Genomic DNA, 71,514 nt, shown 5'->3' on the forward strand with positions numbered 1-71,514 from the left:
GTTTGGAAATTCGAGGAATCGTGTCCTACCATGCTGGGTTTCGACTTTTCGTTGGACTAAATAATTGGGCATCCTTTTGTAATTTACAACATATGAACTTTTGGAAGTCGAAATTTATCGTGTTTTCGAGGGTATAAAGGATCGTGTCCTATCATGCTGGATGTGATGCTATATTCCTTTGAAACAAGAGAATTTTGACGACCAACTTGAACCATTCAAATGTTTTCAAAGGAATCACATTTTAAAAACATTTTTAAATCTTAGACATAAGGACAGTATTTAATCAATTTGGTACCAATTTTGGGCGTAGTGAGGGTGCTAATCCTTCCTCATGCGTAACCAACTCCCGAACCCGTTTTCTCAAATTTACGTAGGCCAAAATTGGTTTAAATGGAGTAAAATATTTTGTTAAGGTGATCCAATCACACCGAAACAAAAAGATTGGTGGCGACTCCACATTTTCGTTTTCAAAGTCGATCGTCCGTTTTTAAAATTAAAAATGGTTTCGACAAGTATTATATATTATTACAAATTTAATTTTTAAGTGATATAAATTAGATAAAAAATATATAATATAATTTAGGGGTAAATCTCAAAACTATACATGAACTATGGTTTAATGTGCACGATTTGATCCGATTCTTGTAAATTATTAACACAATTATTGATATAACATCATTTTATGTTTATATTTTGTATACATAAAGAATTATATTTATCTAATATGAAAATAAACTGATGCATTTATTTCTTTAAATGTGTATGATTAAATCAAAATTAAAGTTTTAAGTATACATTTGAACCACAATTAGTGTTTCATGTGTACAATTACACCAAATTAAAGTTCATGTATACAATTGCACATTAAATCAAAATTCATGTATAATTTTGAGATTTATCCTATAATTTATTCCAAACTCGAATATGTAAAAAAAATATGTTAACAAAAATCTATTTTACATTAATAACTTTTCATTTTTATTTTATCTATTTTAAAATATGTTGAGTATCTTGTACTCTCTCTCTTCTTTTTGAGTCCATTCATATTTATAAGGTGTGGTTCCTTGATATGACGTATTACCCATACATGAGGACACGTTATCCCCTTAGGGGTGACATGTGTCCTGAGTGATTCTCCCTGGGAAACTAAGTTGATGAGTTGAATGTAGGCAAGCAGAGAGTTGGCGAGCTGGACGATGGCGAGCTGGAAGGGCACAACGAATTGAACAGGGTAGTGAGCTAAGAAGGGTGTGGTGAGTTAGACGACCCTAGAAGAGGAGAGGCGTAAAGTGAAGAGGGTTTGGTCGGACACGGATCTCTAGTCGGATAGCGGCGTGCCTTATAACAATTTATTCCTTGCCTTGCTGAAGACGAGTTATAAAGTAACTCTTTTGAGAGAAGGTTGCACGAGTGAAGCATGTGATTGAGGCTTATTACTTACGTTTTGGTGTAAAACTTACTGCTTATGTTTTGTCGTATGATTGCAGCTCTTTTTCTTAAGGAAAAAAACCGTTCTGAAAAAATTTTCTTCCTTAAAACAACTTATACTTAGCCATAACTTACACATATCTTGCGTTTTTTCAAAAGGGGCTACAAGTGAGAAGAGATTTGTCGTTTATAGGTAAAAACCCTCGAATTTTTTACCGTCGTTTCAGTTGTTTTAAGCGTGATTGTTTATCATGGTTAGAGTTAGAATCGGGTTGGGTGGAAGGGACGGTGGCTGTACTGGCTGTGGTAACCAGGCTTGTAGGTCTAGATTTGTGGATGAGGGTGGTAACCGTCAAGAGCGTCATGAGGCCTATGTACCTGTCGAAGCAAATACCTATTTGTGCTCGACAAAGCAAGAGGAGATGGTTCGTCATCTAGTCGTCCGGTGTATTCAGTTGCTAAATTTTGCCTTTGATTTTTCGATTGTTGAAGGCGCAAGGAGATTGAGTGACATGGAGGGAGGTTTCCTATTGCCCTGTGCTGCCTGCAGGGTTCCCATGGCCTCATGACGCCATTGACGATCTGGGTTTAATTTTGTTAGGAAAAAAGGAGGAACTTGTAAATTTTTTGTATTCTTACTGTAAGTTGCATACACACTATTGGTCTTCCATATCTGCAAATGGCCAAGAAGGTTATGTGAGAACACTTACGATAACTACTGGTGTTGATGATAATGTTATTGGTGATGCAGGCACTGCTGGTGTTCGCACGAAGGGTTCGCATTTGGAGGGATCTGCAAATTCATCAGAAGAACTTAGATGCATAATGGATGTCAGGTCTCTTATGCAGAATTTGCAAGGTAGAAATGCTAGTACCGCATGTCCGCAACAGGTGAAGGTAGTGGTAGCTCTCGCAAGAAGCAGAGGGTGCTAGCGAGCTTTGCAAGTACCGAGGTTGATAGTGATGATGAAGTAACGAATGAACTGAAGGAAGCTTGCCATAAGAGGAGGAGGGATCATGCGACAACTTCAGGAGGTGTGGTGGTAACAGTTGCCCTTCCTGCATCACCAATTGATCCCATTCTAGAAAAATTGCCTCCTGGTGCTGCTCTAGGGGGTTCACTGAAATTAACATCTCCGAATGGTGAAGGAAATACCCTTTTTCCCTGGCGCGAGCAGCTTGATGGAAGGATGTATCCCTATTATCTTGATGATGTGATGAAGAAATGAGAGGAACATACGCCGAGAGAGGTCAGGGAGTGTGTGTTCCCCTCTGGATCTTCATCTTGTGCCAAGAGGCCCTCGATAAGGGAATTGTTATGGTCGCTTCAAGTATCTGTTGCTGAAAGCAAGGTTATTAGTTGGGGTCTACGACAAGTTATCGATGAAGAAGAAACTAAGAGAAAGGAGTTCGCGGGTGCGCTTGAAGCTAGCGAGTGAGCACTAGGTAGGGTCCATGAGCTTTATAATGAGATGGAATGGTGATAAAATTTCACTTTGTTTCAGGAATATTTGTACGGGAAAGTGTAACCCACCACATTTGACCCGATCATCATATTCGAATATGTGATATTACATTTGTCTTCTTTTATTATTATTTATAAATATAAATTATTAATTAAATTCACTCGTAGAGTGATTGTGTAAAAGATTAAATTTAGTGTTATTTGTAACATAAATTCAATTAAAATTTATAAATGATTAAAATAGAATTAGATCTTAAATTAAATAAAATCCTTTAAATATATTGAGTTATTGACATCAAATTCCATTACTCAGATAATGTTAATAATACATTTAAAAAAAGAAGAAGATAACATTGCAATTTAGAAACAAATTTACATTAGAAATCATCACACCAAGGCGTGCAGTTGCATAACAAAATCATCCATGTAAGAGTTTTCAAGTCCTGGTTTTAAAAGGAACTCCTTCCATTTAGCATGGTTGGTCCTTACCTCGTCCCCCAACTCATTATCACGATCCATTAATATTCTTACTGCTTTACAAACATCATATTTTGTAAATACTCCATCTTCATCACCTTTCTCAACCTCTACTCCGATTTTTAGGTCTCCAGCCATCAATCTTGCATTAATTATTTGATCTCCGACATGGGGTAGCAGCACCAATTGGCAATCACTCACCATGGCCTCTGCTAAAGAGCCCGAGCCGCAATGAGTGACGAAATAGCCTACAGAGCGATGCCTTAAGATTAGTTGTTGTGGTACCCAACCTCCATGAAGTATCCCTCTTCCTTTTAATCTTTCTTGGAATCCTTCTGGCAAGGCTGACTCGATTGTTTCAGCTCCCATCGGTGGTTTTAGGGCAACTAGAAATGGCAAGCCTGTTAACTCAAGGCCTAAAACCAATTCTTGAAATCGATCCTTTTTCAAAACACACTCACTTCCGAATGCACAAAAAATCAGAGTCTTAGGCTGAAACTTGCTTAATAACTTTTCCCATGGTTTTTCTAGTGCTATTTTAGGTGGATTTGGCACTACTGAACCTGCGAAAATGACTGGCTTTCCAAATTGGCTCCCAATATATTCACCATAAGGCCCTTCGATTTCCCTGCATGTCTTGAAACCAATAATATCGCAATCACTTAAAGACATCAATTGGCGTTCTACAAATGAAAGGCCGCTTCCATAATCCATAGTTGTTACAACGGCTAATGCTTGGGCTTCATGTGCGCGTAACTTAATACTTGAAGAAGGGAAACCTTCTGGAGGCTCTAAAAGATCGAACCCTATCATACCTTTCTCAAGAGTCTTTCTTGCTGGACTAAGAAGATAGCCAATGGTGGCAGAGCTAATGATACAATAAACAACGGACTTGATACCTAGCCTACGAGTCAAGGCCGGCAACCAGCAAGTGAAATCATAGAAAGCAAAATGGGGTTTGAGTTCACGAAGGTAAGCTTCAATATCAGGTTCTGTGAGGTCCATAGCGGTCATAATGAGAGGATGCAAAGGGAAAGGGACATCATTTGTTGTTTCGGCGCCGAGAGGTAAACCTTCAACATGCGGAACAATGATTGGAATAAAGGTTATGAGATGTGGATGGAGATTGAAAGCCTCAACCTTATGTTGTGTTTTTGCCGGTAAAAAGAAGGAAATTTTATGGCCTCTCTCTGCTAGTTTGTTGGCCATATGAACATATGGAGTGATATGACCAAGGGCAAACCATGGGTACATTGCAATGTGGAAGCTTCTATCTGCCATGATTGGTAAGTGTCGCAAATAAAACTATCACAAACTTAAATTTTAACCTAACAAATTCGCTTTAGGTGAAGCAAAATGACTAAAATCTCTTTGAAATTATCGACGCTGCTAATTCGAAAGCAAAGTAAGCTCGAATGCCTTAATGCAATCCATGAAATTGCTTATATAATATCATGGCTGGAAACCATAACTGATTGGGTTTCTTACTAAAACCACTACTTGATTTTGTTTGAAGAGAAAACTAAAAACCAAATAATACCCCGATCTTTAAAGTAAGTGTACCAAAATATTTGTTAAAGAAAACAATTTTGTTTAAAATGCTGAAAATATTATCTTTTTATCTTGTAGTATTTATATCTCTAAAATAATAACCAATCATAACAAGTAAGAGAAGATTATGGTAGAAAATTTTGATATAAAAAGATGCATTTATTTATTTTATATATGCAACATGAAGGGACATTTGGATAATTATTTCCTTAGTCCCAACGAAAATATAACCTAATTATTACATCCGAAAAAAAAAAAAAGTTAATAACTTAATTTTCTTGTTAAACAAGGAACATTTGGATAAACATTTCCTTCATCCCAACTTTGAACAACACTCAAACAATGAGATTTGGGGTGCCCATCATATATTTTTCCATTTATTCCGTAATCCAAGTGTATGTCTTTCATGCGGATATTTTTGCATGGAGCTGAGTCACTGCATGAAAGTTCCACCGCAATTTCACCATTTGTTGTCCCTCTTAAATCATTATACACGATATTGTTAATCTCCACAGCTGTACTCTGTGGAATTAAAAAACAAAATACAAAAATATCATTACAATATATATGTTAAATTGATTAGATTGAATTCGTGAAGAAATTCAAATGAAACTTACATAATTCTTGCAATGTTGATGAGGAGGACAACTATATTGATCAATAATAATAGGCCTAATTACATTACTAAACGATATACGTTCAAATCTTATATGTCTTACATATCCATGTCCTCCCTGTACACATAACACGATAATTAGTTAAATATAACGTAAAAGAATTAATCATGCAATACATTTAATGGAAATTTTAATTACCTGCCATGTCTTTATTCTAACTCCATTCTCTGTAGTATAAAAGTGAGCTCTCCTTACAGTAACATATTCAACTGTCTCCCTTCTTCCATTTTCACCAAGACTTCCAATACTTCATATAAAAGTGTAGAGAAGTAAAAATTAAATTTTTTTAAATCAAAATATCTAATTCTATAAGAGTGAAAAACAAAATCAAACAAATAAGTGAATTTTTTTATAAAAATAATTAAAAATACCTAATTCCATAACCTGGACCACAAAAAATCCGATTAATGTTAATATATTTTGACCCATCTCCAATTCCTATACAATCATCACCTTAAAAAGAAAAGAAAAAGAAAAACGTCAAACCCAATACTTGTCTACAGATATTATGTTATGAAAATAAATCTTATTTTTTATATACCAGTCTTAATGGTTGAGGAGGCTATGGTAACATTGGTGGAATGTTGGATACGAATGCCATCAGTGTTGGGGCTATCCTTTGGAGCTTTGATATTGAGTTTAGAGGCATGAACAAATGAAGATCTTTCAATTGAAATATGCCATTTTCGACTGTCCACAGAAGTTAAGCCACTAATATGCACATTCTTAGAGTCTAAAATGGCAAAACCCTAAACAAAATAAACAATAAAAAGATAAATAAAATTGGAGACTAAATGAAAAAATCTCCTATTTTTTAATAAGTCAAGGCATACCGCCGCTTTTTGAGATGAACAAAGCTGTGAACATAGAAAATTTGAGAAATATAATCAGAAAATATATAAAATCGTGTTGAAGCAAGCATTAAGAAGCTGCAAAAAATCCAAAATAATAGTGTACCACTTTATTTTGCATGCAACCCATTTGCCACCATTTTTGTCCTTGGCCATGGAGGCTTCCAGTTCCTCGAATGATGAGGCCATCAAAATGTTGAAAGGTTATCCAATTGTTACAGTTTGCATCATTGCATTTCCATGAAGATGGATCACTTGGGGCAATGAGTATTCCATCAATCTGAACAACCCAACCCAAAACTTTTGTAAATAATATCATTAATAGAATTAAAGAAAAGATAAAAATAATAATTATTATTACCTGAATAGTAATATTTTTTGGTCGACATTCACCATTAAAAGTCAAGGGTTGCACCAAAAACTTTTGTCCATAAGGAACACGAAATATCCCTAAAGGGACATGCGAACTACAGACAACATTCCATGCATTCTTGAAGACCTAAAATAGTTATATAAATAAACAATCAGAATATGATAAACTTCCCAACTATAGCATTTAAGAAGAAAATAAACCTCGGTATCATCACTCTCTCCATCTCCAACGGCTCCAGCAAAGTTGACGTCATAAACAAATGGTTCCACGGATTGAACCGATAAAACCCATTGAAAGAAAGAAATAGAAAACAACAATTTTAAACCCATATTAATCATTCTGAATATTTAATTATGAATAATAAAACAGTACATAGCAGTATATATAGGAGAAAAACATAGGCTTCCTTACTATAAGAAAGATAAGTTTTCAAATTTAAACATTAATTTTTTAAATCTATTTTTAGAAGTATATGTTGAAATCCAAATCCAAATCCAAATCAAATCTAGTTTTAAACTAATCTAATTAATTTGATTTTCAATTTTAAAATTATTGATTTTGAAAATTAGTTTAGATTTGATTACCACCATTTTATTTTTAAAATATAGTTTATTTAATTGATATTTGTTACCATTAATTTTTAATTTTATTCAATGTTCCTTTAAAATGATTTAGATTTTTTCAGGGATAAAATTAATAAAACCTATTTATCTCAAAACACTAAATCTCAATTCCGTACTTCAATTGTTTTTAACAATTTTGTGGTTGAACAAGGTTTTCAAAGTTGGAATGGTGGTTGAATTGGTTGACCACCCGTTACAATCTAACCCGTCCAATAGATTTATCCACTTTAATTGAATAAATCATTAAAAAACTATAAATAAATCAAATTAGTTCAACTTGTACGACTGGCCAATTCAACTGGTTCGCGGGTCAGTCGGTCTAACCACATATTTCTAGTGGCTATAGCGATATTGGAAACAAAGGGATTGAGTCAAATTATTATAAGTTTTTATATTCTATAGTTAGTTTGGCAAATTTTTTTTGAGTGAAGTGATATTTGGCTAAACTACAAAGTTTTGTCACTTATGTATGGCTTAACTTACTTTTTTTGGTCACTATACTTCAACAAAATTATAATGTAATTATTAATGCTTTCGATTTTATTGTTGTTAATAATGTAATAAGTAGACGTGACACATTATATCATCATTTTATATGAAAACTTCAGATCAAATTGCATAACTAATCCTTATATTTTTATTTTCGAATAATTTAATTCTTTTTGTCTTTTTAAGTTTAATTTAATTCTTTTTGTCTTTTTAAGTTTCTTTCTTTTTCTTTTTTATTTTAACTTGATATTTGGTTATCTAATGATGACCAACTTGTGATATGTACGTATGTTTGCTATGTTTGAACCAAAGTAAGTAGGATCTATTAGAACGTAATGTGCTATTGTCTAATGTGTGTGAATTATCCTGGTACGATCTGCATTTTGTTAAGTTTGTTGGTACGTCTTTACGTGACTCTGTTACTTAAGAACATCTGATATCCGAATATGTTGAATTGATTGGTTCTAATTCTGATTTATAACCATGCATGTGACTTTACGGAAAATCTGATATTATTTTTTAAGGTTTGATAAATCTACTTTATAACGCGTGGACTCCCATGCCTACTGACTTTTTTACTGTATGGTTGCATTACTTACATGCTTAGCATTCTTCTTCTGTATATGCATGCCATGACACATTGCATGGGACTGGGGATGATGTGAAAAGAGGAAGTTTCTGCCAGTTTGATTATTTACATTATCTGGTGGTTTATCCACTTTTCTATTCTGGCAGCTTAGCTACAATATAGTTGCTTAACCATATGTATCCGATCTGGCAATTTTAATTGCAAAATTGAGTGATTCAAAGTGCATTGCGAAGCTAAGAGACAAATCTTCAATCAATATAAAGACATATTGACCCATAAAAATGTGGATCCCTTCCAAAAATGCATCGCAAGTCAACTGATTATAACATAGCTAGGCGTGTGGGCTTGATTGATGTCCTTGTAAATGTAACGCCTAAGCTTGTTAACTGATAAGTTGTAATTTATACATATTTTTATCTCATGCTTAGCACATTTTTGGATGAATTATCATTAGATTTGTGGAATTTGATGCTCCCAATCCTTTAATTTCATGTTTTATACTTAGGTGAGCATAGGAGAGTAAAATGAGCAAGAAATGGGCCAAAAACGTAGAAAATAGGTCAACATGAAAAATCAACACGGCCTGGACTTCCTTACGCGGGTAGACCACTCGCCCGTGTCTATTTAGCAGACTCTAACACGGCCTAAGCCACCCCACACGGGCGTGTCCCTATCGAGCCCAAGTCTAGTTCTATTCAGAAAAGGCCACTCTTGAGGGTTTTGAAGCCGATTGATCCATCTCAAAAGCCGGATTCTCCTTCAAGACTGAAGATCTCCCTTCAATTTCTTTCGAGGATTTTTAGGTTTCTTTATGTTTTGTTATTATTATTCTTCTGAGATGTTTTCTTTTACACATATGAACTAAATCCCCTAAATACCTAAGAAGAATGAAATCTAAGACGGATCTTGTTATTATTTTCTGAATTATATGATAAATACTTGATTTGTTCTTAATTATGTGTTCTTGATTCTTGCTTTAATATTCCAGGATATTGATTCAAGTATTGATGTACTTATTCAGAGGAGCAAAAGTCTCTGTCTAAGAGTAGATCTAGCATAATTAAGCGGAGTTGATTGCACCCCTAGACATAGGGCAAAATAAATCTGCCAGATTAGGGTCAAACCTAATAAGGGAATCCATAGATCGAGTTAATGCAACATTAGGGGTTTTAATTAGAAAGAGATTTCAATTAATCAACCTAGGATTAGACGTTGTTAGTCTCGAGAGAGATAATAATATAAATTAGGGATTTCTACGGATCGAGTCAAGTGAATAAATCGTCTAATTCAGAGTCAAATAACAAGTGAAGTCTAGGTGGATTTTTCCTTGGCTATTGTCTAAATCAATCAGTTTTCCCAAAAGTATTTCCCCAATTTACTTCCTGTGCATTCTTAGTTTAGTTAATTAGTTTAGATAAAACAAATCCCCTTGTTTTTAGGCTAGATAATAAAAAGAACGTCAATACTAGCACTTTTAGTTCCTGTGGGTTCGACATTCCGGTCTTGCTATAAGCTATACTGCTGTTCGATAGGTGCGCTTGTTTTTTTCGTGATAATAGCTAGTTTTCAAGTACAATCAATCATAAATATAAAACTTATCAAGCACATCATTAACATATTCCACATAGGTGTCATTATGGATTGAGATTTTAAGTCCTAAAACAAAATTGGTTCCTTCTAATTCATCCTCACTCCATATTGAACACCAAAGTCCTTCTTGAAGCTTAAACTATTTTTCTCGAAATTTCTTCATGATAAAGTTTTGAACGAATAAGTTAAACTTTGACTTCAAACAGCTTGGATTTAAATCTTGTGATTGGGAATTGAGGGAAACTAAGCCCGTCAAGTCCATGGGCCTAAATTTAGGCCTTGAAACTCGCATCATGTCACATCAACAAATTTAATAAAAAAATAATTTAATTAGTGTTACCAATTGAACCAGAATTTTAAAATCTAGAAAGTAAAAGGACTAAATTACTAGAAATAAAAGTACAGAGACTAAATTCTAAATTTGTGATGAGTGCAAAAACTTGTGACATATTTTAATGAAATTACAATTATCATACTAATTAGAAACATGGTATTAAAGTAAATTTAAAAATTAAGAACATAAAATTATAAAGCAAAGCTTTCAAATTGGGTAATGATAGGAAAAGTAAATAACAGTGAGTTTAAAACTAAATAAATGTGTGATGATGGATTAATGCCTATTATAATTTTATCTCGTCTTTAATTAAAATGATTCTTTTATCTTTTTCGGGTGTCATTCTCATTTGACTATAACTTGAAAGTTTCTCTTTGAAAAACATTAATTCAATACTCTATTAATTTTAGAGACTTCAAACTTACCAATACTGATTTTCTTAATTGAATAGTTCAGATGGAGAAAAATATTATTTAAAAAAACTTATTTGTTTAATTTCAGTTTAATAGTTAAATGAGCATTAAAAGGTATTGTCGCTCTGTTCAAAAGTTTCTTGAACTCTTATTTTTATATATATTATAGATAAATAAGTAAAACTTTACGATTGATGAGATTTAAACCAATAATATTATTATTTTAATGTCAATTAAGTACTTTTACTTTTTTATTTAAAATCTCAGTCCAATTATTAATAATGTTAATATTTTCTGTCAAAATTTATTAACTTAGCATTTTTCTTAGGCTATCTTCACATTATATAATATATGATTGACAATAACTAAACATGTTAAGTTAACAAATTTTGCCAGAAACTACCAATGATGATAATGATTAGACTAGTATTTTAAAATTGAAAAGGTAGGAGGATTGAATTTTTTTAACTTTTGAAGTACAAGGACTAAATATCAAATTTTATAAAAGTACAAGGACTAATAACAGATTTTAACCTATTCTTTTAGAAATAATAGTTATTAAGACTTAAAAAGCCAGCTGTGATCCGATTAATAAAAGTTAAGCCACAGTTACAACAATCATAGAGAGAAAAGATAGTAGCAGAGGAAGAAGCAAAGCTAGAGAGAATCACAGCATACCTAAGCTATAGTAGAGCTGAAGCAAATAACAAAAATTTCCTGATTTCCAAGAACAAGACTTAGATAATCACAGTAAGCCTGATCCACTCAAATTCCAACTATTTTTCACCAGGAAACTACCAGAATTCTGCTACTGTATCTGCTACAAGCCAACAACTAAACAAAAGAGTCGAGACCAGTACCTGTCTTCTTCGTATCTTGCTCCATCTTTGGCTAAAAAAGTTAGCTACTTGGATTTCCTTCTCTGGGTATACACTCTGTGAATCTCCTTGCTTTATCTATACTATCCATAATGAAAGCTCTAATGGTTGAAACCCCATCTTCTTTAACTTTATTTGATGAGCATCCTCTTCATAACTGTGACACAATCGCCTTCCACCTCAATCTGTTCAAACCCCATATTCTTTAACTTTATTTTTCTTCCACTTTTCCACATTACGTAACTTTATTTTTAAATCATTCACAAACAATTCACTTTGCATCCACATCTCATTTGTTTCCTTTATTTTATCTTTCATTTACCAGAATCATGGGCAATTGCTGCTCCGTACAATGTAGTTTCGAGAATTTCCTTCTTCGTGGCTGGGATTTCATTGTTGGCCATGCTAATTATGTCTGCAAGCTTCAACAAACCCTTCCAACTTTATCTGCTGCTCTTCAAGAACTGAGGGCACAAAGGAACGACCTGCTAAGGCAGGTTGATCTTGCAGAACAACGACTATTGAAGCCATTTGAGCAAGTTCAGTTATGGCTTTCAAAAGCAGAAACTATGATAACAGAGGCGGAAAAGTTGATTGCAGATGGCCCTCAACAAATGAATAACTTGTGTCTCGGAGGCTGTGCTTCCAAGAGTTGCCTGTCTAGCTACAAGTTTGGTAAAAAAGTGGCCAAAATGCTTCAAGAAATAAGTGATCATAAGAGTAAAGGAGCTTTTGGGAAAGTAGCGGAGAATCAGCCCGCAGCTCCAGTGGTAGTAATGCCTGTAGAGCAGCCGTTTGCTCTAGAATCCACAATCCAAAAGGTATGGAGTTGCATCGAGGACGAAGATGTGGGGATCATTGGCCTCTATGGCTTAGGGGGTGTTGGCAAGACAACACTCTTGATCGAACTCAACAACAAGTTCAGCACCACACCGAATGATTTTAAAGTTATCTGGGCGTTGGTGTCTAAAGATTACGATGTTGGAAAGATCCAAGATAGGATTGGTGGAAATCTTGGGTTTTCAGATGACTCATGGAAGAATAAAAGTGTTGAAGAGAAAGCTGTAGATATCTATGGGGTGTTGCTGAACAAGAAATTTGTTGTATTACTGGACGATTTGTGGAAGAGGGTAGATTTGAAACAAGTTGGGATACCGCAACCAAGCCAAACAAAGGGTTCCAAACTTATTTTCACAACTCGATCTTTGGGGGTATGTGGCGAAATGGAAGCTCAGAAAAAAATCAAAGTGGAGTGCCTGGAACCGGAGAAGGCTTGGGAATTGTTCCAAGACAAGGTTGGAGATGACGCTCTCAATAGCCATCCAGATATTCCAAACCTAGCTAAACAAGTAGCTGAAAGGTGCGGTGGGCTGCCTCTTGCACTAATTACAATCGGTCGTGCCATGGCTTGCAAGAAAACACTTGAGGATTGGAAATATGCAATTGAGATGTTGAAGAGATTTGCATTGCCAAAAATGGAAAATGAGGTATTTCCGCTTTTAAAATTCAGTTATGATAATTTGCCTGATGCCACAATGAAATGTTGTCTCTTATATTGTTGTCTATATCCTGAAGATTATTGTATTCCCAAAAAGAGATTAGTGGAGCATTGGTTTTGTGAAGGGCTATTGAATAAATTTGACAGAATTAGTGAAGCTCAAATGCAAGGTGGCGACATTATCAGCTCTTTTCTGAATGCTTGTTTATTGGAAAGGGATGGAGAAGATTGTGTGAAGATGCATGATGTGATTCGTGACATGGGTTTATGGATTACACGAGAGTTCGAAGCAACAGAAAATAATTTTTTTGTAAAAGCAGGGGCTCAATTATTTGAAGAACCAGATGCTAAAGAATGGGAAAGTGCAAAACGAATGTCAGTGATGAAAAATAAGATTAAAGTTCTCAAAGAAACACCCAAATGCCCTAACCTTCGAACCTTGTTTCTTAGCGAAAATGAGTTGCAAGTGATCAGCCATGGTTTCTTCCAATTTATACCTCATCTAACTGTTTTGGATTTGTCAAGAAATGAAGAATTACGAGCATTGCCCGAGGGAATTTCACAATTGGTTTCTCTAGAATGTTTTGATATATCATTTACTGGTATAGAAGAGTTGCCAATAGAATTGAAATCCTGGACAAAACTAAAAATGTTGGACTTGAGTTGTATGGATAATCTCAGAAAAATCCCACAACATTTGATATGTAGTTTTTCCAAGTTGCAAATATTCAGAATGTGGTTCAGAATGTATCTGATAGATTATCCTAATGAAGACAATGTTTTGAAAGGGGGTAATGAAAAGCTTATAGAGGAATTGAAAGGTTTGCAACATTTGAATATATTAAGGATACAGATAAAAGCCATGTTTTGTTTAGAAAGATTCCTAAGCTTTAACTTGTTTCGATGTTGCACCGAAGCACTAGAACTTAGTGATTTTAGAGAATCAAAAGAGTTCAATGTTTTATGCTTAGAAAATTTGGAGCGTCTAAAGAAACTACAATTCTGCGATTGTGAAAGCATGAATGAGATAAAAATGGAAAAGCTGCATACGTGGGTTTCTTCTAAAGAAACTTCATGCTTTCACACGTTGAGCGAAGTTATAATTATGGGATGTAAGAAATTGAAAGACGTGACTTGGCTGATGCTTGCTCCAAATCTAAGGACTCTTTGGATAGCTGGGTGTGCAAAAATGGAAGAAATATTGAGTGAGGGAAAACTTAGTGAAGTTGCTGGTGTGATTGGAATTCCATGCCCTAAACCATTTCTGAAGCTTGAAACACTTCACTTATTTGCTCTAGCGAAATTGAAGAGCATATACTGGGATGCGCTACCCTTCCCATGTCTGAAACATCTTCATCTACATGGCTGTCGAGAATTGAAGAAGCTTCCTCTCAACTCAGACAGTGCAAAAGGGAACCGGCTCAGCATTGAGGGAAGCAAAGATTGGTGGGCAGCGATAGAATGGGAAAATGAAGCCATTCGAAATGCTTTTCTCCCTTCTTTCAAATCTGTTTATGCATGAAATGTAGAAAATAGTAAAAATTGTAAAATGGTTCATTGTGTATTAAAGAAAAAGAAAAAGAAACTCTTTTACTTTATACGTTGCTAATTATGGTTAAATTCCAAGAAAATCAAATTATTGGTAACACCCAAAACATCATTTTCTCTCTGTAATTTCATCGACTATCATATTTTGCTGCCATTTTTTGTTGGTGGTGGGCAGTTTCATGGTTTGCATTTTGGCTACATATCAAGGTTGGTGGTACGTTTACAACAAGGTTATTGGAACTGGATTACATTGGACCGATCGTTACATCGGTTCAGAAAAAGAGTTTAAATCGATTGATCCATAAATCAGTATAGATCGAATGAATCGAGCTAAAAATCAATTGAATCGAGTTTTTTATTTTTAATAATTTTTTAATAATATATTTAATATATCAAACTGAATCAATCAGTCAAACTTGTAAATGGTGGTCTAATTGATCTGACCATCTATCCGATTACAAAAATATTGGTTTACTAACATAAAAGTGAAGAGAGACTTGATACCAAGCTTTCTAACAGCCTCACTGATGTAGGGAATAAAAGTAGAGGATCAAAAAGCAAAAATAAAACTAGTAAGTGTTGAAGTGGCAAGGCACAGCCTAATATTAAGGAGACTTAAGTTTTAATCTTGGGTATCTCGTTATAGAGAGAGACAATTTATAAGCTCCAAAAAGTTTACCCTTATAAACCATAAATTATATTAGAGGGTTTCTTGATTCACTACAAGCAAATTAATTATTAAAAATTATAAAGTGAACATAACTTATATAATAATAGGTGACCCAATTTTCATAAATTTTCATTTTGAGCATTAAAATAAAAATTACAATATAAATATACTTTTAAAATTTTTGTTACTATTGTTATATATTTTTATCATTTTGGTCACTAGTCGTTAATTTGTCATTACAAATACTCATTTTAGTCACCCAACTTTAGTAAGTTTTCATTTTGGTCTCTCATTTTCTTTTTTAAAATTAATTTTATTTTTATTAAGAAAAACATGAATTTTACAAAAAATTGAGTTATTTAGTTGCTAAGATAAAACCTATGTTTTCATATATAACTCAATTCCATGTAAAACTTAAATTTTTCCTATAAAAACCTAGGTAATTCCTCTAAAACCCGAATTTTTCTCTTATACTAAAAAGCAAATACTAATTCTAAAATATAAATGAAATTAAAAAGATTAAATAGTTTTTCCTATAAAAATCCAATTTCTTTTTTTTTGTATAAAACCCAAGGAACTTCTTATAAAATCCAAGTTTTCTCTCTAATAAGAAAACTAAAATTAATTCTAAAATGGAAAATAAAAAATATAAATTGGTGTATATTGCATACATTTGAATCACAATATAAAAATAAATTGGTGTATTTATTTCTTTAATGTGTATGATTAAATTAAAATTAAAGTTTTAAGTATACATTTGAACCACAATTAAAGTTTCACGTGTATAATTGCACTAAACTGAAGTTCATGTATACAATTCCACATTCAAATAAAGGTCATATATAATTTTGAGATTTATCTCTTATGTTTATTTGTAATTTTATAAATTCAATTTAGACCAATCACATTGCTCACAATTTTATCGAAAATAGATCTAAAATCGATAATTTACTACAAGAATTTTTTATTTGAATTTTAAATCACATAGTTCGCGTTTCAAATGAATCAACTACTTCATAATTCCATAATTAAACAAGGGCTTACTTGGTATGCAATTTATCTATAATTTTATGGGAGCTAAGCATATGATTGAAGCGAAGAACTGAGCCAGAATCAAGAGCTTATTGTAGTGCTTGTTAGTTTGTTTAAGATTGAAAAATGATATAAACCACCCCATTCAAAACAAAAAATAGAACAAATAATGTATTGAGTCTTTGAGTATTTAGGTTGGAATTTTATTATGCGCAACTATAATGAGTGGATTTTAATTCTATTATATGCGTATACCATATGTAACTTTTGTTTAAATCTTTTCTATTTAGCCTATTTTTCATCCGTCATTATTTATAATGATTTAATTTTATATTGTAATTAATTAAATATACTAAACCAGTAATAGTGAAAGTAAAAAAATGGAAGGTAGGAAAATGGGAAAAGTAAAAGGGGGTATAAAGTATAAACCCAATAATTTAGTTAATCTCCAAAAGAATAGAGAGGCCCCATCACCCACACAGCATCAATCAAGACAAATTGGTGTGATCTTTAATATATAAAACTTCAATTATAGATGTTTTGTTTTGCTTTTGCCTGTCTCAATAAGGAAATTGGAAAAAGTTAAAGGTACAAATCAAACCCCCTAAATTCAATTATGTCCCTTCTTTCACGTCTCTTCTCCCTTCTTTCACGTCTATTCTCCCTTCTATGAAGCCTCCTTATTTTGAATGGAATGCAAAAAATTCTAAAAATTGCAAAGTGTTTTGTTGTTGTGTGATATTTAAATTTTAATTAGTGGTATTTTTCTTATATTTGATTAAAGCTTAGTAATCTCTTTATAATTATTTTAATTATTTTTTTCAATTAAACTAGCAACATTCATTCAAAACAAAAAATACATACTTTTACTTTCATATGAAATTAAAGTAATGCTAATTTAGTTAATTGTTGAAACTAAACCAACCAAACTAATTAAATTTCAGTTTTGATATAACCGGAATGGTTTAAACCAAACATTAATTATACTTGAAATATATATTAAATATGAAAAATACATTCAGAACTATTAAGTGATCCTATTTTACACTAACAAAGATACAAAAAAAAAAGGGGGAAGAGAAAAATTCTAAAAGTTGAGCTAGAAATAACAAATACGAATATGAATCTTAATTATTAAATTAAAAAACAATTAAATACAAAACTCATCTTAGTTGATTCATGTAACCATGGTGAAAAAATGGTATTCAGCAAGTTTAGAATTCGAATCTCAGCATCTTCTATCTTTACACCATCCCTAAAAGGCCTCATTTATTTAAACATTTTTTTCATTTTACTCTTTTTTTTGTTTGGAACAATTAACTGCACAAAGATTTTTCCAATTTTCTTTCATCTCGAGTACAAAGCCTAAAAGATTCATAGCCTATACATTTTAATTATAAGGATGTTACCCCCCCCCCCCAAACTACATGCAAAGCAATGGTCAACGATGCATGTAATGTCAAAGCTTCATTGTTCCCAAAGAACAGTACTATTAATTTAAGGGTCGTAATATTCTATAAGACGGTATGTAGGGTGCAAGCACAAACCTTACACCGTCCTTTTTGGATCACGAGCTGCCGCAAGATGGTCCTGCGAAACAGAAACCAGATACAAGATAAGAGAAAACAAAGAAAGCGAAGCAGAGGCATGTTGCCAAGCTAGTTTTGGTGTGTATAACCAGCATATGAGATGCAAATAGATAACTTAAATTATGGCACCATGGAGAAAATGATTTGCCTGACAAAGGAACTTCGCAAACAGAAAACTGCTGCAATAAGAGACTCGTGTTGTATGACCTATTTGCACAAGGTTATATGCACAGTCATGAAGTGAATTATGGCATGATTTGGCATATAGCATAAAGAAAAGGAAAGCATCCCCAGGTTCAAACTGGTTTGACCCATGAAACTGGACGAGTTAATCAACCGGGTGGTGTTAGAACCTTTTAACGTATGTACAAGTAACTGAGCTCCAGAGAAAACACAACAGAGAACCATAATATATATATATATATATATATATAAGCTGCATTTTTTCCAGGTTAGATTGCACAAGTTTAATAGCAAGTTATTACTACGAATCACTAGACAAACAGCAGAAGTCATTCAAAACAAAGATAGGATTGATAGGAAGCTAAAGGTTTTAAAATTTTGCTTCTTCAATTTTCCAGCTGCCGATAAGGCAAATTCCTACAGAGCAAGCATATCCAATACAAGACAGTCTGGGGTGGGATCTCATAAAATTTCGACTCATCATGGAACAATTACTTCGAACGTATAACTTATTACGAGAGGAGGAAATTCATGAAAGACTATCTTAAATAGCATATGCTAGAACTTAAACTTACCGAAATGAAATCAAATGCTCTTGTGTCCTCGTTCTTTGAACTATTTATCATTGAACTAGGCATTTGAGTTGTAAAATTTGACTGGAATATGTCAGGCAGAGGTGCTCCTCCATTAGATCCACTGGAAACATTATTGATGCCAGCGTTTTTTGCATTACAATTGCCAAAGTGTTGTAAGTTAGACATTGTTGCAAGTAATTGCTGCTGAGCAATGAAACTACCCATAGCACCGTAATTCATAGGTTGAGAAGAAAAGGCTGGGTTCACCATTATTCCAGGAGGAACGGCATATGGCATGGTCCCTAAAGGAAGCATCATATTTGCATTCATCCCAGCGGCTTGGGAACCATGGAAACCACTCAAAACATCACTAGAAGCTTGATTGCTGAAATTGGAAAATATTTTTTCAGCGCGTGTCTCAGAAGAGATTCCTTTCTGTTTCAAATTAGATGAATTCTCATTCATTGACAAGCCAGTCATTATACCACTAACAGAATTTTTTTTGATTCTCTGGCAGAGCTTCAGAATTGGTTCCAAAGATATCAATTACTTCAGATTTTCTATTTGCAGCCATAGAATAACCATCGACAACTGACTTGTCATTTATAGTTATCCCAGAGAAGAGATCACCCAAATTTTCTCTACCCTCACCAGTGTGAAATGAGACATCTGCAAAGGGATCATCATCATTTTTCTGTTCCCTGGTGCTGAGACCAGCACCCAGGTCATCTACTAATAACTCATCCATAAGTGGGTTTACAGTCAGATTCGGAGTCTTTTGATCATGTTGGTTTTTGTGGAATTATCTAGTTCATTACAATCATCCTGGTCACCAGTGTCTAACAGGTCAGGCATTTGAACAGGTGTCGTCTCCGCGTTCAAGACTTTTTGAATGACTTGCCAAACCTCCTATCTGTTCCCCATTCAAAAGGATCAACACCTGTTTACCAATACCATATATATGTCAAACTCAACCACTCGACTGTAGCATGTACTTCCTTAACTCAGAAAACAAGTATCCCTACCAGCTCTAAATTAGCATTTAGTGTACATAATAAAAGTCGTCTAACATTAAGAACCAAAGCATTAAAGATAAAACACAATGATCGTACAAAGATCATGAATTTTTCATTTATGCAGAAGAGTAACCAAAAGAAAGGAACTGAAACGTAATGTGACAACTGTCAAGAATCAACCGTTAGAATGTCTGAATTTGTAAGTTAGAACAAAAAGTAACGAGAAAGTTTTCCACAATAATAAAAAAAAACAAAACCACAAACAAATCAACCTGAAGGGTCTATTTCCATTTCTGGACGATAACAAAAATTTTCTAGATAAATATATATTATTTTAGAAGAAGAAACTAGTACACTAATCAACTTGGATATGCATAGATATGCCACCAATTCAATGCAAGACTTTAATGAACTCAACAAGAGGGAAAGTTCAGTTAGTCTTCCTACACTTTATCATCAAGCCAAAAGAAAATTTCCTTTCCCTAAAAGGAAGTTCTCAAGAATGAGTTGGATGAATTTTCCTAAATTCCAGTGACATCAGATTACTGAATTAGAGATTAATATAGCTGTTTAGTAAAACAACAGGGGGAAAACCCCTCAAAAAGCATGCCACCAAAAATGGTGCTCTATGCTGGATCTTAAATCATAAGAAAGAAGATATATTATCTTTCGGTTATACGTAAAGCAATGGGTTGTCAATTTACCTTGTTAGCCTTTTCTCTGAGAGAAGTTTGGGGAGACTCAGAACATCTCAAAACAGCATCTTTGTTCTCGGTAAAATAAGAAGCCACAATTAGAAAATGCTCATCTTTTTTCCTCAGAATGGACTCAAGCACGCACACAGCTTTCATGCGAACCTGACCATCAATAATTCTAGTTAAAATTAAAAGATAAAACATAAATACTTCCACTATTTTTTTTGGGGGGTGGGGGTGGAGGAGGAAAATTCAATATAAAATTATCAGAAATATGACACATGATCATCTAATCAGAACAGGATGCCTGCATGAATAGGTGTTATGCGTTAGAGTAGAAAGCCAACGTTTCAGCTAAGCACCTTCCGCCCCCACCATCACTGCCAGTGGCCTTGTCATCTCATGATTCAGTACATAGGAGCAAAGAGTTACCTGCCATATTGGCGATAGAAGCTTAGATTCAAGCGCCTGACTTAAAGCTAATACATCAAGCTTTGCAGCCTCCACTAGAAAAGATTGAATGGCATCTCGAGTAGGCTGTAGACGAACACCACCAGATGTCACTATGGTCTCCAATAACCTCTCTTCACGAGTTTTAGTCTCTGAATGATTTGAGCTGGATTCCCCATTTTTTGTTTCTGTCTTATATTCTCCTAAGTCCTGCCCCCAAGGTCCACTGGCAGTATTCATGGAAACTCCTTGAGTGTCACTGGGCAATACAACTGGTTCATACCTATCAGAATTGTCAATTTCTGTAGTCAATGACCTTCGAAGCGTAGGACCTTTGTTATATCCGTTATCATTCTTTCTAAACGAATGAACCTGAGTGAAACTACTAATTCCCTGCTTGATAGATGCACATCCAATACCAACAAACTCACTGAGAATTGATTTCTTATCATCTACAGGCGTTTCAAAGTTCGTATTTCCAAATCCTTGTATTCGTTTATTCAGATCATCAGCAGGCGAAGGCTTGCTGCTATTATTGTCCTCTGCAAATATAGCAGAAATAGTCTCTTGAGCATTGTCCCTTACAGCCTTATTGAGTGCATCCCCCTTCAAAGGATCAGGCTCCCCCTTGTAATGAAGTAACTGACGCACGGCGATTGAGTTCCTCTGCATGTCTCTCCTAAACTCCACACCACACCTTCCCACAACATATTTTATCAACCTCAAAGCCTGCAAAATATCACTAACAACCAAGTATCAACATGTTTTGATAATTTATAATCTTAGGATACAATTCACCCGCACGTAACCATGCAGTAACTCACAACATTCACATGGCAAAACATCATCGCTTTTGAACAATTAGACTCCTCTCCAGTGGAAAATTTCTCATCTTTATAGTTTATAAAATTTTAAATTGCTCCAACATGATAAATATTTGATTTAATCATTTAAAGATACATAATTTTTTAAAATTGTAAATATATATAATTTAATTCCGGCCAAAAAAAAATTCTCCGTTCGCCCCTGCTCCTTTCCTTGCTTTTTAATTAGTTGCCTTTTCATTTTAGAACCACATTGAACTTTGGTTAAATTATACGACCATTACTTAACTACTAGACGAAAATTTTCTCATAATGTACTACATTTAAGCAAAATGAAAAAAATTCGAAGCGAATTGAATGAAATCACCTTTTGTTTAACGATCGGACTTTTGTGATCGAGTCGTTTCAAGATAAACTCGGCGACCTCTTTCACGATACTAACATCCGAAGATCTCAAGAGTTCGGCGATCTCATCTAACTTATAAACGGGTGTTACTTTGTCTTCATTAGAGGTTGCCGCATCGATCATCCGCGATCTCCAATACGATTCCACCGCTCGCCTGCTGGAATCCATTCCGAAAATTGAAGGAAAAAAAACAAAAAAAATTCTTATATTGGAAATTTGATTGAATTTGAAGAGTTCAATATTTGATCTATTTTCTTTGATCGTTTTGATTGAAAATGATGAAAAAATGTTGTTGAATTTTCGATTTGATTGCGATTAAAAGCGGAATTTGAATGCGATCCAATTAGGGTATCGTCCGTTTGTTATTTGATTTCTTCGCCTTTAAGAAATGGAAAAATAGGTAAAAACCATAATCTGAAAACTTCAAAACTTAAACAGAGGGAAAAGGAAGAGAGCGAAGAGCCGAAGACATGATTTGGTTGTTTTGGCTTTTATAGCTTTCTTAAACGTTTCAATTATTTTTGGCTTAATAGCTAATTTAGCCCCTGTGCAATAGATAAATTCTCAGTTTAATGCTTTATATTTTATTTTTGTGTCAATTTGATACATGCAATTCGATTTCAACCAGCTTGAGTTGTTTATGTGCGAGACTATATCAGGTGTGGATTAGACCTGTTCATTGATTGAGTTATCTATCTAGATTCGAAGATTCACTCGAAATTTTGTAGGATTTGAGTAAAAATTATTAGGCCCAAAAAAATGAGTTTGAGAAAAAAAATTATACCTGTTTAAAATATGGGTTGCTCTCAAGCTTGAACGCTCAAAGTCCGACTCTGATTTGGCTCGTTTTAAATTTATAATATTTTATATTATGTAATTTAAAATACATTAAAAAATTAAACTTATACTAAATATATAATACTACTTTAATATAAACATTAAAATAATGTTAAGATAACTATATAAAACTTTCAATAAATAAAAATATATATAATTATTAAATAATATAATATAAATATTTTAAAAAATTAAAAATTAATACGGAAGGGCCTAAAATAAGCTTGGATTAATTTTTTGTAAATATGAACAGATTTGAATAACATTTTATACTTATATTTTGGATATCGAATTAAGTTTGAACAAATATAAAATATGTTAATATCATATTTAGTTCGACTCAATTCATGAACACTTCTAATTTGAATCTAACCACACATAGTTAAGTCTATATATAAATTTAACTCAAAAGTTTTTTTTCTTCAAATTTTACATAAATTCTTCCATATTTAAAATGATTAACTTAAGAGTTAAGTCTATTTAAGTTTATTGGTATTATTTTATTAATTTAATTTTTAGCCCTCATTTAATATTTAGTGTTTATATATATTATATTTTTTCATTTATTAAAATTTTAAATTATAAATACTTAATTTTGAAAACTAATATTTTATGAATTTTTAAATAAATAATATTATAATTTAAAAATTGGATAAGTGATTAAATGTGCCTAATCTGTTTGAAATAAATTAAATAAATTATCATAAAAATTATAAAAAATTAAAAATTTATAAATTTTGATTCAACCGTTTTATTTTTCTTCGAATTAATATCTGAAGTAATTCTCACCGAAGAGTTGCAGTGAAGGAGGTTAGAGGAGCCGAATTGTAAAAATGAACGAAAAAAGAAGATAAATTTTTTGTTTTAACTCTGTTTTGTTCTGTTCTCTTTAAAGAAAGGGCAAAATGAAGAAGAACAGAGATGAATGAAAATTAAAATCTAAAAAAATTAAAACGGGAGAAAATGACAAGTTTTCAAAAAAGAAAAAAGAATATAACTAAAAAATATTATTGTATGATATTCCTTGTTCGCATCTCTTACACTAATCAAAAGTTCTCATTATTCTTCTCTTCTATAGTTAAATTTTTTTTTCTTTGAAGGAATAGCTTTAAACGTCACGAATTTGCGAACCAAAATTTAAATAATTTTCTCTATAATCTCTGACATTAATCGTCAAATTGATTTTGGTCTAAAGTATATTATTTTACTCGTTGATGGTATTGATCCATTGTAACGATCATTGAATCGTCAATCGGAGCTCACTAACTAGAATTTTTTAATAAAAAAAACTTAACAGTTTAGGAATTTAAATAAAAAATTTTAAATAATTCAGTGACTTAAATAAAAATATTCGAATAATTCAGTAACTATGTTGTAACATTTTAAAGTTGAATGACCAAAATATCAATAATTTAATAATCTTGGGTATAATTTACGGATTGATTTGGGAACAATCCTAATATATATATTAATTAAAATAAATTGATTGAAATTGAAGATATCAAAATCGATCTACTTGCTTGATTGAAAAAGGATTGAGACAATTGTTGAATTTTGATTGAATGCAATCCAATTAGGGTTTCGTCCTTTTTTTCCTTATTTGATTTCTTCACTTAGGAAAAGGTGACAGCAAAGACAATATTTTGTTGTTTTGTCCTTTTATTGTTTTCTTAACTTCCAATGTTACCTTTTTATTTTATAAAAATTCATACGTTTATTTTAATTTATCATTATTTAATTTTTATATTTTACGAAAATTAAGAATTTAATTTAATTATTTTGTATTATATTAAATCTTCACCTTAAATTCGATGCCTTGAAAGTTAAATGTTTAATAATTTATATGCAAAATATTAACAAAAATTAATTGTTCATCAAATTATATACAATACATTAGCATAATTAACAGTATAAGTTCACATGTTTTCCAACAATTATAGTACATTTACTGGTTATTGTAAAGTACGAGGACCAAGTTATGACGAATTAAAATATATAGACTAAATTTTTAATTTTCATAAAAATATAAGGGTGAAATTCAAAATTAAACTTTTTTTAAAAATGTTTCAAAATTACTTTTTAGGACAATTTTATTAAACGTTTGGTTCAAATTTTAAATTGGTTTCGAACTTCAAGATGTTATTAATTGAGTTCTCAAAATATTCGTGTTGTATTAATAAGTCTTTATGTTAGTCTACCTATTTATTTGAGTAGGGATGAACTTAGAAAATTGCTTTAGGAGAGCCATAGATGAATCATAAATTATCAATGGTCAAAATACAATTTCTTAAAGTTTGAAGTTATTAAATGATAAATGTATCATTTTAAGGGGGACCAAGGCCGTTGCCTACCCCCTTTGCTTTTGTCTTTGAGTTTGAGTGCTAAATGACAACTCAATCTAAGATGAAATATATGTAAAATACGTGGATTAAATTATAAATATGTATGTACTTATTACATATACAACTTGAACTTAAATGGAGATAAAAAGAAACATGATTTAAATTACGTATTGTTTTTATTAAAATAAAATTGGGTTAATTAACCAAGCATCCTTAAATTATTATCTAAATTAATTCCTAAACATCAAAACATTATACTTAAATACTTACAGTATTAGTATTCTCAATTAGACCTTTTGTTGGTATAGCTATCAATTTAGATCTTAATTGCTAGTTTGGATCTAACATGAATCGTATTAAAATACATTGATTAAATTATAAATTCGTGTGTATTTATTGCACGAGTAACTTGATTTTGACATTTAAAAAAAAAAGGGAATATAAATTGGACCATAAAAAAGAATGTCAATAAAATGTAAGCCTTTTTTTATTGTATAGATTAAAGATGCCTATGTAATGGATAGACATGTGTTTATAATTTGGTCCATGTATTTTAAATATATTTCACGTCAAATTTAAAGTTGACATTTAATGTCCAAGCTAATGGTTAGGCTAACAGAAGGACATAATTGATATGATATTAAAATATTGATGACACAATTAAAACAATTTTAAGTTGGGAACCAATTTAAATTTTGAATTATAATTCGAGGACATTTGGTGAAATTAACTTGACTTAATTATGAATTTTTTTGGGGCGGAATTAAACTGTATATATTTTATGATAGTAAAATATAATTTTACTATTTTAATAATCTATATCTTTATAAATTTTAAATGATTAGATAAAATTTTATCATACTTAAGGGGTCAAAGTGTAATTTTATCATTATTAATTTAAAATTTATTAATTATAAAAACCTTAAATGAAAAATTTTTCATTTTAAGAGGGCCGGAACCCTTACAGCTCCTTAACTCCGCCTCTGATCATTGTCCTATACAAAAACTAATAAATCAATCTAATTGTTAGTAAACATTTAAACTTACACTACTATTTTTCTATTTTGTTGCATATAATTCGATGAACTATAACTTTTCCTAATATAAATTATCGAACAACTAATTTCTAGACTATCGATTTAACATGAAGGTTTAGTAGTGCTGCCTAATTAGATTCTTCGTAATTTTTGTAGAGTATAAGGAGCAAATGTTAATAAATTAAAGTAAAGAGAATAATGTTAATCTCAATGTTTAGATAGGAGAAGGATTGAAATTAAAACATTATACCTAAATTACCGCTATAAATTTAAATAAATTAATTTGATTTTATAATTAATTATTTAATTAAGTATTGGTAGGGATTATCTACAAATTAATTATAAATTTTAGTATTTTAATAATAAAATAATAAATAATAAATAAATTATAAAAAGGGAAAAAGAAAATAAAAATCCCTGTGCAAAAAAGAGACTCTCGTACGAAAAACTTTTGCGTTAAGACTTCAGAAATAAAAGAAACTGGAAATTGAATCCCTAAAAAACCCGAAGGAATTTGAGGAAGAGAAATCGAGATGAAGGAGCCGTTGCGTAAAACGAAAGTGGTGATAAGGCATCTACCACCGTCCGTCACTGAACCCTTTATTATTTCTCAAATCGACGATCGTTTCTCCGATCGTTATAATTGGTTCTCTTTCCGTCTCGGCAAGTGCAGGTTAGGGTTTCCAACTTTTAATTTGCCCAGTTTCTAATATCCCCTTAATTTGCCTTATTTCGTTTCTTTTTTTTTTTGCGGGGGGTTTATTTGTATTTTGTTTTCTAGTTTATTCCTAGGGTATCCAATTAGGCACAATTTGTGATTGCACTGTTGAATTTCTTGTTTATGCCTTTAAGGATTGGTATTTGATAAGATTTAGTTTTGTTGTTTGGATTAAGACAGTAATTTCTTGCTCTTTAGCAGCTGGGAAGAAGCCCGGGGGGGGGGGTAGGTTGGAATAATTGAAAGTTAAAATTTGAAACTAATTTCAGAGCTAAGGTTATTCTTTTATGTATTTTTTAAGCTAGGAATATGGTTTTCTTTACTATGTTTCCTTACTTTGCTTCTTGGAGAACTGCATGGAATTAAAAGAAATTATCATAATTTTCAATCCTGTAAATGCTAGTCATATATATATTTTGGCCAACTAAATGTTGGTCATAGTAGAAGGCTTGGGAAGAAGATGAATTTAACTAAGATATGATTGAAAATTATGGAAAATTAAGAAACTTTTGAAATTTTAATTTGAACATGCTTTTATTTAGATATTTTCCTTTTACTCCATTTTTTGATCTTTATGGATTTTTTTTGGTTGGTTCTTGAAACACTTGCAGCCATAAGCAACAGAGTTACTCCCGAGCCTACATAAACTTCAATAGGCCTGAAGATGTCTTTGAGTTTGCTGAGTTCTTTGATGGGCATATATTTGTTAATGAGAAGGGTACGTCATGGTTAAATGGTTGATCCTTTACGACGCTTATGAACTGTAGGTTTAGAGGACAGCTTACGGAATTCTTTCTAAAAATGTGAAATGCAACTGTTGTTTGCATTTGTTCAATTTGATCGCAATATGTTAATTTCTTTGTCTCTGAGTTTAATATACCCATTGGTCCTTCTATTCTAATTTTTCATTTTGATGCCCCTTATTTCAGGTACTCAATTTAAGGCCATTGTTGAATATGCTCCTTCACAGCGTGTACCAAAGCCCAGCTCTAAAAAGGATGGTCGTGAAGGGACCATTTTCAAAGGTGCATTTTTTTTAATAAAAAGAACAGGAGTTTATTGTTAGGCACATATATTTAACAGAATCTTTTCTAACTAACCTTGAAATGATAGTTATAGCTTTTTATCTTGTACTAAATCTTCTTTTTCTTTTATGAAACTAGATCCTGATTATTTGGAATTTCTCAAATTGATTGCAAAACCTGTTGAGAATCTTCCCAGTGCTGAGATTCAGTTGGAGAGAAAAGAAGCAGAACTATCTGGTTAGTTATGATAGAAGGAATAAAAAATTGTTAAATCTAGTTATGAGTTTTTGCCACCCTAATATGAGTGTGATTTCCTTGGCTGTTCTTTATTCTTTTCTAGGTGCTCCAAAAGAAGCTCCTGTTGTTACACCACTAATGGAATTTGTGCGTCAGAAACGAGCTGCCAAGAGTGGAACTCAGGTATTTTACCATGGAAGAGATGCAAGTTTATATCATTTTGTTATTTTTAGTTCATTGCGCTTGCATCTGTGTTATCCAACTTTATTAAAACATGATGGGCATATCGTTGACAGAAGGTATTTGCATGGTTTCTTTTCCTCTTAAATTTCCACTTGAATTTTTAGAATCCAATTTGACCAGAAAGTGTCCATGAGATGTCTGTCACCCATGCTGCAGTCTAATATTTACTAATGCCTCATTGGGTCACTATTTTCTTGAGATCCTTATGTTTAAAATTGTCCCAGGAAAAGGAAATGGAAACAGAAATGAATTAATAAGCAGTCCTTCAGTGACCACATTTTGGTTTGTTTTGATGACAGGGGTCAATCACTATAAGAAAGGTTGGCAGAAAAATTGCTGCTGCGTCTACAGGCAAGCCTGGATCAAGTGGCAAGGGCTCTGAGAAGAAAAAGGTCTGTGTCAATAGCTTTATTATTTATTTCATTGCTGGATATTTGAGCATATGGTACTTTTGCTACATGAATGTAAACCTTTCAGTACTTCCGAAAATTAGTATATTTGCATTTTTGTGGATTTCTCTTATAAAGTCGTCCTACTGGTGAATCAGGGGCCTTTTATTTTTACAAGAGCATAGCTTTTGCTTATCTGGATGATCTGCTTTATAATTGTGACTCTGTTCTTAGTTGATATTTAGTCTTGCTCTCTCCTTGCATGTAAAGATTATTAGGAAGCAACTTGTTGAGGCACTTGCGGTTGAATAAGATGTCAAAATTGGCTGGTTTCTAAAATTTGAAGCACCTTGAAAGTCCTTCGGAAATGCTTGTAGGATGGTATCCTTAGGTGAATGCTTGTAGGATGCTTTTAATATTTTAAAAATCATTGGAGCAAATTTTGCATGAAGTTTTGATATACTAAAATATTGTAGTCATCGACTCTCTTTCATATGAAGTTATTCTAAATGATCCTTTCCAATGATCATGTGTTACTTTGTGTGCGTGTTTTATTTTTGAAGGTGGATAGCTTTTTATTTTCTCATTCAATGAAACTTGTTTGATTGGCAGTATATTCAAAAAGACAGTGCAAAAGGTGCAAAAAAGTCCAATTATTTTGTAGCATCCAAGCAAGAGGATCAATTAGTGACTTCTGTCGCGAAAGAAATAAGAGAGAATGGAACTGGTAAGGGTTTAAACAGTCTTAGCAGAGGTTATTATCCACATAGATCTGTGTTAGCATTTATGCCAACTTGTTAGTGTTTATAACATGAATGTTTGCAAGATGCAGGTCTAGTGAAAGGAACTAAGTTATTGATTATTTTTGCACATAAAAATGGCTCATACTGTTCTCGTGTTTGTTACTGGATTAAATTAATATAAATCTCTGAGTGCTCAAAGTTGTCTGCTAACACATCTCATTAAATGGCTAACCAGAAGGCTTAGCATGTTCTATGAATGTGTTTTATTGCGAAGCTAATTCTATATGTTTCTGAAAAAGGACTTTTGTATTCTTTACCTGCTATCAATGCCAATGCCACCTGTTATTCTGCATTTAATTTTACCCGTGATGACCCTTCCCTTATAACTTGGAGACCAGAGAGATTATATACATTTTATAGATATAGCTGACCCATGTAACACTGATATGCTCTGCTGCTGCTAGTTTCTTATAGTGCCTTAAAAGGGAATACATTGAAGTTTTGCTTAATGGAGCCCCCATGATGGATCTTTAGGTCAACTTGAGTTCATACTTTAGAATACATTTTATCTCTATATTTCATATGGCTGGGTGAAGGTGTGAAATAATGCGGGCCTTTTTTTTTTTTTTTCCTGTTATCATTTATTATACTGGAACAAGTGCAAGAGCCGCTTGCCATTCTATTTGCAGTTAATTCTAATTGTCTGTGCATATATATGTTTAAGTTGATGCTTTGTTGTCTCTGGACTTGTTTGAATTATCTCCTTTTCATTTGGTTCTTAATTTTTCTTTTTTAATAACGAATTGCATTGCAGTCTGTGGTATTGATGGTCCTGTAACTGGAATTACTTTTTCTGCTGATTCTGGGAAGAAAAAGGTCCTTCTCCTAAAACCAAAAGATCGAGAGGCATCTAATGTAAGATATTTTCATTTAATTTGTCTCATTTTTATTCCTCACGGTGTCCATTGTTAGCTATATTTCAGTTTGATATATACTGGGCTGGGAATCGTTTTATATTTGCTTATGGAGTTGACTTTTGAATTGGTTCTTTCAATTTTATGGATGCATATTATGATGATCTCCTTTTGGATTCCTAGGTGCCAGAGGGTGCATCTGAACAGCAGGGTGCATCATCTCCTGCAGTAAATTCACCTGGTTCATCTGCTTCAAGACAGGGTCAAAGACGCAAAGCTGGTGGAAAGTTAATAAGGAGCATACTTTTGAGAAATGAAGCGGGCCAAAATCAATCTTCAGCAGCAGTCCAGCCTCAGCAGAAAACTCAAAGTCCGGACACTGTCAAAAGACCTCCCCAGCCATCTAATACACGATCGGGTATGAATGGTCATGTCCCTAATGAAATGCCTGCATTGAAATCTGATGGTGATACAAAAAGAGTTTCAGATGATAAGTTCATCAAAAAGGGACTGCATGGTTCAGGTTCTGGAAGTGAGAAGCATGAAAAACGTACAAGAAATAAGGATAGACCTGATCGTGGTGTATGGGCCCCTCTTCATCGTTCTGATGTTTCGCAATCCAGCGAGGAGCGTTTTATACAATCAGTGCAGGCCTCTCGATCCATGGAAGGTATTAATGCTTCTGCACATGAATATCTGGTTTTTGCTAGTGTGGATGAATTTGGTATATAGTTCTTGTATCAAGTTGTCATCCTATTTGAATTTGCTAGAAATGAGGGAAGCTAATTTACCTCATTTTCTGCCTATGATCCTCTGGTTATTACCCAATGAGAAATGAAATGAGACATAGCTATTGATGTAATATTGCGTCAGAAATCTGTTGTAGTCTATATCTATAATTTGATCAATTCAGCATCGTTGTCTCATACAGTAGCACTAGAATGTCATATTAATTGATACATTCATGCAGGTTCCAATCGACAATTCGGTCGGGGCCCTGCAGCCGATGGATCTGCTGTATCAAGTGAAGTCAAGCCTTCAAAAAGAGGAGGTGCTACTGGCTCCGGAGCCCATGAGGTCAGTAAATCCGATGAAGAACCAACTGCAGAATCTGTCATCTTTTGTTCACCTTTGGTTCTCATGTTCATTTCTTCTTATCTACTTGCAGAAACAAGTTTGGGTTCAGAAATCATCCTCTGGTTCTTAGAGAATCTATCTTAAACTGGTAAGCCGGTGTTGTATCCAATCCCATTAAGATTCTATACCTCAGTCTTCTTTCTGGGTTTGTGAAACTATTTTCATTCTATCTACAGGGTTTTGCATTGTGACCCTTTTGACCCAATTTCGAGGTTCTTATCTTCCGCCATGCTGCAATGGCTTTTGCATATGCAACACAACCTATTTGCCTTGTTGGGTTTGCAATAGTTGTATTCTCCAGAATATGTTCTTGATTAGTCCTTTACCTGCTACTATATTAATCCTCTTATTAGATGACTGTCAAGAGCAAGCATTGGCGAAGAATCGGATCGTCCGAAATTTGGTGTGGTCCGAAAGAGATGACTGACTGGATCAAGAATATTGGTGATAAATCAGTGGTGTTGCTGGAAGGGGGAGATTTTACTGGATGGTCTTGTGGGTTTCTTTTTCTTTAGTGTTTTGTTGAATGATGCAGTGCAAAGTTTTTTGAAGTTTGCTTGAATCATATTTGGTCTCTCTCTATATATTTATGAAAAAGAAGGTTGTAGTCTGGGAACTAAGGAAAAAAAAATCGTAGATGTTGAGATTCGAACTCCGAACACGAACTCTGAACTTAGTATTGAAAGATGTAGTGCAAAGCGTTTGTAAGTTTACTTGAATATCTTTTTAATATAAAGGTTGTACTTTGGAAGTTAGAAAAGGATGATAAAATTACAGTAAGGTCATATGGATTTGATATATTTGAATGCTCAAGTAAGATTGAATATGGGTTTTATACATAGACACTTAATCATATAAAACTAATACATGGATAATATGGATATTTAAAAATTATAATATACATTATGATTGAGTATGTGTATTATGCATAGACAGTAGGTGATATTTGATTAATTGAATTTAATTTATAAAATTTGTTTAATATATTTATGATATAATTAAAAGATAATATTAAAAGAAATAAATTAAAAGAATTTTCACATTAAAATGATAAATCTACTTATAATTTATGTTTTTTATTTGCCAAACAATAAGAACTAAAAATATTAATAATTTGTACAAATATAAAATAGTTTAATTATAATTGTTATATGATTAACTTTATTATTTGAAAATTCTCAAATTAAAACTTCAAAATTAAATTTCACATGCATTCTTTTACTCAAAACTTTAATATTAAGTAGGCTAAGCTAGAATAACTTTTAGTGGGCTGAATAAAATTTTAATTTTTATAGTCTATATCTTTATAATTTTTAAATAATTAAATCTAATTTTTATAATTTTTGAAGAGATTAAACTATAATTTTATTTTTACTAATTTAAAATTTTAAAAAATTTAGAAGAGTTAAATAATAAATTTTCATGTTAGGGGAGGTAAGGCGGATGCCAGCCCCTTCTTGAAATGGCCTCTGATGTTACTTTTTTTTTTTTAATTTTCTTCCATCTTAAATAATTATATTATACAATTATTTATTCTTTTATCGTTTTGTGGGTGTGCCTAAAATCTTACAAAATAGACAAAATTACCGTCCAATCCCAAATTTAAGTTTTATTGTTTCGGTTACCAACTATTAATAAATTTAAGTTTTTATTGTTTAGGTTATCTACTATTAATAAATTTACGTTTTGATCACTTAATTTTAAAAATTACAAAATGATAATTTAATTGTCTGAAAGTTTTCATTTAAGTAATTAGGCTATTAAAATTATTGTCATATTATTTTCTTTGTTCGTTCTACCTACACCAATCGAAAGTTTTCTTTTTCTTTTCTTCTATAATTCATTTTTTTTTCATGAAATAACTTTGAATATCATGAATTTGTAAACTAAAATTCAAACTATTTTTCTCTAATATTTGACATTGACTATCAGATCGATTTGGATCTAATGTATGTTTTTCTACTTGTCGATGAATACTGATCCACCGCATCGATTGTCGAATCATCACTTGAAATTCACAATCAGACTTTAAAGAAAACCTTGATAGTCCAATGAAATAGTTCACCAATGACTTAAATGAGAATTGTAGAATAGCTCAATGACTATTTTGTATGTTTTTAAAGTTGAGTGATCAAAAGATAAATTTACTAATAATCTAATGACATTAATTGCAATTTTCCCTATTATTTATTTATAAACGCAATAAATGAGTTGCAAGTTGCGAGTTAACTCAAGTCCACCTCTCGAAGCTTTTAGCATCATTTTCAGAAACAGAGCAGCCGAGTCCAGAATAAATAAATAAATTAAATAACCCCATCTTCAAGATTTCGACAACAAACAAATCTCAATCATATAAAATTTGCGCCAAAAAAAGAAGAAGAAAGAAAATCATAATTTAATTTTCATCAAATGATTAGTCTTAGAAGCAATCCATCAACAGCACCACCGCCACGAGAAGATGCATGGATTACTTCTTATCAAAAGCTACTTCCTCACTGGCACTCTGTTTCTCTTTCTCATCAGGTTCACACTCTTTTAAGTTTTTTTTTTTTTGGCTATGAATATTATTTTGTTGAAATTAAGCAATAAAAGAGGTTACCCTTTGTTGATTTTCTTTTTATCCGTTCAATTATTGATTACTGGCCTTAAGAATTCATAGGGTGTTTTTATTTATTGAAATCTATCTGGGAAATTTCTGGGTAACTTTTTCTTTTCATTTTTATATGAGGATTTTGAATTTTGGGTATCAAGGTATTAATTTGCTAATGTTGAATAAATTGGGAAAAAAATGACAACTTTTAATCTATCTGGAGAATTTTTGGGTAACTTCCTCACTGGCACTCTGTTTCTCTTTCTCATCAGGTTAATTTTTTAAATCTTTTTTGTGAAAATTTAGTTGAAGTTGAATAATAAAAGACATTACCCTTTGTTGATTTTCCTTTTAACTGTCTGATTAATGATTACTGGCCTTGAGAATGCATGGGAACTTGTTTGATTATGAATTTTTGGGTATCAAGGTATAATTTTGCTAACGTTGAATGGAATTGCATTATGTAATGGGAAAAAGAAATGAAGTTTTAGGTTTTGCTTGGTAGAGTAGATAGAAATTTGAAAAAGTAGAAAAAGGGAAAGATGGAAAATATAAATTTTCATTGGTGTGCTTGGTAGGAAAGATGGAAAAATTGAATGAAAAAGATAATTTCTTTTGATTCATTGTTTGGTAGAGTTGAAAAATAAGAAAAATAAACTAGAACTTTTGAAAAATGCACAATTTTGAATTTCCATGCTTGCTTCCCTTATTTTCTCTCCTCATTTCATTCTAATTTGGAATGATTTGTTTTTATGCATTAGGATGGAAAATAGGCATCTCCTGTTTTCTTTCCTCTCAATTTTCTTTCCTACCAAACACATTTACAATTTATTTTCTTTTCACTTTTCCACACTCTCCTTTCATCCTTCCATTTTCCCCTCAACCAAGCACTCTCTTAGTTCTCTAGTTATAGATATGGAAGACTTTTATAGAAAGGTTTTGATCTTTTGGTGAATAGGTTAAAATTATAGACAATTTCAAGATGGGATTCTTTTCTATTTTGCTGTTTTTTAACTTTAGTAAACTTTTTTATTAACTGTTCTTGGTCAATTGTTGCAGCATTCGACGCTACCGATATCAATATCTAGGGTTAATCAGTTTGATGCCGCCAGATTGGATATTGAGATGTCAGCTATGTTGAAAGAACAGTTGGTTAAAGTTTTCTCCTTGATGAAGGTAATGTTCTTTTTTTTTTTTTTTTTGGTTATTGCATCCATTAATGGTTTAATTGTAAATGAAGTTTCTGAAACCGATTGTCTGAGTTTGTTTCTTTGTTTTATTGGGGTTAGCCAGGAATGTTATTTCAATATGAACCCGAACTTGATGCTTTTCTTGAGTTTCTCATTTGGAGGTTCTCAATTTGGGTAGATAAACCTACTCCAGGAATTGCTCTTATGAATTTGAGGTACCGAGATGAACGTGCCGTGGAAATAAGAGAAAATGGTAAGAAGGTCTGGACTTCTTTTTATTATTGTGCTACATATGTTGCTCCGGTTCTTCATTTTTCGTGTAATGTCCATGTTTGAAACATTTTTGGACATGGATACGAGGATATAACCCTCTGCGAGCCCTTCAAATACATGCAAAACCTTGAGGAAAAATCTAAACATGCCTGTGTTAGATGCATATCCAACACACTTGAGTCTAAGTAAAATGGCATCTTAGTTTGCTGACCAAATCATGCTTTGGTATCAGTGTTATTTAGACTTTATTTATGATCATTGTTACTGACTTTATTTATGACTGCAATTATCAGTGCTATTATATGAAAATTACATCTACTTCTTTGGAACAATCTTTTTTAGCGTATTTTAGATGGAGCAGTTTACCTTAGTTAATGTTTTCAGTTTTGAATTGTGTTTACTCCCTTTATGTTATTTAACATTTTCTTTTCTTTACTCGTTCCTTTCTTTTGTCTCGTGTAGCCTTATCAAGGGCCTTACATTGTGCTACTCTTTATCATTCTGCAGTAAGAACAGGTTTGGAAGGGCCTGGGCTAACTGTTGCTCAGAAGATGTGGTATTGCATTGCCGCAGTTGGTGGTCAGTACATTTGGGCTCGTTTACAGTCATTCTCTGCTTTTCGTCGATGGGGTGATTCTGAACAGGTGCTGATTCATCGTTTGTATCCTTTCTTTTCTGTTTTCCTCTTCTTTGTGTTCTTCCTTGGGAAGAGTTTGGACATGGTCTGAAGTCGGTACTGATTTCCTGTTTTCAGAGGCCATTGGCACGGCGAGTTTGGGGTTTGATGCAACATATTGAAGGGCTTTATAAGGCTGCGTCATTTGGCAACCTCCTCTTATTTCTTTACACAGGGAGGTAGGTTTTAATTATTGAAAAAGTTGTATTCTTGAATCTCATTAGGAAAATAAGCACATGCAAAAGGACACAAGCACTGATAACAAGCATAGTGATTTAACTTACTAGATTTTGTACCAAGTTTTCGTTTTTTTCATCTTTACTATTAGAAATTGATTGGTTTGTATGGTTGTTGGATTGATATGCATTACGATAGTCTAGAAACACGAATGCTTGATGATTAGGGAACTTTTTAGGTGGTTCTGAAAAACCTGTTTTTCTATAACCACCTCTCAGCAATTGACATTTATCCGATTTCATCTGTTGTTTCTAATGCAGGTATAGGAACCTCATTGAAAGAGCTTTAAGAGCAAGGCTTGTCTATGAAAGCCCGAATATGAATCGAGCAGTTAGCTTTGAGTACATGAATCGCCAGTTAGTGTGGAATGAGTTCTCGGTAATGTTTCCTTTTACTTGTCGAAATGTATGTTGTTGTTTGTAGCCTAGTCTCTAACAGAATAAAAGACGGTACTCGGGGTGCCTATCAATGGAGAATTTACGGAAAACCTATTTATCAGCTGTTAAAATTTAGTGTTTCGCATTATTCATTTCTGATACTCGAAACAAGGTTTTTAGAACCAGACTGGTGGTCAAACCGGTCAAGCCACCAGTTCGATCTGTTCGTCTGGTTCCATTAAATATATCATTAAAAATTCATAAACAATATTTTAAAAAACCCGATTCAATCAGTCTAATGCCTTTGTCCTGACTGGTGCCCCGGCTGGTTCCCAGTCTGACTGCCCGGTTCAGTCTGGTTCAAACAACCTTGACTTGAAAACCTCACCTAGAATGAATAGGAAGGGCTGGCTGCTGGGAGTTTCTGTTGCGATGAATGTATTTTTGTTCTTACATTTGCTTTTCTATTAAGCAGGAAATGCTGTTGCTGCTTCTCCCTCTTCTAAACTCTTCAACGGTTAAAAGTGTTCTTCACCCGTTCTCGAAGAACAAATCTTCAAGTTCTACAGAGGACGATTCGACTTGTCCCATTTGCCGGGCAAGTCCAACAACTCCGTATCTTGCTCTCCCTTGTCAGCACAGGTAAGTTAACTGATTCCTATCATATTCTCCAGATATTCTTCTAGTCTCTGTTCACCGTACTTGCCTTGTGCAACGACGATTAGCTCAAAATAAATACAAAGATGTTTTCATCATGTTAATTGCTACCGTGTACACCGGTTTCTACTAAGTATATGCATTTGCAGTGTTGGAGATTAATTTTCAAGTATTGCTTGCCTGTAAATGGTTAAATTTTCGTATTGACAGGTATTGCTACTACTGCCTACGAACACGATGTGCGGCAGCTCCGTCGTTCCGGTGTTCCCGGTGCAGTGAGCCTGTTGTGGCAATGCAACGGCACAGCAGCATCGTTGAACATAAAACTCATAATCAGTAATTTAGTTGGATAAGAGCATTGTACACTTAGAATATGGAACAAAATTGCCTGATGTGGGAATACAATATAGTTTTGAGAAAACAATTGCCTTCTGTTTTGACCCCTCACTTGACTGGGGGGAAATTAATCATTCTTTTGTCAAATTGTCACATTCATAATGTGGTCATTTTTTTTTAGCTGGAAATTTTTTTTTGGATTTTTAAGATATTTGGTGGATACAGATATATTTATCTATCTATATATATATGACCAGCTCTTTTGAGAGCCATTATAATTGTCATTTTTGATTTTTTTATTTATAAAAAATTGTGAGGGCATAATTGATAATTGCTCCATTTTCTTTAATATATTTTTTAACCCCAATCTCTTTTCATCTCTTTTTTCTTTTGCTTCTGTTTTTATATTTTTTCTCAATTTTTTTAAAAATTTTAATCTCTAAAAAGAACTTAATCTTTTGCTTATATATATATATATATATAAATATTGTTAATAATAGTTTTGTGAAAACTTTTAAATTACACATTTTAAAAAGAAATTATAATCTAAGAATAAAAAAATTGAGTAAATGTGGGAATTTTATTTTTATTAAAATGAATGAATAGTTTTCAATATTTTATATTTATTCGAATTAAATAATATGCATTAAATTATTTTAAGAGGTTTCAATTTTTTTGTTAAATCAATTCTATTTTTGATAAGTGAGAAGGAAAATGATATTAGGGGTGGGCGTTTGATTGAATTGAATTTTGAGTTAAAAGAATTGACGAATTATATTTTACCATTCTAATTTGATTTGAAATTTTTTTGAATCGAGTCGAGTGAGATGAAATTTGAATCAAATCAAATATATTTGTTCGGGTTAAATTAAAAAATAAATTTGATTTTTTTTATCTTTATGTAATTTTTTTATTTTTATGATTTTGATTTTTGGGAGTAAAAAGGGGAGGGTGATAAAAAAATTTGTGGAGGGGTTTGATTTTTGGGGTAAAAAGGGAGGGAAAACAAAAAAAAAAAATATTGAAGAGAAAGGCAAGGAAAAAAAAAAGTTGAAGAGTGGCAAAAATGGGGTAGTTTAATATTAGGTTTATTCGAATTTGAAAAAAAAAGGGAGTTGAGTCGATTATTTTGATTAACTCATTTGAATGATTCAAAATTCGATTTTTTTCAATTTTTTTTAATCAAATTGAATTTTACTCACCCCTAAATGAGATTGCTTGGGATCAGGGTTGGTGGGGTGGTTTAATATTAGGTTTATTCAAATTATTCGAGTTAATCGAATTCGAAAATTCAATTAGATTCGAACTCGAAATTAAAAAAAAAATTGAGTTGACTCAATTAACTCGATTCAAATAATTTAAAATTTAAAATTTTTTCGATTTTTTTTAGTTGAATCAAATTTTAGTCACACTTAAATGAGATTACTTGGGATCAAATCTAATCTTTTATGTGTCCCATATAAAGCTTTTAGCTTTTGTTAAATCATTTTACATGTTATATATTATAATTTTTTTTGAATAATCTTACTATATGTTCTGATTATATCTATTCATTTTAACACAACGCATTTAAATCTACATCCTCCTATATTGATAGCAATGAAGATACCAATTGAACTAATACTCAATCGACTTACTTATAATAATTTTAAAATTGTGACATAAATTGTTTATTGTTTGTCTACATGTGTTGATTGAAGAATGTTTATTGTTGTTGAGATATACCTCTATTTAAATCTAAATTTGCAAAATTTGTGCACTCTTTGTAAACTATTACTAAAAAAACAAATATTGGGATCATAAGTCATGCCATACATGATGAAATTAAAAAAAGAAAAGAAAAGTAGCAATGAATTTTACAACTTGAAACCTTAGTAGACTGAAATAAACATGATCCATCCACTCTAGAAATGGGAGGATACAGAAACATTAATGGAAGCTGCAAATTGAAAAAAGAAATAAAGATAGCATCTTTCTCCATGGAACCAAACATCACACAACAGTGAAGCACTGTTCAAGATTTTGTGCATTTCAGAGAGAAACAGGTTTGAAAGAGGGCAAAAAGGCATCTCGGGTAGCTTCATTCTCCCAGATTACTCTTTCCCACCAATCACTCTCTCCCCAAATGGTGATCTGATTCCCCTTTGCACTATCAGAGTTGAGAGGAAGCTCCCTCAGTTCTGGGCATGTATCTATAAAATACTTTTTAGACATGGGAAGGGTAATACATACAGATATATGTTGTTCAATTTTGGTACATGTGCTAAATGAAGTGATTCCAACTTCAGAAATGGTTTAGGGGATGGAATTCTAACTTCAGAAATGGTTTAGGGGATGGAATTCCAACCATATACGCAACTTCACCGAGTTTTCCCACACTCAATATTTCTTCCATTTTAAGACACTTATTTATCCGAAGAAACCTTAGGTTTGGAACAAGAACCAGCCAGGTCGCGTCCTTCAATTCATGACAACGACCAATTGTAGCTTGGCTCAATGCGTGAAAGGGACTTGGAGGAACCTCGATATGCAGCTTTTCCATTTTCATCTCCATGATTCCACAATCACAAAAGAGTATCTCCTCTAAACGCTCCATATTTGATAAACATAAAATATTAAACACATCTGACTCACTAAAATGTCTCAACTCTAATGCTTCGGTGCAACGTTGAAACAAGTTGAAGCTCAAAAAACTTTCTAGGGCAGAGACACTTTCTATTGGTGGTATCCTTAATACATTCAAATGTCATCCTTAATACATTCAAATGTCGCAAACACTTCAATTCCTCTATAAGATTTTTAATACCCCCATTCAAAACATTGCCTGCGTCGCCGTCATCTCTCCTTGTCAGACAATTCATTCTGAAGATTTGCAACATGGAAAAACTAGATATCAGATGTCGTGCAATTCTTCTGAGATCTTCCATGTAACTCAAGTCCAACATTTTCAGTTTTGTCAAGGATTTCAGCTCTATTGGCAACTCTCTAATACCCATATAGGACAGATCAAGACATTCTAGTGAAAACAATAGTGAAATTTCCGTAGGCAATGTTTTTAAACCTCTATTTTCTGACAAGTTTAGAACAGTTAGATGACGTACATGCTCGAAGTAGCCATATCTGATCTCCTGCAACTTATTTTTGTTAAGAAACAAAGTTCGAAGGTTAGGGCAGAACGGTGATTCTCTGAGAATCTCAATCTGATTTTTCATTACTGAAATTCTTTTTGCACCACTCCATGCCTTAACATTTGGTACTTCAAATAATTGAGCCCCTACTTTTACGAAAAAGAAATTCTCTTTTGCTTTAAGCTGTTGGAACATTGGCAGCAGCAATATACAAACAACTATAAATTTGCTTAAGAACAAAAATGAAACCGAGAGCAAGAGAGAGTGAACTTGAGCACACATTTGGATGATAAAATCAGCAGCATTCATCATCTATTTTTTGAGAACAAAAATACAAAGTTTATAAGTCAAAATGACTATTACCTAATGAGCTAACTACTCCCACTAATCTACTAATACAAGATTGAATTACAAACACAAGTAAGCTGACATATCAGCTACTACATCAACTTCAAATAAAAAAAAAAACAAATCCTACTAACTTTGGCAACAAGTTGCAAAGTAACTAAACTAAGTTACATTGAAACAAAATAGTCAAAATGAACTGAATTAGTCTGCGCCACCAATTACGCTTCAAGTGCGACTTGCTTTCAATCTTCTTCTTGGTTCTTTGTTGCAATCTGAGCCAAATCTCAACACTCCTCCTTGGATCAGTATGCAACAAACACCAATAGATTTCTTAAAGCTTCAAATCAATGCAAGACCAAGTGGCTTTGTCAAAATGTCGATAACCGATCCTTTGAACAAAGAATGCACTAAGCTAACTTCTCGGATTGCTCACTTCTCGAATAAAATGGAACTTGATTTTGAAATGCTTGGTCTTTCCATGAAAGACCGGATTCTTGGCTATTGCAACCTGCCGATTGGTTGTCAACCAAGATCTCGGTAGCATCAAGTTGCTCTTCATTTAGATCACATAGCAACTTCCTAAGCCAAATGGCTTGATTTATCTTCTTCTTCTTTGCTATATACTCGCTCATGCAGCTTGATTGAGCAACGATCGATTGCTTCTTCGAACTCAACAGAACACACTTGAGCCAAGGGTATAAAAGTACCCGACGTGCTCCTCATGTCATCGATGCGACCCACCCAATCACTATCCGAATAACCAACTAACTTCAACTGTTTTTCTTTCTTAAACAATACACCAAGCCTCAAGGTTCCTTGATGTATCTCAACACTCTTTTAGTAGCTTTGAAATGCACCATATTCGAGCAATGCATGAATCTAGCCAATAAACCGATCGCATGCATCAAGTCGGTCTAGTTGTTTGTCAAATAGAGTAAATGACCAATTACGCTCCTATACTCCCTTTCATCAACCTTTTCATAATCACTAATGCTTGACGACTTCTCACTTTGAGCCATAGGAGTGCTCACGAGCTTACAATTTTGCATGCCAAATTTATCTAGAATCTTTAAGGCAAATGCTTGCTGACTGATGAAAATCCCTCGATCGGATTGGTTTACTTCCATCCCAAGGAAGTAAGTCATAGTTCCCAAGTCAGTCATGTCGAATGCTTCTTGCATCTGTGCTTTAAACTCATCAATAATGACATCCTTGCTTCCAGTCACTAGCAAGTCATCAACATAAATCGAGACAATTAGCAATGTCTCCTCCTTTAACTTCTTCACAAAGAGGGTAGGCTCACTCAAGCTTTTCTCGAACCCGAGCCTCGATAGGTAAGTATCGATCCTGTCATACCAGGTTCTAGGTGCCTGCTTAAGCCCATACAAGGCTTTCTTAAGCCTATACACCTTATCTTCATGTCCTTGAACTTGAAAGCCATCAGGTTGCTCAACATAAATCTCTTCCTTGAGATAACCATTCAAGAAAGCTGACTTAACATCCAATTGATGGATCCTCCATTGCTTCTGTGCAGCTAAAGAAAGCAGAAGCTTGATGGTGTCAAGTCTTGCTACTGGGGCAAAGGTTTCTTCAAAATCGATTCCATATCACGACTATACCCTTTGACTACCAGCCTTGCCTTGTGCTTGTTCAATGACCCATCAGATTGAACTTTGCTCTAAAGACCCATCGAACACCAATAACCTTCTTCTTTTCGCCTCTTAACCAAATCCCAAGTCCGATTCTTTTGAATCATGTCCAATTCTGCCTCCATAGCTCTCTTCCAATTCATGTCCCTAGGCTGCTTCCTCGTAGCTAGAAGGCTCCACAATGGCCACATTGCATCTCTGATAGACATCAACAATGGATCTAGTACCTCTCACAGGAAGATCATCAACATTGCCACTGATAGGATCACTTTCAGCTAGTTCCAAGTTGCCTTCAGCTGAATCTTCTTCAAGCTGACATGCATTCGAACCATCCAGGTTCAAGTTCTCTCTTCATCAAATCTGATGTCTCTACTCACCAATATCTTCCTTGTTGAAGGATCATAGACTCTATAACCTTTCTTGTTACTGCTATAGCCTACAAATATGCAAGGAACAGACCTCTTCTCGAGCTTGGTCCTTCTTTCAGCAGGTACAAGGACATAGCACACACATCCAAAGATCTTCAAATGAGACACTTGGTTGGCTTAAGTCCATGCCATGCTTGAAGGGTGTCTTGACTTTGACAGCATGTGTTGGAAGCTTGTTGAGCAAGTACACTGAGCTATTGACAGCCTCAGCCCAAAAAGAGTTGGGAAGCTTGCTTTGAAACAGCAAGCACCTAGCCATATCCATCACAGTTTTATTCTTCCTCTCACACACTCCATTTTGTTGAGGAGTGTAGACTGTGGTCAGCTGATGTTGGATCCCAGCCTGCTCACATAGCCTCTTGAATCTCTCAGACAAATACTCAGCCCCATTGTCTGTCCTTAATGTTTTGATCCTACATCCAACTTGGTTTTCAGCCAAAGCTTTGAACTTCGCAAATACTTCAAACACATCAGACTTCTGTTTTAGAAAGAAAATCCAGCAAAATCTAGTCAGATCATCAATGAAAAGGACAAAGTACTTACTCCCATTCAATGAAGGAGTCTTCATCGGGCCACAAATGTCAGAATGCACTAGCTCAAACTTCTCTCGAGCTCTCCAGGCTTGATCGACAGGAAATGGCTTTCTTGCTTGCTTGCCAAGCTGACATACATCACAAACACCTTCTAATGGCTCAACCTTGGTCATATCCTTTGCCAAACCAAGTCTATGCAACAGATCGAGTGACTTGATGTTAACATGGCCTAGCCTCTTGTGCCATAGACCAGCACTCTCACTCTGGCTCGAATAAGCCTTTTTCTCAAGTTGGCTAACATCCAACATGAAACATTTGTCAGCCATAGGAACTGTGGCAGTTTCTTGCCCAAGAAAATCTTTGATGACACAAGAACCATTCTTAAAAATCAATGAGTAGACCTTCTCAACCAACTGACCAACACTTAACAAGTTCTGATCAATATCGGGCACATACAAAACATCTGAAATTAGCTTGTTACCCGAACTAGAGCTGATTAACACATCTCCCTTGCCTCTAGCTTCAATCAGGTTTCCATTCCCAATCCTGATCCTCGAGCTGAAACTCCTATCAAGTTCTTTAAACAGACTCACATCACCGCCATATGATGCGAAAGACCACTATCCACTAGCCAACCGCACTTGGCTCGCTTCGTGGTTGTAAGGCAAGATGCATCAAGACATGCTCCTCCCGAGTGGAACATCTTCAACAACTGTGCTCGATCTTGTTGTGTTGGTACTTTGCCTTTATTCCCGCAAAGCTTCTCAACATGACCAAATTGTTTGCATTTCCAACATTGAACATCCGGTCTTCTCCAATGAACTTCTCCGAATGTGTGGTCCTTTGCGGTGAGTGCATGGTGGGTAACTTCTCCTGCTTGAATCTCTTCTCGACTTCTCCTTTTCTCAAGCCAAGGCTTTTGCCTTCGACTTGAATTGGAGCTCTCTCGGCCTTTGCTTGAAGGCCCCTCAGAGTGCTCTTCTTGCCTATTGGCCCTCCTCTGCTCCAAGGCATAGAGTGAATTCACAAGCTCGGACAAAGAAATAGTGGTAAGGTCTCTCGAGTCCTCTAATGAGGAGATTTTGGACTCAAACCTTTTGGAAGGGTAGTGATCACCTTCTCAACAACCCCGCTTTCAAAGAAAATCATCACCAAGCAATCTGACATCGTGGACAAGTGGTCATAATTCGATCGAATATTGCTTGATAGACTCAACCTCCTTCATCTTGAGGTTCTCAAGTCTCTCCTCAAATTGATCAACTGTTCTTTGCCTGGTCTTCTCGGACCCCATGAACTTTTCCTTCAACTTTGTCCCAAGCTTGCTTAGGTGAGTCACATGCCATAATGCGAGTGAAGATCACGTCGACACTCCATTTTGCAAACAGCCATAGCTTTTGGCTTCTTGGCGTCTCCTCGACATCTTTGCCTCATCCGAGCAATGGTGGGATTGGCTCTCAAGGGAGGTGGCTCGGCATTATTCTCCACTACACTTCACAGATCATGTGCCTGAAGATAAGTCTTCATTTTTACCACCCAAATGTGGTAGTTCTCACCAGTGAAAACAGGTGGTGGAGGAGGTGTGAAGCTCATCCTACAGCAACAAGTTCAACAGCTTCGGTTTCCTACTTTCTTAAGCTTAAAATCTCAAACAACAAACAACAAGAGACGGCCCTCAAAGACTTAGGCTCTTGATACCATTTGTTGGAACATTGGCAGCAGCAATATACAAACAACTATAAATTTGCTTAAGAACAAAAATGAAACCGAGAGCAAGAGAGAGTGAACTTGAGCACACACTTGGATAATAAAATCAGCAGCATTCATCATCTATTTTTTGAGAACAAAAATACAAAGTTTATAAGTCAAAATGACTATTACCTAATGAGCTAACTACTCCCACTAATCTACTAATACAAGATTGAATTACAAACACAAGTAAGCTGACATATCAGCTACTACATCAACTTCAAATAAAAAAAAAATAAATCCTACTAACTTTGGCAACAAGTTGCAAAGTAACTAAACTAAGTTACATTGAAACAAAATAGTCAAAATGAACTGAATTAGCTGCTGCCACCAATTCTGCTTAAGTGCAGCTTGCTTTCAATCTTGCTGCTGGTTCTTTGTTGCAATGCAGGCCAAATCTCAACATAAGCTCGTATGTTATCCATAAAGCCATGTCACGGATCACATCATGCATCTTCACAAAATCTTCTCCATCTCTTTCCAATAAACAGGCACTAAGAAGAGAGCTGATAATGCAGTCACCTTGCATTTGAGCTTCACTAAATATATCAAATTGATTCAACAGCCCTTCACAAAACCAATACTCCACTAATCTCTTTTTGGGGATACTGTAATCTTCAGGATACAGGCAACAATATAGGAAGCAAGATTGCGTTGTGACAGGAAAATTATCAAAACTGAATTTTAAAAGTGGAAATACCTCATTTTTCATTTTTGTTAATGAAGATCGCTTCAACTTTTTAATTGCATAGTTCCATTCCACAGATGTTGTCTTACAAGCCATGGCACGACCCATTGTAATTAGTGCAAGAGGCAGCCCACCGCACCTTTTGGCTACTTGTTTAGCAAGTTCCCGAATATCTGGATGGCTATTGAGGGTTTCATCTCCAACCTTGTCTTGAAACAATTTCCAAGCCTCTTCTGATTTTAGGCACTCCACTTTAATTTTCTTTCGAGCTTCCATTTCGCCACATACCGCCAAAGACCTAGTTGTGAAAATAAGTTTGGAACCATTTCTTTTGCTTGGTTTGGGTATCCCAACTTGGTTCAAATCCACTCTCTCCCATAAATCATCCAATAATACAACAAACTTCTTGTAGCGCAACACCCTATAGATATCTGTAGCCTTCTGGTCAACACTTTTATTCTTCCATGAGTCGTCTGAAAACCGAAGATTTCCACCAATCCTATCTTGAACCTTTCCAACATCGTAGACACCAGTGCCCAAATTACAACATCGAAACCATTCGGTGTGGTGCTGAACTTGTTGTTGATTTGGGTCAAGAGTGTTGTCTTGCCAACGCCCCCAAGCCATAGATGCCAATGATCCCCATCACATCTTTGTCCACGATGCAGCTCCATACCTGATTAATTGAGGATTCTAGAGCAATTGGCCGCTCTTCAGGTCTTACCACAACTGAAGCTGTGGGATGATTCTCCGCTACTTTCTCAAAAGCTCCTTTACTGATGTGATCATTTATTTCTTGAAGCATTTTGACCACCTTTTTACCAAAATTGTAGCTAGCAAAACATTTCTTGGAAGCACAGCCGCATAGACACAAGTTCTTTAATTCTTGAGGGCCATCTTCAATAAACTTTTTTGCCTCTGTTATCATAGTTTCAGCTTTTGAAAGCCACAGCTGAACTTGCTCAAATGGCTTCAATAGTTGCTGTTCAGCCACATCAACCTGTCTTCGTACATCGTTCCTTTGTGCACTCAATTCTTGATCAAGAGCAGCAGATAAAGTTGGAAGAGTTTGTTTAAGCTTGCACACGTAATTAGCGTGGTCGACAATGAAATCCCAGCCACGAAGGAGGAAATTATCGCAACTAAATTGTATTGAGCAGGAATTGCCCGTGATTCTTCTTCCGGTAACAAAATAGAGGGAACAAATATTGTGAATAGTTGAAAAGTGAATAATTTGAAAATGTTTAGGAACAGCTACAAATTATTAAAAACATACGTATATGTCATTGTTGCCAATAGATTACAAATAAATTTACATACTACGGAAAACCCAAAGACGATGAACAAAGTGGAGTGCGAGGCCTGCGCACCATTTGTCTTTTATTTAATATTTTTAATGAATATATTACATTGTACTTCTCGAGATTTACGTTGTATGTAGGCTAGTCTCGAACAGAATAAAAGACAGTACCGGAGGTACATATCATGGAGAATTTACTAAACATATTCATCAGCTATTAAAATTTAGTGCGTGGCATTTGTGTGTTCTATTTTTTTCGAGTTTGTATTCAATGTATAAATATCATATCATATCAATTTAATTTAAGGGTAAATTATATCAACAGTCACTCAATTTTGGGTTAGCTAACAAAACAGTCACCTAAGTTTCATTTTAGTCACTCAACTTTTAAAAAGTAACAAAATAGTCACTAACGTTATAAAAAAGTGACAAAACAGCCACCGATTAACAGATTCCGTTAATATTTTAACCGGACAGCTAATGTGGCAAGTTAATTAGCTGATGTGGCCAGTTAACTTGCCACATTGGATGTTTGCAAACCCTTAATAACAGAGAGAAGAAAAAGAAAAAGAAAAAGAAGAAGAAAAGAAGAAGAAAAAGGAGAAGAGAAAAAATGGAGATGCTTGGAATGATTCCAGTTTGTTATTGTGGAAATCTAATCGGATTCCACCCAAGATCCGATTCCGATATTGTCCAATGGCAAAATTTTGTCTGTAACCGCTGTCGTAAAACTCTCTTTTACTTCGCTGGAGCTCCTCGCGCCGCCATCAAGAACGATTTTAGAGGGTTACTCCTCAACCATTGCAACAACGCTTCGGGTTCATGTAAAGCTATGGATTGCACCGGCAGCTTTGTTCCAACGAAACCTCTATCATCCTCCAGACATTTTTAGATTCTGATTTTTGTCTCCAACCCAAAGGCGACAGCTTCACCTGCCGGTCCGTCTTAGACTGTATGATTGTCGGCTCGATCCCTGTCTTTTTCTGGCATCAAACAAGTTACCCCAAATCTTACTCTGTTTTCATCCACCGTAACTTAGTCAAAAACTGTACCTCCTCTATTAAAACTGTTCTTCAAAGTTACTACAAACAAGAAATAAACCAAATAAGGGAGAAAGTGATTCAATACTTTTCCAAATTAGTTTATGCAAAACTCGAAAAGGGTTTAAACAATGTAAAGGATGCAGAGTAGGTAAGAAAGTTTCATCAAACATATGTTTTTTTTTCTTTGAAAAAAATGGTGGATTGGGTTTTAGGGAATGTGTGTATTTGTGCAGATAACATAATTTATCTGCAGTTTCGGTGGTAACAATGAGAGACCATAAGCCTCATTGGAGGCATCTCTATTTTTTCTCCTCCTTCTCCTTTTTTTTTATTTTTCTCTTCTTAAACCCTAAATTGGTGCTAATGTTGTAAATTGGTGGATGAAAACAGAGTAAGATTTGGGGTAAGTCACAGTTTATGAAAGGGGAAATTGAAATTGATTTCCACCATGAAAACCCAAAGATTTATGAAAAGGGAATTTGAAGTCTAATAGGATTTACAGAGGAGGGAACCTGTTTTTCATCTGTTTTATCTCCAAGCATCTCCATTTTTTCTCTTCTCCTTCTTCTTCTTCTTCTTCTTCTTCTTCTTCTTCTTCTCTTCTTATTTTACTATATAAACCGTAAATTGTTACTGATATGGCTGTTTAATTCGATGCTAACCGGCCAGTTGGATGGCGTCATCTGCCACATCACTTTACCGTTACGTCTGTAACGGAAAACGGTAAAAAGGACTGTTTTGTTAGTTTTTAAAAGTTGACTGACTGAAATGAAACCAATGTGACTATTTTATTAGGTACCCCAAAGTTGAGTGACTGTTAGTGTAATTTACCCTTAATTTAATTTAATTTCTTAAATTTTTAAACTATAAATTGTATTATTTATATTTATATACTATATTTGATATTAAATAAATATTAGATTAATTAATAATTAAAAAAATTTGGTTTTGCTTAATAGCGTTAAAAAGGGATAATTTTTAAATTTACACGTGCAATGCGAGATATAAACTTTGATTTAAAGTAATTACATTACACGAAACCTTGATTTTGGTTCAGTTATATATATAAAATTTTGATTTTTATTCAATTATACACATTTAAAAAATAAGTATATTAAATTAAACATTGTTGTTTATATATAATATGTAAACGTAAAATAGTGTTATATCGATAATACTTGATGCGTCGGAACTAACTAAAAATTAACTAAAGCAAGTATACCTATCAATTAATAATATAGCTAAAAGTACTAGAATTTAACATCTTTTTTTATTTAACCGAATAATTTGAGTGATGTATTAAAATAAAATTAATTAAATTAATTAACAATGGACACAATAAAGAACAAAACATGAAAGCAATTGAAGAAGCGAAACAATACCTAAGAAAGAATTCACTTAGATTTCATCTGTCACTATCAATCTAAACTACACAATTTATTTACTTAATATCTTGGTCTGTAGAAATCCCTAAATTATGCTAATATCTCTTTCAAGAATAAAAACAACTGACTCTAGGTTGATTAATTGAAATTTCTTTCTAATTAAAACTTCTAATATTGCATTAACTCATGCTATGAATTCCCTTATTAGATTTGACTCTAATCCAATAGATTTATATCGTCCTATATCTAGGATTGCTTGTAACTCCACTCAATTACGCAAGATCTACTTTTAAGCACATAATTGAGAATTAGAAACTAAGTATTTATTGTGTAAAATAAAAATCAAACGACAGAATCTATCATAGGGTTCATCTCTCCTAGGTATTTAGAAAACTTGTTCATACTTGAAAATAAAAACATTTAAAATACAATATAACCAAAAGAAATAAAGAAATCAATTGGGAATCTTTAATTTTGACGAAAATTTGTTTCAAGTCAACTTCAATGGTGTTTTTCGAGTTATTTTCTTGAGTATTCTATGATGGCTCCCTCCTATCTTCTTATTTTTGTCATATATATATACATCTTAGAATACTCGAAAAACCTAAAAATTGAGATTTTTCGCAGTTCATAGTGCAAATTTGAAAAATCGAAATGGTTTACCACATGGCTATGTGGTAGCCCATAAGGCTCCTATAGCTTGCTCCGATTTTTCGATTTTTGTTATTATTTTTTACTCTTTTTGCTCCCAAATGCTCTCTTAAGCATAAGAACATGAATTTAAAGAATTATGAGCATAAAATTCACAATTAACACTGAATAATCATCCAAAATGATAACATGTTAAATTTGCATTATTTTTTGTCTTTAAATCGGTTAATTCTTAAATTGATCACTGCTAAATTAATATGTTTATATTTTAATCTTATCAGAAATGCAATTGGGATGCTATGAGTAAAAAACAAGCAGAAAATAACTAATTTGCAACACAGCCAATTAAGTGGAGTTGAATCAAAAACTTAGAAATAGTCAAGAACTTATTAGATTTCTTTTGACTTTGTAAAACCTAAAATTAGAAGAAAATCTGATTTTATTTTTATTTAATTCTAATTTTGTGTAGTGGATAGTTAGGCCAAATTTAGTAAATCATTTGTATGTAAATAGGGCATTTGTAGTAGCTTAAAAACACGTTTGAATTTGCTTATACAATTAAATTAAACCATTTTTCACTTCCAATTTCATGTGCGTGTAGATACCATTCCATTTCCATTTCCATTTGCTTTTTTTTTTCAAATTAGTTTATTTGCTTTCCAAATCCTTTCCATTTCCAACTTTCACCATTTTGCATTCAAATCCACTCCATAACCAACCAAAGCATGACCAATTTCATACTTCACTGAATTCTAACTTAGTTTTAGGCCAGAGTTCTTTCCGGTCAAGAATCGTGAGATATGTATCCGTACTAAAAATCCTTCTAATTGGTATTCACTATTTTCCCTAAATCTCAAGATTGACAAATTCATCCCTTAAAGTTAACTCGATTTCAAATAAAAAAACGCGTTGGGTTGGAGTCGTGCTTGTGGACAGTTGGAGAAACGAGTTGGTCATGCTGTATTCGGATCTCCGAGAACAAATTAAAGGAGATAGTGATTGGGTTTAAACGTCCCACGCGGTTGAGACCGTTAATTTGAGTTGGGTTCTTCAGAGCTCCAAGCTACAGGAATCTTGAATCGAGAACGCGTGTATCTCAGTTAGATAATCGGTAATAGTTGATTTGCAGGTTGTATCGGGACCAATTATGAGAGGAAGAATTGACAGTTAGGACGTTTTTAGTCGCTATAACCAGGTTATTATTTGGGGGAGAAGACTAATTTTTGAGGATCGGTTTAGAGATCGAAATTCACTAAGTCTAGGGCTAAGGCTTACTTTTTCTGTTATCAAAACTCAAATTTATTTTCTAATGTAATTTTACTTTTGGTCTCTTTAATTGCTTATTTCTGCTACCTTAATTATTTAATTTCTAGATATTGCCAACTCTCCTAATTTATTTAATTTATTTTTCAGTAGGTCTGTTTGGAGTCATGAGCATGGCTTTTTCCACGATTATTGGCTCAACTGAAATTCTGTTCATAAGAAAAATACGAAAGTTGATCATAATATTTGATCCTTGTAGACTCGACCCTACTACTCTTTACTACTGTTTAGAGTTATTCTATTGTATGAATTATTTTTGGTAGTTTCAATGCCCATCACAAAAATACTTATCAAATAATCTTAGTGGTTTTTGAAAATTGAATCAAATTGCACATCTTTAAAGCCCATATATCATTACACATTAGAACAAATTGAGCTCAATTTTTTATTAACCGAATTCAAATAACTTAAGAACAAGCAATTTACTGTAAGCAACATCCATATACATGTCAAGATTGCGGGTTCCCACACTTATCTTAGAGCTATTAGCAAAGGGCATTGTCTATTGATTAACTCCAGGTGATGGGGCCTCTTGCAATCGTCTGAAATTGTTGCAGATTTCAAATTTTTTATAAGTCTAAGATGGAATTTGCTAATTTTAAACAAAAAAGGAATGAAAAATACTTGGTTCTTAAATTTAAAGTTTAGGTTCAAAGCTTTAAAACTATGTGAATTGATTCAATGAGCCTTTCATCTTAAGTTGAAGATTTAATGGGTGTGTGTAGAGCCATTTGAAAATGAAATATTTGATCATGATCAACTCAAGTGCTAATAAATTTTATTATTAAACATTTAATCCGAAGCAAAAAGATCGTTTAATTGCCCAACCAATAGCCAAAATCCCATCTAAGGTTCCAACATAAACAATCCAATTCCCCCTCCCTTATCAACAAAAAGGCAAAAAAAAAAAAAAAACAGAAAAGCGAAGGATTAAAAAGGGTCTCAGATTAGCTGTGCTTGGTTACCTTTCATAAGTTGATGTGATCCTTCTCTTTTCTGATACTCCAGCATGATTGATCTACAAAGTATCATGCACCCAAACCCTCAAACTTTCACATCCACCCTAACCTCTCATTAAAGTGTACGATTAGTGTATTAAATATGAACCCAATTTTTAAATGAATTTATTAATGTAGTCAAATTAAACTAGAATAAATTTGAAAAGACCCTATACGTAATTTGTATAAGTCAAGAGTCAAACTTGTAATTTCAAACATCTCATAACCTCAACATTCCTATTAAATTATTTCATAATTCACGAGTCATCACTTAAATCGATCGAAGTCTCCTCAATAATAATTCATTCCATCAAAACAGAAGTCTACATTTCCTACCTTCAAACTAAATTTAATAGGAAGACTGCAATAAATTAAGAGTATCCAACATTGCAAATTTATGAAAGTTGAATGTTGAATATTAGTATATTTCATTCTTTTTAAAGTCTCTCTATGTGTAAGGTTAATTGCATCAGATGTTCCCATGCTATGATTTAGTTTTAAATCAATCCTTAAATTTTAAAAGATTTCAATTCAAATTTTAAAATATCAATATTGTATTATCAGGGTTCTTCTATCAACATAATAAGGGTAAATGTCAGTTCTAATTTGACATGAAGCATATTTAAAATGGTTAGATCGAAATTTAACAGGCATATACATATTGTATGACTACTTTGATATGAAGTACTATTAAAACAATGTCATAAAAATTTAAGATAATTATTTTTTTTTTCAGTGTGTTAAATACAAGTTGTCCATGCGATAAATACATACATATTTAAAATTTGATCACCATATTTTAAATATGCTCTACATAATACCCAAACTAACATTTAATGCCCAAGATGATAGTTAAAGAAATACAAAACTTGATTGATATAGCATTAATACTCTAATGATTCAATTAGTCAAAGGGCTTAATTAATGTGTTTTAAGCATTTGAGGGCTTCATTGGGTTCGTATCTTTTAGGGCCTTTTTTCTTTTAAAAGTAATGCAACTATTTTGTAGTTTGACAAGTTAAGATCTCTTCAATAATAATTTTATTTATTGAAACAAAAGTCCACATTTCCACCTTCAAACGAAACTTCATAAATATAGCTTCCAAACATTTCAAATATATGAAATTAAAATGTTAAATATTAGTGTATTTTAAAAGTTTATTTATTTATGTATTTTAAGAAATATGTTTCATGTTTACACATTTTCAAATCAATTTTTTTCTTTCCAATAAATTGATTAAATTGTCTTTTAAGTTTAAAATTTAAATAGAAATTAATTAATAAAATTTTAATTTGATTAAATAGTATAAATTTTAGCATATAAAATTGATACAATTTTAATAAAATTTTTAATTTAAATATTCTAACAGGGAGAGAAATATTTAGATAATAAAACTTGAAAAAAATTAAACCAATGAAGCGATAAGTGGACCCTTTATGGAAGGAGTTTCTTGGAAGCATATAAAGCACAAGGTGCGAAGTGTACGAAAAGTAAGCAAAGAAAAGAAATGGTTTTAATTAGGGTCCACACGTGATTGACTCACTATGGACCTTCTAGCCCATTTATTTACACATTAACATGGAAAAAAAGAGGCTTCCATGGAAAATATCAATAACAAGGACATGTACTATACTAAACCATTTAGGGGACGAATGGAAAGAGTCTGTAATTTAAACAAATCATCGTGAAGAAGGGGGGCGGGGGTCCATAATTGTGAGAATCTAGTTGAAGTTTCCCTCTTATTTCATTTTCTTATTCTTGGAATGGAATCAATGTTTAATCAAGTAAACATCAAGAAGTTACTTCCACACGCTGTTTACAAGTTGTAAGAAATCAAAACCATAATTTCCAATTCAGAAAGAGACTCATTTCCTAATTTTATTAAGGTCTCCTCAATAATATCGGAACAAAGATTTACATTTCTTACCTTCAGCAAAAGTATTTCTTTGTTTTTTTTCAACATATCAGATCTAAGTTATCAATGCAAAAAGTATATACATATTTAAATTTTAATTTACATGTTTTAGATATGCTCTACATCCTATTCGAGTTAGCATTTAGTGTCTTATATGATAACTAGACTGATAAAAGGACTTAATTAATATAATATTAATACTCTAATGACTTAATTAAAATATCTTAAAATTTGAATACAAATTTAAAAAATAGATCAGTTTTGGACGTCTAGTATAATCAACCCATATATATATATAAAATAGGGTGAATGCCAAAAAACACACTGCTATGATCAAACATGTGATAAAGTAAAAAAAACAAAAACACATAATAATAAATTTGTTTAGTGTAGATGATAAAGTTAATGTTTTTTTTAAAATCAGTTCAGTGATTAAATTAGTTAAGTCATTGGTTGGTTTTTAATTAAAAATTATTAAAAAGTTTTTAAATAAATTCAATTTTTAGTCTGTTTATATCAATTTTGATTTAATTGATTCAAAGCTACTCTTCAAGTCAATCCACTGATTAATTCATGATCCAATCAATCTGATTTGGTTCAAACAACATTTGATAAAACATAATATTGAATAAAATTTAAACAGAAATTAATTAATATAAATTTTAATTTGATTAAATAGTATAAATTTTTTTATTAAACCCTGGCGTAAGCTGGGGTTACTATTAGTTATATTCTATCACGGAGAGAAATATTTATAAAGTATGTTGAATATTGTAGTATATAATTTGATATTTAGCATATTTAAAATATCAATATTAAATTTTAGCACATGGATAGAAGTGTAAAAAGAAAAAGAAAAATAGTGCCATTAAAATTTAAGAGAATTTTGTTTTTCTTTTCAACATGTCAGATTCACAAATTGTACATATAATATCTACAGGTCAAATCCGAATTTAAAATTTAAGAGAACTATTTCTTTTTTTTTCTTTCTTTTCAACATGTCAGAGCTATAAGTTATACATATAATATCCAAGCTAATATTTAATATCTATTATGACGACTAGATTTAATGAATGACTTGATTGATATGATATTGATATTTTAATGACTCAATTAGAGTAGTTTGAATTTAAGACATGGATCATAATTTTGAAAGTCTAGTATAATCAAACCATATATAGAGAGCACGGTGAATGTACTTGACAAGTCCTTCTGTTATAGTGACCTAAATAAATTAGTCGCTCAATTATTAAATAAATCAATTTAATTCATATACTATTAAAATATTAAATAAAAGTTTAATTTCAACGTAATTAACATTTACTATTTAAAAATAACATTTATTATTTAACAAAATTATATTTTGAAATTTTTTTAATGTATTTTTTAGTTCTCAAATTATCTACGAGAATAAACTTAATGACAAATCATCTAACTCATTAAAAGATAGACATAAAACACATAGTAAACATAATTAATAAACCCAACACCAAATAGTCTAAGATGCTTGTAATTAAAAAGTGAGAAATAAAATGAAATTTCACAAGCTTAACATTCTTTGATTTATGTACTTTTGGACAAATGAAATGCAGAATTTAAATAATTACTATTTAATCAGTTTTAATTTAGAACTAATTAATTATTTCATTGATAAAAATAATTTTTATTTGATACATTTTAAATAAAATTAAAACTCACAACTTTTAATATTAATTAAATAATATAAATTGTTTTATTAAGTTATTATTCGTTTTATTAACATTCTATCACATCCAAATTAATAAAGGAGAGTATTGCTACCTTAAGTTGTCTATTATGACGTTTTGGGAAGGTCGAATAGTTGGTTGATTGCTAGGACATTTATAATATGTTGAATGGTTTCATCTTATTAGCATTTATAAAAATGTGGATTTCCCAATATCAACAATGTAACTCTTTGGACTTAGTCTGGACGTCTAAGCCGAGTTTATGGTGTTACAAATTTTTATAGATGGACCAAAATATTTTCAACAGCATGTCACATAAACAAGTCCAAATATTTTTTTTTTCATTAAATTGCAAAACCAAATAAGACAAGTATTAAACCACCTTAGTTGCAACTAGCAATGGGCATTACCGACTGCCACTCAGGAACTCTTAACTCATTTTGCCTCAACAAAGAGAAATAAATAAGAGAAATCCATAGAATATATATATAATACCTTTTATTTTTCACCATATTACTAAATTCACATTTAAAAATAATTATAATTTAATGGAAGTTGTGATAATTACACAAATAATTAGAATTTAGATTGCAATTATTAGTTAACAATTGTGATGATTATAAAATATACTTATTACTTGAATAAAATTTTATGCATATTAATCACCACCTAATTAATATTAGAGGTAATTATGTAATTAGTTATTATTTTGAATAATATTACTTTTACATTAATTACATAAAGTAAAATTATATTGTATGTTTAATACGTTAAAAATAGGTTAATTTTTATTTGAAAATTTCTATTAAAATATTTGAATTGATAATTTAATATATTTTAATTATATTCAATAATTAAAAATATTACTTTATATTAATTACTGTAATTGAAAGTACAGTATTTAAAAAATAGTTAAATTTTAAACACCTATAATCACATGGAACATATATAATATTTGAAATTAGTAAATAATAAAGCTTGGAGAAATGTAGACCATTTAAGGCACGGATTGGGAAAATATCAAAAATTATATTTTCTTTTAAATATTTTTTAAAATATTTCATCAATAAAATAACTTAAAAGTCCATTTAAGATATTAAATTTAATTTTTATATCTAACAAAATATACAATATTTGATACAATAAAAATAAATAGTTTAAATAAGTAATTAAAATTTTATAAAAGAAAAATTATTTGATACATGAAGATTTTAGACTTCACAAATGGATTAAAGGTTTGACAAGTATATTATAGAGTATAGTAAAAATTAAAAAAAAACTAATTATATAAAAAAATATAACACCTACCACACACTCAACCCGCCTATAGAGTCTAAAAAATGACATAGACGGGTGTATCAAATAATTGTCCTTTATAAAATTTAATTTATAATTACACGATAAAAATTAATTGTAATTTAATAAATTTTAAATAAGAATTAATTCATAAATTTTAATATTAATTAAATAATATAAATTGTAATTCCGGAGACGTTTTGCTTAACTTAATTTAGACGTTTCTAATTTAATCAATCATTGTCAATAGGAGCTCTATAATCGTGTGAATCCTGCGTTTACTTTGAACTTTCCCTCTTATACCTCATTTTTCATTTTCGTTAATGAAGATCGCTTCAACTTTTCAATTGCATATTTCGATTCCACAGGTGTTGTCTTACAAGCCATGTCACGACCCATTGTAATTACTGCAAGAGGCAGCCAACACACCTTTCGCCTACTTGTTTAGCAAGTTCCCAAATATCTGGATGGCTGTTGAGGGTTTCATCTCCAACCTTGTCTTGAAACAGTTTCCAAGCCTCTTCTGGTTTTAAGCACTTCACTTTTATTTTCTTTTGAGCTTCCATTTCGCCACATAACTCCAAAGACCTAGTAGTGAATAAGTTTGGAACCATTTTTTTGACTTGGTTTGGGTATCCCAACTTGGTTCAAATCCACCCTCTCCCATAAATCTTCCAATAATACGACAAACTTCTTGTAGCACAACACTCTATATATATCTGTAGCTTTCTGGTCAACACTTTTATTCTTCCATGAGTCGTCTGAAAACCCAAGATTTCTACCAATCCTATCTTGAACCGGTGCCCAAATTACAACATCGAAATCATTCGGTGTGGTGCTGAACTTGTTGTTGATTTGGGTCAAGAGTGTTGTCTTGCCAACGCCCCCCAAGCCATAGATGCCAATGATCCCCATCACATCTTTGTCGGGGGGCGAAGTCAGAAATTTTTTTTAAGGGTACTGGATAAAATTTTAAATTTTTATAATTTATATCTTTATAATTTGTAAAGGATTAAATCAAATTTTTATAATTTTAGGGGGCCAAAGTGTAATTATACTTTTACTAATTTAAATTTTTTTTAAAATTTAAGGGCCTAAAAGATAATTTTACATTTTAGGGGGCCAGGGCCCATGCCAGCCCCCCTGGCTTCGCCCTTGTCTTTGTCCACAATGCAGCTCCATACCTGCTCTAAAGAGGATTCTAGAGCAATTGGCCGCTTTTCAGGTCTTACCACAACTGAAGGTATGGGCATATTCTCCGCTACTTTCTCAAAAGCTCATTTACTGATGTGATCATTTATTTCTTGAAGTATTTTGTTGAATTTCAGCCTACAATGCAACAGGAGACCAGTAGCAGACCAACATTGGAGCTACACCAAGTGCAGCAGATTCATTTTGTTCATTTTGTTTCTATGTAATTAGCCTTAGTTTCTTTGTAATTTGTCTTCAAAGTTAGTAGGATTAGTTGTTGATTTACATTTGATGTAATGACTCATATGTTAGCTTTGTTTGTGTGTAAGTTTAGCTTTGTTTTGTACAAGTTATTAGTAAGAGCAGTTGAGCAATTAGGTGACTACCTTGTAAACTTGTATCACATATATATTTATAATATTAATGAAATGTTCAAGTAATTTTTTCAGTCATCTTCCTGTTGAAATTTCCTTTGCATTTGTTCTTTGCTTCAAATATCTTTTGTTTTTCGTTAAAAACATCAACAAAGGGTAATCAGAGCTTGTCATCTTTGAGGGCTTCTATTATTGGATGCTTTTTTCGTGAAGAAATCTTAAAGAGAAAGAAACTAAAGCTGTCGTTTTTTGTTGTTGCAAAATGAGTTTCACACCACTACTACCACCTATGTTTACTGGTGAGAACTACCACATTTGGGTAGTGAAGATGAAAACTTACCTGCAAGCACATGACCTATGGAATGTGGTCGAGAATGATACTGAACCAGCTCCATTGAGGGCCAGTCCCACCATTGCACAAATCAGACAGCATAGTGAAGAGTGTGCCAAGAAGTACAAAGCAATGGCATGCTTGCAAAATAGTGTATCTGATGTGATTTTCACTCAGATAATGGCTTGTGAAACATCAAAACAAGCATGGGAGAAGCTAAAGGAAGAGTTTATGGGGTCAAACAAGACAAGGCAACAGCAACTGATCAACCTTAGAAGGGATTTTGAGAACTTGAAGATGAGGGAGTCTGAAACAATCAAGCAGTACTCTGATAGGATAATGGCCACAATCAACAACATTAGGCTCCTTGGAGATAATTTTAGTGAGAGCAGAGTTGTTGAGAAGGTCATCTCAACTCTCCCAGAGAGATTTGAGCCAAAGATCTCCTCATTGGAGGACTCGAGAGACTTATCAACTGTTTCATTGTTTGAGTTGATAAACTCTCTATATGCACTCAAGCAAAGAAGGGCCAACAGGCTAGAGGAGCATCCAGAAGGAGCCAAAGAAAGCTCAAGTTCGAGCTACAAAAGAAAGAAACCATGGCTTAATAAAAGGGAGAAGCCAAAGAGGAATGCAGGAAAGAAGAAATTTCCACCATGCTGCTATTATATTTTTGGTTAAGTGCATGTAGCTTGTAAACATGCTGTAGCATCTATACTTGCTGTTTATTTACTTTGTTAAGCTACTTTGTTAAGGTACTTAGTTGAAAATGAATTAAGTTGGTACTGTTTTGATGTTTTTAGGTGCTGATTGACATAACCAGCTTGTGTGTAAGTTAAGTTTTACATGTTTCAAAGTATAATTAGTGGTAGTAGGTAGTATTTGATGATGTATTTGGCTATAGATGTATTGGTTTTTCTAGTTGAATGAATGAGCAAAATGAGCTATTAGTCATAAGCTCCTTTGCTGCACATTTGTGAGCAAGTAAAAATATTTCTTGCATCTTGTTTCATTGTTCTGTTCTCTCTATTTTCTTCCTTTGCTCCTCCTCATCCCCAACACATTTTGACCACCTTTTTATCAAATTTGTATCTAGACAAGTATTTCTTGGAAGCACAGCCGCATAGCCACAAATTCTTCAATTCTTGAGGGCCATCTTCAATAAGATTTGCTGCCTCTGTTATCATAGTTTCAGCTTTTGAAAGCCATAGCTGAACTTGCTCAAATGGCTTCAATAGTTGCTGTTCAGCCACATCAACCTGTCTTCTTACGTCGTTCCTCTGTGCACTCAATTCTTGAAGAGCAGCAGATAAAGTTGCAAGAGTTTGTTTAAGCTTGCACACGTAATTAGCGTGGCCGACAATGAAATCCCAGCCACGAAGAAGGAAATTCTCGAAACTACATTGTATTGAGCAGCAATTGCCAATGGTTCTTCTTCTGTTAATAAAATAGAGGGAACGAATATTGTGAATAGATGAAAAGTGAATAATTTTAAGATGTTTAGGAACAAGTACAAATTATTAAATACATATGTATATATCATTGTTGCCAATAGACTACAGATAAAGTTACATAATACAGAAAACTCAGATGAACAAAGCGGAGGGCGATGCCTGCACACCATTTTGTCGTTTATTTAATATTTATAATGAATATATTACATTTTCCTTCTCGAGATGTACGTTGTTTGTAGGCTAGTCTCTAACAGAATAAAAGACAGTGCCGGAGCCCGGAGGTACATATCATGGAGAATTTACTAGACATATTCATCAGCTGTTAAAATTGTTGGGTTTTTGAGTGCACTTTCACCGGGTAAAGTAAGAGTTTCAAACAGAGCTCTAACAGCAACGTATTATACCCGGGTAAAGTATGAAGGAAAAATGCTTGAAGTTCAAGCTTTTATCTATTGTTGGGGATTTTTGAAGGAAGAGCAGAGCAGAGGAAGAAATACAGGACAGAACAAGGCAGTATTTTTACTTGCTCACAAATGTGCAACAAGGGAGCTATGGCTTCAGCTCATTTGGCTCAATTTTTTCAATAAGAAAAACAATACATATATAGAGAAAACACATTACCAAATACTACCTACTCCCACTTAGTAGCCTAGGGACTTGCTAAGCATTACTTGTACACATCAATAAGCTGAATTATCAGCTCAATCATCACCTAAACCTATCAAAAACATCAACAACTAGTTCATTTTTAACCAAACTAAACTAAATTGCAACTACAATAGATAACATATTGCTGCAGCATGCAGCATGCATACAAGCCGTATGCACTCAACAAAAACATAACAGCAGCATGGATGGCCAATTTCTAACATTCCTCCTTGGACTCCATGCTGCAAATGTCATTCATTCATCAAGTTTTTGAACTTGGCAGTCCTTAGATGCTTTCTTTCAAGCTGACCCTGCACAAGCACTTCATTTTCAACCTTGGCAAATGGAGTCTTCTCCTCCTTCACAGCTTTGGTTGACAACACATCTTGCCTTGTTCCCTATTACAGTCCTGCTTCTTCTTGCATAAATGGCTTGCAAGTATAGTTTGCTTGCCTTCAGTCTGCCATTTTTGGCTTGCACCCACTTGGGCTTGTATTTTGCTGCTCGCAACTATACACCTTTGACAGGCTCACTTTTTTGCTTACTGTCTTCAACAGGTGTCTTCAACTTTGCTGCTTGCAATCATAAACCTTTGACAGGCTCGCACTTTGGCTTACTATCTTCAGTTGGTGTCTTCAATAGGCCCGCAACTATCACTTCTTGCTAAGCTTACAACTTACACATTTTTGCTGAGCTTGCAGCTTGCACATTGGAAAGCTCACATTTTTTCCTTTAAAACTCCTCCTTCAGCTTATTCAAGCTTGTTTGGGAGTCTTTTAAGGTTGAGCTGATATTGTCTTCTTTTCAAGCAGTCCTTGATGACATGCTTTGACAACTTTTTTTTTAACAAGCAGCGGAAGCAAACATCAATGGCCCTTAAGACTAAGGCTCTGATACCAATTGTTGGGTTTTTGAGTGCACTTTCACCGGGTAAAGTAAGAGTTTCAAACAGAGCTCTAACAGTAACGTATTATACCCGGGTAAAGTATGAAGGAAAAATGCTTGAAGTTCAAGCTTTTATCTATTGTTGGGGATTTTTGAAGGAAGAGCAGAGCAGAGGAAGAAATACAGGACAGAACAAGGCAGTATTTTTATTTGCTCACAAATGTGCAGCAAGGGAGCTATGGCTTCAGCTCATTTGGCTCAATTTTTTCAATAAGAAAAACAATACATATATAGAGAAAACACATTACCAAATACTACCTACTCCCACTTAGTAGCCTAGGGACTTGCTAAGCATTACTTGTACACATCAATAAGTGAATTATCACTCAATCATCACCTAAACCTATCAAAACATCAACAACTAGATCATTTTAACCAAACTAAACTAAATTGCAACTACAACAGACAACATATTGTCAGAAGATGCAAAGATGCATACAAGCCGTATGCACTCAACAAAAACATAACAGCAGCATGGATGGCCAATTTCCAACAAAAATTTAGTGCGTGGCATTCGTTCATTGCGGAAAATATCTTTTACGATCCTAATCTATATACCGGCAGTAGGGCCATGTATCCGTTTAACTGTGAAAATCAACTCAACTCGATTACCAAGTTAAACCTATTTGGTTAGGGAAATGTAGCTAGTATATAATTTTACTCCTGCACGTGTAAATGTAAAGATAATAAGATAGTATAATTCCAATATCGCTACTACTGCCTATGAACACTATGTGCAACGACTCTATTATTCCGGTGTTCCCGGTGCAGTGAGACCTTGTGGCAACGAAACGGCATAGCAGCATCGTTGAGTATATATAGAACTCATAATCTGGCTCTCCCTTCACAGGTAAATTAACTCATAATCTGCTTCTAGTCTTTGTTCACCGTACATGCCTTAAGCGATAAATGATTAGCTCGAAACATATATGAATATGTATTCATCATGTCGATTGCTACCGTATGCATTTGCCCAGTGTTGAAGATTAATCTTCAAGTATTGCTTGCATATAAATGGTTAAAATTTCGTATTGACAGGTATTGCTACTACTACCTATAAACACGATGTGCGCAACTCCGTCGTTCCGGTGTTCCCGGTGCAGTGAGCCTGTTCTGGCAATGCAACAGCATGGCGGCATCCTCTACTTCTATTCCTATATCATCGAAGTTGCTAGAAAGTTTAGTATCAAATCTCTCTTCACTTATATGTTGTAAACCAATGATTTTTGTAAACAGATTAGGGGTGAGATCAATTAGGCCACTGATTGTCTGGTTCATCTGATTTGGTTAAATAAATTATTATAAATTCGATTTAATTTTTTTAGCCTAATTCATTCTATCTGTATTAGTTTACGAATCAACTGATTTAACTTCTTTCTTTAGACCGACATACCAACTGATTAATCCAAGCCAGTTCCAACTAACTTGTTGTAAAATTAATCACCAACCTTGATGTCTAGCTAAAATGCAAACCATGAAACTGCCCACCACCAAAATAAATAGGCAGCAAAATATGATAGTTGATAAAATTACAGACACAAAATGATATTTTGGGTGTTACCAATAATTTGATTTTCTTGGAATTTAACCATAGCATTAGCAATGTATAAAGAAAATTTTTTTGCTAGTGTTTTCTGTTTTTTAGAGTTTATATTCAATGTATAAAAATCATATCATATCAATTTAATTTAATTTGCTAAATTGATTAAAACTATAAATTGTATTATTTATATTAATATTATTAAATAAATATTAGATTTCTTAATAATTAACAAAAAATGGTTTTATGTTAAAAGGGATAAATTTTAAATTTATACATATGTAATGTGATATTTAAACTTTGATTTAAAGTAATTATATTATACAAAACCTTGATTTTGGTTCAATTATATACATAAAATTTTGATTTTTATTTAATCGTACACATTTAAAAAATAAATATATTAAATTAAATATTTTGTTTATATATAATATGTAAATGTAAAATAGTGTTATATCGATAATACTGATGCGTCAGAACTAACTAAAAATTTGACTAAGGCAAGTACACTTATCAATTAATAGTGTAGTTACGGTGAGTAAAGATATCATTCCCATAAAAACTAAAAAATACTAGGAATTACCGTCTTTATGTTATTTAACCAAAGAATTTGAGTGATGGATTAAAAACTAAAATTAACTAAATTAATTAACTAATGAACATGACAAAGAACAAAACATGCAAGCAATCGAATGACAATCAAGAAGCGAAACAATACAATACTCAAGAAATAATTCACCTAGATTTCATCTTGTCACTATATCAATCTAAATTACGCAATTTATTTACTGAGTATTTTGATCTATAGAAATCCCTAAATTTTTTTAATATCTCTTTCGAGAATAAGAGCTAATTAAAACCTCATTAACTCATGTTATGGATTTCTTTCTAATTAAAACCTCTGTTCTCTCATTAACTCATGCTATGGATTTTCCTATTAGATTGGACTCTAATCTGGTAGATTTATATTGTCCTATGTCTAGGATTGTATGCAACTCCACTCAATTATGCAAGATCTACTCCTAAACAAGGTCTATTCGACCTCCGATTTAAGCACATCAAACATGGATTAATAATCTAGAAATATTAAATTAAGAATTAAACACACATAATTGAGAATAAGAAACTAAGTATTTATTACGTAAAACAAAAATTAAATCACAAAATCTACCATAGGATTCATCTCCCCTAGGCATTTAGAAAATTAGTTCATACTTGAAAAAAAATCCAAGATATAGTATAATAGTAAGAAATAAAGAAACTCATGATAATATACTAAGAAATCAATTGAGAATCTTCAATCTTGATAGAAATCTGCTTCAGAATCAACTTCAATGATGTTTTTTGAGTTGTTTTCTTGAGTATTCTATGACGACTCCCTCTTATCTTTTTATTTTTTGTCATATATATGTCTTAGAATATTCAAAAAACCTAAAAATCGTGATTTTTCGCAATTCAGGGTGCAAATCCACGAAATCAACACGGTCTACCACATTGCTGTGTGGTAGCCCGTGTGGAATGAGTCAGCCTGTGTGGCTCCTGTAGCTTGCTCCGATTCAGTTTTCGCTTTTTTTGCTTCGAAATGCTTTCTTAAGCATAAGAACACGAATTTAAAGAATTAGGAGAATAAAATTCACAATTAACATCAAATAATCATCCAAAAACATAGTAAGAATAAAGTTAAAACATGTTACTTTTAACACGTACTAAATACTCTTAGTGATTTTTTGAAAATTGAATCAAATTGCACATCACTAAAGCCCATATATCACATTATACATTAAAACAAATTGAGTTTAAATTTTTATTAATCGAATTCAAACAACTTACAAACAAGCAATTGACAATAAGCAACATCGATATATATGTCAAGATTACAGGTTCCCACACTTATCTTAGAGCTGTTAGCAAAGGGCATTGTCTATTGCTTGACTCCAAGTGATGGGGCCTCTTGCAATCATCTAAAATTGTTGAAGATCTCAATTTTTTTTATAAGTTTAAGATGGAATTTGCTAATTTTCTACAAAAAGGAAGGAAAAACATTTGGTTCTTCAATTTAGAGTTTAGGTTCAAAGCTTTAAAACTTTGTGAATTGATTCAATGAGCCTTTCATCATAAGTTGAAGATTTAATGGGTGTGTCTGGGACAATTTGAAACCTTGTTAGACTAAAATGAAATATTTTGTTGGAATTTTGGGAGTAGCAAAATAAGAGAACACTAAACACAGAACAATGAAGCAAGATACAAGAAATATTTTTATTTGCTCACAAATGTGCAACAAGGAAGCTTATGGCTTTTAGCTCATTTTGTTCATTTTTTCAATAAGAAAAACAATACATTTATAGCCAAGTACATCACCAAATACTACTTACTACCACTAATCATGCTTTGAAACAAGTAAAACTTAACTTGCGCACAAGCTGATTATGTTAATCAACATCTAAAAACATCAAAACAATACCAACTTAGTTCATTTTCAACTAAGTAAATTTCATTGCAACAAAAACAGAAAATATGTTGCTACAACATGCACAATTGCTGCAACATGCATACAAGCTGTATGCACTTTAACAAAAACATAACAACAGCATGGTTGGCCATTTTCAACATATTTGATCATGACCAACTCAAGTGCTAATATATTACATTATCCTTTAGGACAAATGGAATATTGATAGCAAAACAGAAATAGAAGTAGCTAACTAAAATAAATGATTACAAGACTTGAAAGAAAGGAGAAAAGTATCTCGAATGGCTTCATTTTCCCATTCTAATCTTGCTCACCAATATTCCCTTCCTTCAATTGTGAGTAGATTCCCTTTTGCACTATCTGAATTGAGAGGAAGCTTCTTCAATTCTCTGCAGTAACTTATAAAAATATGTTTCAAACATGAGAAGATAGGGCATTCTAATATATGCTCTTAAATTTCGATAGACAAATTAGATGAAGTGATTCAAGTTTCAGAAATAGTTTAGGGTATGGAATTCCAAGCACACTTACAACTTCACCAAGTTTTCCTTCACTCAATATTTCTTCCATTTTTGCACACTCAAATATAAAAAGGGTTCTTAAATTTGGAGCAAGAATCAGCCAAGTCACGTCTCTCAATTTGTTATCTCTTGCAATTGTAACTTTGCTCAATGTGTGAAAGCATGAAGTATATTTAATACTTGAAGAAACCCAGGTATGAAGCTTTTCTATTTTTATCTCCTCCATGCTTCCACCAAAGTTGAAGCGTAGAGTCTCTAGATGCTCCAACTTTGATTCTTTAAAATTACAAAGTAGTAGTTCTCGGGTCCCACATTAAAACAAGTTAAAGCTCAGGAATCTTTCTAGAAAAAACATGTTGTGTATCGTTATATTTAGCATATTCAAACATTGCAAACCTTTCGACTCCTCTATAAGTTTTTCAATACCCCTATTCCAAAAATTGTCTTCATTAGGATAAAGTTGAATTCCTGGAAACCACATTTTGAATATTTGCAACTTGGAAAAACTAGATATCAAATGTTGTAGGCTTTTTCTGAGATTGCGCATATAACTCAAGTCCAACATTTTTAATTTTGTCAATGCTTTCAACTCTATTGATAACTCTTCTATACCAGTCCAAGATAGATCAAAACATTCTAGTAACCCAATATAGTTAGATGAGGTATAAATTGGAAGAAACCATTGCTGATCATTTGCAACTCATTTTGGCTAAGGAACAAGGTTCGAAGGTTAGGGCATTTGGGTGTTTGTTTGAGAACTGCAATCTTATTTTTCATAAGTGATATTCTTTTTCCACTTTTCCATGCCTTAACATCTGGTTCTTTAAATAATTGAGCCCCTACTTTTACAAAAAAAAATTACTCTCTATTGCTTCAAACTTGCGTGTAATCCATAAAGCCATGTCCTGGATCACATCGTGCATCTTCACACAATCTTCTCCATCTATTACACCACCATTTCCAATAAACGAGCATTCAAAAGAGAGTTAATAATGTCGTTACCTTGCTGTCGAAACCATTTTTTGAAAACGGGAATCGACTTTGTTTGAAAATGAAAATTAAAACGGGAGTCGCCACCGATCTTTATTAGGTGTGATCGGATTACCTTTGTTTTAATAAAACGTTTTAGTATACTAAAACGGTGTTTTTAGTCTACGAAACTCGAGAGAATGGGTTCAGGAGTCAGTTACGTGTGAGGAAGGATTAGCACCCTCGTCACGCCCAAAATTGATATCGAATCGATTAGTTAGTGTCTTAATGTCGAAAGTTGAAAATTGAGAACGGATTTTAAAATACGATTTTTTTTTTATTAACGTCGATTTTAAAAACGCTTGAATTAAACTGAAACGATTGCTAAAGATTCCCTTGTCTCGAGATATTGGAGTATCACGTCCTGTAAGTTAGGACACGACATCTTGAACTCTCGAGCACAAGTTTGCCTTAAAATTTTTATTGAAATTATTATATTTTGAAATTTAAAAGGATATTTGGCCATTTAAGATCCACAAGAAAATCGAAATCCCGTAAGTTATGGCACAATTTCTCGACTTTCCAAAAACGCGAAATATTGTCTTATTTTAAATTTTTTTTTGAATAATAACGATTGCAACACTTAAAGGCGTATGTTTGTTTTGTTTGGGCAATAATACACCAGTGTTATGAATAACAATGACATAAAATTACAAATAAATGAGTCATGATTCATACAATGTCAACGATCATACAATATTCATCATTTAAATACTAATATCAATGAATAAAGACCAATAAATTAAATAATAATTTTTAAAAAAAGTAAAAAGCAAATTAAAATAAATAAAATGTAAACAAATTTTAACATGATAATAAATGAGTTTAAAATAAATAATGTGAAAAAGAATTTTAAAATCTATAAAACACAAAACAAATTAAAAAAATGATATATATGAATAATTTTAAAATAGATAATATATATATATAAAAGTGTAAAATAAAAATATATAAAAACCTAAAATAAATAATAATAAAACCATTTTAAATAAATAAAAATAGTTTAAAATAAGGTAACAATTTGAAACAAGTAATAAAACAATAATGCATAAAAACAGGTTTAAAATAATATATAAAGCAAGTTTAGAGTAAATAGTATAAAATAGCTTAAAATAGTAAATATATAATTCAATTTAAAATAAAATAAAATAATATATATAGTAACCTTAAATGAATAGTTTATAAAAACAATTTAAAATAACGTATAAAAGCTTAAGATAAATAATATGTGGAAAAAGAACTTTAAAATAAATAATATATAAAAAGGTTTTAACATAAATAATATATAAAAAAATTAAAATGAATAATAATAATAAAATAGTTTTTTTAAAAAAAAATAAACAAGCAAGTTAAACAAACTAAGGACAAGATTAAAATCGGAACAAAATTCAGGGTGCCAATTATAAATAAAAAAAAGGGCTACTAGGGACTAAAGTAAAACACACTTAAACTCGCGAAGACAAAATAAGACAATATCCCTAGTCCTAGTGCACCGCGTTTCAACTGTCTAGGCCATGGATCAAATTAGAAATGAAATAAAAATAATAGGGCGAAATTTAAAAAAAAAAGAAAAAATAAAAATGCAAAATAGGACTAAATAAAAGACAGAAAAGGCGGAAGGACCAACGCGGATATTCTCCCATTTTTAGAAAACACGTGGGTCTTCCCTCCTGGCGGGTCGGGTCGCGGGTTACGCATGGATAGCCCTATACGACGCCGTTTTGAAGTCACTCAAACAGGCCCTAAACGGAGTCATTTTGCACCCATTATAAAAGTAATTTTTTTTTGAAAAAATGCATTCAGCCATATTTAAAAAAAAAACGAAATAAAACACCCAAATCCTCTCAACCCTTCCCCTTTGGCCGACGATCGGGTTCCCTCGCCGCACCACCACAGTACCCGGTGGCCGACGATGCGCGAAGATGGGCTTTTAGCCCCGTTTCAAGGCTGGTTCGATGGCCTTGCCTATTTAACTTGAAGAGAACTGAAAATAGAAACCCTCACCCCCCATTCCGATCCTGACGCCAGAGGAGGGACCCCTGACGATGAAGTCGCAGGTCTCAGGTAAGGTTTTCTTTCTTTTATTTTTTCTTTTTATTTTCGAAAGTAAAAAAAAAAGAATAACAAATAAAACTTGAAATAAAAAAATAAAAAAAGGAATATCACCTTTTTCTAATCTATTTTTATTTAATATGTGTGCGTAAAAAAATACAAATGAGAAGAATCGGGCTTTTAGAGTCGATTAAGATGACTATCCACTTCATATTTTTTTTTTGTTTTTGCTTGGTTTCTTCTACTGCCTGTGTATTGCTCTCTGTCTTCGCATTTACTTCTTGTTGCATATGTCAGAAAGGCGTGGGACGCGTGGAGGGGTGGCGTGCGTGGAGAAATGGCACTGGTCAAGGGCGTGGTGGCCGAGGGGAGGCCAAATTTTCGGTGGCTACATGCTTGGGTGCTAGGGTTGCTACTGTTTTCTTTTCTTTATAATGGGCTAGGGTTTCATTTAGGCTGTTGGGTTAGGTAATTTGGGTTTGATATTGGGCCATTTTGTTTGGGTTATAAATTTGTAAGTGGACTCTTAAAAAATATTTTGGGATTTTTATATTTTATTGGTGTTTGTTTATTATTATTTTTAATTGGTTTATTTGGGCCAGGCCAAAATTGGCCTATTACACTTGCGTTTGAGCTTCA

General features: G+C 32.8%; 6 protein-coding genes and 2 pseudogenes across 10 annotated transcripts; 4 read left to right on the plus strand and 4 right to left on the minus strand.

Moving 5' to 3' along the window:
• The first annotated feature begins 1,028 nt into the window (after nucleotides 1-1,028).
• LOC108459702 (uncharacterized) lies at nucleotides 1,029-3,060 on the plus strand. The gene is made up of 2 exons (XM_017759103.2): nucleotides 1,029-1,621; nucleotides 2,180-3,060. Exon 2 carries the CDS (start codon nucleotides 2,307-2,309, stop codon nucleotides 2,655-2,657), a length of 351 nt encoding a protein of 116 aa, XP_017614592.1. The 5' UTR covers nucleotides 1,029-1,621; nucleotides 2,180-2,306; the 3' UTR covers nucleotides 2,658-3,060.
• A 114-nt stretch (nucleotides 3,061-3,174) lies between these two features.
• On the minus strand, nucleotides 3,175-4,651 carry LOC108460161 (cyanidin 3-O-galactoside 2''-O-xylosyltransferase FGGT1-like). Its single transcript, XM_017759531.2, has one exon. The coding sequence runs from the start codon at nucleotides 4,649-4,651 to the stop codon at nucleotides 3,281-3,283; it is 1,371 nt and encodes a 456-aa protein (XP_017615020.1). The 3' UTR covers nucleotides 3,175-3,280.
• Nucleotides 4,652-5,182: 531 nt separating this feature from the next.
• Nucleotides 5,183-7,151, minus strand: LOC108458737 (probable polygalacturonase At1g80170). The gene is made up of 9 exons (XM_017758134.1): nucleotides 7,023-7,151; nucleotides 6,811-6,948; nucleotides 6,556-6,729; nucleotides 6,432-6,455; nucleotides 6,140-6,347; nucleotides 5,970-6,051; nucleotides 5,737-5,845; nucleotides 5,539-5,655; nucleotides 5,183-5,443 (listed from the first exon to the last, which is right to left on the minus strand). Exons 1-9 carry the CDS (start codon nucleotides 7,149-7,151, stop codon nucleotides 5,183-5,185), a joined length of 1,242 nt encoding a protein of 413 aa, XP_017613623.1.
• Nucleotides 7,152-11,445: 4,294 nt separating this feature from the next.
• Nucleotides 11,446-14,891, plus strand: LOC108458736 (disease resistance protein SUMM2-like). The gene is made up of 2 exons (XM_017758132.2): nucleotides 11,446-11,786; nucleotides 12,064-14,891. The coding sequence occupies exon 2, from the start codon at nucleotides 12,068-12,070 to the stop codon at nucleotides 14,756-14,758; it is 2,691 nt and encodes an 896-aa protein (XP_017613621.1). The 5' UTR covers nucleotides 11,446-11,786; nucleotides 12,064-12,067; the 3' UTR covers nucleotides 14,759-14,891.
• A 2,701-nt stretch (nucleotides 14,892-17,592) lies between these two features.
• On the minus strand, nucleotides 17,593-22,683 carry LOC108460123 (protein MODIFIED TRANSPORT TO THE VACUOLE 1-like; annotated as a pseudogene).
• Nucleotides 22,684-26,840: 4,157 nt separating this feature from the next.
• On the plus strand, nucleotides 26,841-32,606 carry LOC108460965 (regulator of nonsense transcripts UPF3). Of its 4 annotated transcripts, none has more exons than XR_001867697.2 (13): nucleotides 26,841-27,113; nucleotides 27,770-27,876; nucleotides 28,088-28,183; nucleotides 28,322-28,420; nucleotides 28,524-28,603; nucleotides 28,963-29,055; nucleotides 29,665-29,779; nucleotides 30,610-30,710; nucleotides 30,893-31,379; nucleotides 31,680-31,786; nucleotides 31,878-31,934; nucleotides 32,023-32,058; nucleotides 32,200-32,606. XR_001867697.2 is itself a non-coding variant. In XM_017760689.2 (13 exons), exons 1-12 carry the CDS (start codon nucleotides 26,974-26,976, stop codon nucleotides 31,914-31,916), a joined length of 1,359 nt encoding a protein of 452 aa, XP_017616178.1. In that variant the 5' UTR covers nucleotides 26,841-26,973; the 3' UTR covers nucleotides 31,917-31,934; nucleotides 32,023-32,606. The 4 variants fall into 4 exon arrangements, 3 of the variants coding, with proteins under 3 accessions (XP_017616178.1, XP_017616177.1, XP_052885813.1); XM_017760689.2 differs by having other exon boundaries at nucleotides 30,893-31,127; nucleotides 31,233-31,379; nucleotides 32,023-32,606; XM_017760688.2 differs by having other exon boundaries at nucleotides 32,023-32,606.
• A 1,461-nt stretch (nucleotides 32,607-34,067) lies between these two features.
• LOC108458248 (peroxisome biogenesis protein 2) lies at nucleotides 34,068-38,370 on the plus strand. 2 transcript variants are annotated; one of them, XM_017757566.2, is made up of 8 exons: nucleotides 34,068-34,369; nucleotides 35,496-35,612; nucleotides 35,726-35,879; nucleotides 36,407-36,543; nucleotides 36,654-36,754; nucleotides 37,073-37,190; nucleotides 37,665-37,831; nucleotides 38,057-38,370. In XM_017757566.2, exons 1-8 carry the CDS (start codon nucleotides 34,256-34,258, stop codon nucleotides 38,184-38,186), a joined length of 1,038 nt encoding a protein of 345 aa, XP_017613055.1. In that variant the 5' UTR covers nucleotides 34,068-34,255; the 3' UTR covers nucleotides 38,187-38,370. The 2 variants fall into 2 exon arrangements, with proteins under 2 accessions (XP_017613055.1, XP_017613056.1); XM_017757567.2 differs by lacking the exon at nucleotides 34,068-34,369 and adding an exon at nucleotides 34,659-34,708.
• Nucleotides 38,371-58,724: 20,354 nt separating this feature from the next.
• On the minus strand, nucleotides 58,725-59,235 carry LOC108458733 (probable disease resistance protein At4g14610; annotated as a pseudogene).
• Between the last annotated feature and the right edge of the window lie 12,279 nt (nucleotides 59,236-71,514).

This window comes from Gossypium arboreum, chromosome 6 (assembly GCF_025698485.1).
Source record: "Gossypium arboreum isolate Shixiya-1 chromosome 6, ASM2569848v2, whole genome shotgun sequence".
In the NCBI taxonomy this organism is placed as follows: Eukaryota; Viridiplantae; Streptophyta; class Magnoliopsida; order Malvales; family Malvaceae; genus Gossypium; species Gossypium arboreum.

Bases quoted from the DNA above. Each gene is read 5' to 3' on its own strand.
- LOC108460161 (XM_017759531.2), bottom strand. From the start codon at position 4,651: ATGGCAGATAGAAGCTTCCACATTGCAATGTACCCATGGTTTGCCCTT.
- LOC108458248 (XM_017757566.2), top strand. From the start codon at position 34,256: ATGATTAGTCTTAGAAGCAATCCATCAACAGCACCACCGCCACGAGAA. The intron at 36,544-36,653 runs GTGCTGATTCAT...TCCTGTTTTCAG, and splicing joins GATGGGGTGATTCTGAACAG to AGGCCATTGGCACGGCGAGT. The intron at 37,832-38,056 runs GTAAGTTAACTG...TCGTATTGACAG, and splicing joins GCTCTCCCTTGTCAGCACAG to GTATTGCTACTACTGCCTAC.
- LOC108458737 (XM_017758134.1), bottom strand. From the start codon at position 7,151: ATGGGTTTAAAATTGTTGTTTTCTATTTCTTTCTTTCAATGGGTTTTA. The intron at 6,949-7,022 runs GTTTATTTTCTT...TAACTATTTTAG, and splicing joins GAGAGAGTGATGATACCGAG to GTCTTCAAGAATGCATGGAA. The intron at 6,348-6,431 runs GTATGCCTTGAC...TATTTTGTTTAG, and splicing joins GTTCATCTCAAAAAGCGGCG to GGTTTTGCCATTTTAGACTC.
- LOC108460965 (XM_017760688.2), top strand. From the start codon at position 26,974: ATGAAGGAGCCGTTGCGTAAAACGAAAGTGGTGATAAGGCATCTACCA. The intron at 27,114-27,769 runs GTTAGGGTTTCC...AAACACTTGCAG, and splicing joins TTCCGTCTCGGCAAGTGCAG to CCATAAGCAACAGAGTTACT. The intron at 30,711-30,892 runs GTAAGATATTTT...TTGGATTCCTAG, and splicing joins AAGATCGAGAGGCATCTAAT to GTGCCAGAGGGTGCATCTGA.
- LOC108459702 (XM_017759103.2), top strand. From the start codon at position 2,307: ATGTCCGCAACAGGTGAAGGTAGTGGTAGCTCTCGCAAGAAGCAGAGG.
- LOC108458736 (XM_017758132.2), top strand. From the start codon at position 12,068: ATGGGCAATTGCTGCTCCGTACAATGTAGTTTCGAGAATTTCCTTCTT.